The 60,948-nt window shown below is 44.2% G+C and overlaps 1 protein-coding gene across 4 annotated transcripts; it reads left to right on the top strand.

The window, feature by feature from the left end:
* The first annotated feature begins 15,165 nt into the window (after positions 1–15,165).
* On the top strand, positions 15,166–52,944 carry LOC121546287 (D(4) dopamine receptor). 4 transcript variants are annotated; one of them, XM_041857466.2, is made up of 8 exons: positions 15,166–15,665; positions 17,529–17,685; positions 25,528–25,606; positions 26,875–27,060; positions 30,042–30,373; positions 34,648–34,760; positions 36,193–36,899; positions 51,806–52,944. In XM_041857466.2, the coding sequence occupies exons 5-8, from the start codon at positions 30,089–30,091 to the stop codon at positions 52,006–52,008; spliced, it is 1,308 nt and encodes a 435-aa protein (XP_041713400.1). In that variant the 5' UTR covers positions 15,166–15,665; positions 17,529–17,685; positions 25,528–25,606; positions 26,875–27,060; positions 30,042–30,088; the 3' UTR covers positions 52,009–52,944. The 4 variants fall into 4 exon arrangements, with proteins under 4 accessions (XP_041713400.1, XP_041713399.1, XP_041713402.1 ...); XM_041857465.2 differs by lacking the exon at positions 17,529–17,685; XM_041857468.2 differs by lacking the exons at positions 17,529–17,685; positions 51,806–52,944 and adding an exon at positions 37,422–37,498.
* The last annotated feature ends 8,004 nt before the right edge of the window (positions 52,945–60,948 follow it).

The raw sequence follows: 60,948 nt of genomic DNA, 5'->3' as shown, positions 1-60,948 counted from the left end.
ATAAAGAGAAGAGACATAGCACAAACAGGAAATGGTATTTCATCCAGGTTGCTGCCCTTGTATATGTGAGTCACTCTGTGGGCTAATGGATCAGTTGAGCAGCAGCATCTCAGACAGAGCACCCTATTCCCTATGTAGTGCACTACTTTTGACTAGGGCCCATAGGGCTATGGTCAAAAGTAGCACGGTATATAGGCAATAGGGTGGTCTTCTCAACACTGCATCACTTTTTAAAAAAGTATTATTTTTACCCCCTTTTTCACGGTATCCAATTGGTAGTTACAGTCTTGTCCCATTGCTGCAACTCCCATACGGACACGGGAGAGGCGAAGGTCGAGAGTCATGCGTCCTCCGAAACACAACCCAACCGAGCCGCACTGCTTCTTGACACAGTGCCCGCTTAACCCGGAAGCCAGCCGCACCAATGCGCCAGAGGAAACACTGTACACCTGGCGACCGAGTCCGCGTGCACTGTGCCCGGCCCACCACAGGAGTCACTAGTCACAAGAACATCCCTGCCGGCCAAATCCTCCCCTACCCTGGACGACACTGGGCCAATTGTGCGCCGCCCCATGGGTCTCCCGGTCGCGACAGAGCCTGGACTCGAACCAGGTTCTCTAGTGGCACAGCTAGCACTGCGATGTAGTGCCTTAGACCACTGCGCCACTCGGGAGGCCTGCCACGGTATCACTAACAGCTCACTCTCCTTCTCCTGCTGTGCTAGCAGGGTTATTGTGACTGTGCAATCAACCAAGTCAAATACTGTACAGGAAAGATGTATAGAAAAACATCATATTGCACATACTTTCTGACGGAGATAAAAAAAACAGTCTGCTTCCCAAATGGCATCCTATTCCCTATAAAGTGCACAACTGTTGTGCACTATATAGGGAATAGGGTGACATTTGGGACACAGCCCCCATCTACGCTCAGCACAGACAAACCCAATGTTGTGGATTCCCATCAGTGTGGCCTTTGGCAAACTGCCAGTCCCAATGAGAGGGCTCTGACCCATTGAGTGATCCATCGTTCATGGCGTCTATTAGGTCAATCTCGGGACATCAAAATGGCAATGAAGCTTTAACCTTTAGCCCTGTTCCTGTCTTTGCTGAATTGAATTATAGCGTTGAATTGAAGTTGGGAAACGTTATTTGCGAGGTCGACAGGGCTGGAACATCTGAGACCCACAATGGATTGTCAGGGTTCTAAGGTGCAGAAACACTTTTTCTCCTCTTTTCTTTCTGGTCTGTCGCACTCTATCAGGGCGTGTCTCTTTATATTATTGTCTGCTTGTCTTTGTCTGTCTGTGTTTTTTTTGTCTTTATTTTGTACACCCTTCTCTCTCTGTCTCTCCCCCTCCCTCTCCTTCTCGCTCTCTGTCTCTCTCTCTCCCTCGCACTCAGATGATGTGTGTGTGTATGATGGTCCCATCTCTTGCTTATCTCAGACAGCCTTGAGGTCCAGATTAATCTTCTGCCCAGGGTGAGAGAACAGAGAGGAAAGGGGGAGGAGAGGAGGGAGGATGTAAGGGGACAATTGGGGGTCAATGAGGGAGGGAGAGGGGAGAAGGAGAGAGGGGACAGGATGGGCAGGAGAATGATGGTGTATGCGAGTCAGTGAAGACTGTTAGGGGTGAGGAGGGTTGAGTGAGTGAGCACTTAAAATCTGCACTAAATCAAGAGAGTGAAGCAGAATCTACTGCGGTTGCCAAAGGGTCAAGTTGGTTTTATTCAGATTTTATTCAGATTGTCTGTCAAGTTTGAGAACCTTCTTGCGCATCAAGAAGGACACACAGAGGTCAGAGCCACGGACGACTGGCACATGAGACGAATGCTGAGACGTGATTACATTGTGAGAGCGATTTCACAGAGAGGTGAGACAGAGGAGAGAGAGAAACGGAGGACAGAGAAGGAGAAAAGGAGAGTGAGAGGGAGAAAGAGAGATAAAGAGAGAGAGGAGGAGGAGAGACAGACCCCTGAGATGCAACTGAAAGGATAGAGCAAGAGAGGATGGAGGAAGCTTGCCTTGAAGCGCTGGGCATCTTGTTAAGACATGCATTATCTGAATTAGGCCCACAGAATTATACCTACGGAGGAGCGGCTTCTATTTTTTAAATTTTATTTCACCTTTATTTAACCAGGTAAACCAGTTGAGAACAAGTTCTCATTTACAACTGCGACCTGGCCAAGATAAAGCAAAGCAGTGCGATAAAAACAACAACACAGAGTTACATATGGGGTAAAACAAAACAAAGTCAAAAATACAACAGAAATACATATATATACAGTGTGTGCAAATGTAGCAAGTTATGGAGGTAAGGCAATAAATAGGCTATAGTGCAAAATAATTACAATTAGTATTAACACTGGAATGATAGATGTGCAAGAGATGATGTGCAAATAGAGATACTGGGGTACAAATGAGCAAAATAAATAACAATATAGGGATGAGGTAGTTGGGCGGGCTAATTTCAGATGGGCTGTGTACAGGTGCAGTGATCGGTAAGGTGCTCTGACAACTGATGCTTAAAGTTAGTGAGGGAGATAAGTGTCTCCAGCTTCAGAGATTTTTGCAATTTGTTCCAGTCATTGGCAGCAGAGAACTGGAAGGAATTGCGGCCAAAGGAGGTGTTGGCTTTGGGGATGACCAGTGAGATATACCTGCTGGAGCGCAGACTACGGGTGGGTGTTGCTATGGTGACCAATGAGCTAAGATAAGGCGGGATTTGCCTAGCAGTGATTTATAGATGGCCTGGAGCCAGTGGGTTTGGCGACGAATATGTAGTGAGGACCAGCCAACAAGAGCGTACAGGTCACAGTGGTGGGTATTATATGGGGCTTTGGAGACAAAACGGATGGCACTGTGATAGACTATATCCAATTTGCTGAGTAGAGTGTTGGAGGCTATTTTGTAAATGACATCGCCGAAGTCAAGGATCGGTAGGATAGTCAGTTTTACGAGGGCATGTTTGGCAGCATGAGTGAAGGAGGCTTTGTTGTGAAATAGGAAACCGATTCTAGATTTAACTTTGGATTGGAGATTCTTAATGTGAGTCTGGAAGGAGAGTTTACAGTCTAACCAGACACCTAGATATTTGTAGTTGTCCACATACTCTAGGTCAGACCCGTCGAGAGTAGTGATTCTAGTCGGGTGGGGCGGGTGCAAGCAGCGTTCGGTTGAAGAGCATGCATTTAGTTTTACTAGTGTTTAAGAGCAGTTGGAGGCTACTGAATGAGTGTTGTATGGCATTGAAGCTCGTTTGGAGGTTTGTTAACATAGTGTCCAATGAAGGGCCAGATGTATACAAAATGGTGTCGTCTGCGTAGAGGTGGATCTGAGAGTCACCAGCAGCAAGAGCGACGTCATTGATATACACAGAGAAAAGAGTCGGCCCAAGAATTGAACCCTGTGGCACCCCCATAGAGACTGCCATAGGTCCAGACAACAGGCCCTCCGATTTGACACATTGAACTATATCTGAGAAGTAGTTGGTGAACCAGGCGAGGCAGTCATTTGAGAAACCAAGGCTATTTAGTCTGCCAATAAGAATGCGGTGGTTGACAGAGTCGAAAGCCTTGGCCAGGTCAATGAAAACGGCTGCACAGTACTGTCTATTATCGATCGCGGTTATAAAATCGTTTAGGACCTTGAGCGTGGCTGAAGTGCACCCATGACCAGCTCGGAAACCGGATTGCATAGCGGAGAAGGTACGGTGGGATTCGAAATGGTCGGTGATCTGTTTGTTGACTTGGCTTTCAAAAACTTTTGAAAGGCAGGGCAGGATGGATATGGGTCTGTAACAGTTTGGATCTAGAGTGTCACCCCCTTTGAAGAGGGGGATGACCGCGGCAGCTTTCCAATCTCTGGGGATCTCAGACGTTACGAAGAGAGGTTGAACAGGCTAGTAATAGGGGTTGCGACAATTTCGTGGCTAGTTTTAGAAAGAAAGGGTCCAGATTGTCTAGCCCAGAAGATTTGTAGGGGTCCAGATTTTGCAGCTCTTTCAGAACATCAGCTGTCTGGATTTGTGTGAAGGAGAAGCGGGGGGCATGGGCAAGTTGCAGCGGAGGGTGCAGAGCTGGTGGCCAGGGTAGTGGTAGCCAGGTGGAAAGCATGGCCAGCCGTAGCAAAATGCTTGTTGAAATTCTCGATTGTTGTAGATTTATCGGTGGTGATAGTGTTTCCTAGCCTCAGTGCAGTGGGCAGCTGGGAGGAAGTGCTCTTATTTTCCATGGACTTTACAGTGTCCCAAAACATTTTGGAGTTAGTGCTACAGGAAGCAAATTTCTGTTTGAAAAAGTTAGCCTTTGCTTTCCTAACTGCTTGTGTATATTGGTTCCTAACTTCCCTGAAAAGTTGCATATCGCGGGGGCTATTTGATGCTAATGCAGTACGCCACAGGATGTTTTTGTGCTGGTCAAGGGCAGTCAAGTCTGAGGAGAACCAGGGGCTATATCTGTTCTTAGTTCTGTATTTTTTGAATGGGGCATGTTTATTTAAGATTGAGAGGAAATTACTTTTAAAGAACAACCAGGCATCCTCTACTGACGGAATGAGATCTATATCCATCCAGGATACCTGGGCCAGGTCAATTAGGAAGGCCTGCTCGCTGAAGTGTTTTTGGGAGCGTTTGACAGTGATGAGGGGTGGTCGTTTGACCGCGGACCCGTTACGGACGCAGGCAATAAGGCAGTGATCGCTGAGATCCTGGTTGAAGACAGCGGAGGTGTATTTAGAGGGTAAGTTAGTCAGGATGATATCTATGAGGGTACCCATGTTTACGGATTTAGGGTTGTACCTGGTAGGTTAGTTGATAATTTGTGTGAGATTGAGGGCATCTAGTTTAGATTGTAGGATGGCCGGGGTGTTAAGCATATCCCAGTTTAGGTCACCAAGCAGTACGAACTCTGAGGATAGATGGGGGGCAATTAATTCACATATGGTGTCCAGGGCACAGCTGGGGGCTGAGGGGGAACTTTGAATGTCTTTTAACGTTGTACCAGAGCAAACGTTAGCTAGCTAACAAGCATGTGTGAGCAGAGCAGCACTTTAATTAAAAACACATCTTATCTTTTTGTAGTTAATTAATCCAATGAGAAACGTGATAACTATAGTATCCTTAACTAGAATTGAAAAAGTTTATCCATTCTTTTAAACATCTCTCCCTAATTTCTGAATCATGCTTGTAAAGTTGTCAGTAGACGACAGTAACCTATGCTTCAAATGGGAAGGGCAGGTACCCTACATACACCCACTGGGAAAGATTTCCAGCTGGCAGGCAGATGCTGGAATAAGTTTCTGAGTGACAGAGTGAGGGCTGTGCGTAGGCGTTTTGTTAGCGATTTTTTGGGGACTGGAAAAAAAAGCCTGGGACGTAAAAAAAAACGTTATTTACCCGGTTCCCATGCATTTAAAATAACAGTTCGGTTCCGGAAGAGTATAGATCACTTTCGTTTCCAGGTTCGTGTTCTGTTCCTCAAATACTTTCATTATTTTCCTGTTTTCAGTGCTGTTCCCTGAACCGGTTCCAACTCTTGCAATGGACCAAGGAGAAATAAAAGACTAAACCTCTCAGCTGTCAGCCCCGACACCTGAGGGTAACCATGATGCCATAGAATAGGCTCGACAGCTTCGCCACTGTAAGGACATAAGAACAGATGTAGGCCCAGTGGCAGTGATCAATGTGAAGAGTGCCAAAGAGATGTGTGGTACTGTGTGTGTGTGTGTGAATGCGTGTTAGTAGTAGCGTAGTGAAGAGAGGGGATGTTTATCCACTTTTTCATTCAGCCGCAGCACACGAGACAACAGTTGAATGCACATTTCTATTTAAGAACCACTGTTTCTATAAATGTATGCTTCTAAGAATAAGAACACATTTTTAGCTACAGTAGTTATCTGTGTTTTACCTTAGAAACACAAACATGCAGTGCCATTTGTATACAAATTAACTAGTACTCTATCTGTAACCCAGAATGAATGTCCCCTGTAGCTCAGTTGGTAGCGCATGGCGCTTGCAACGCCAGGGTTGTGGGTTCGTTTCCCACGGGGGGGCCAGTATGAAAAATGTATGCACTCACTAACTGTAAGTTGCTCTAGATAAGAGCGTCTGCTAACTGACCCCAAAAAAGACTACGTTGCATCTGCTGTATTCCAGATTTCACAGAGGTTTAATACCGCTGTCATCTCTTCATTCTACCTTATGAATGGGCATAAAAGCCCCATTCGCTTTCATCTCTCTCAAAATGCAAATGACAGGTAGAACGGTGGCAGTCAGTGTAGTGTGTTCAGGGGCCTTCAGAGCTGACCATTTGCATAGCGACTGTCACCGCGGCAGTGCACTCTAATGGAAACCCTCTAACAGTGATAAAGAAGACAGTGGAGAGACAGATCAGCAGGAGACCCACTGTAATAAGACAGGTTAGGATAGAATGCAACCTGACTTCACAAAGCCTTTATATAAAGTCACAGCAGGTATGATTAGAGTGCGCCGACGTGGCACATGTTTCTTGGAGAATCAGTGTGGAAAAAAGTCCACACAAATAAGGATTTGAATTCAAAAGCCACCGACTAAAAGGGAGGGACTAAACAGAAAGCAAATTATTCTTCTTTACACATCATTTTCTGTTTATAAAGAAGAATTGATTTAAAATGCAGCCGGTGTGAGTCACTGAAAACACACATGACAACAGCAAGTCGCAGCGTGTGTTAATCTCTCAAAGAAGGACCCTGATCTCTCCCCATCTCCCTCTCTATGGCTACAGATCTCATCTCCTCCTTTCTCTTTAAATCTGCCTGAACAACAAACAAACAAAGGGAAGCGGAGGGGAGGCTGCCAGCCTAGATCAGAGGACTTCAACCACACAACCAGCAAGGACATCTGAGAGAGATACAGTGCCTTCAGAAAGTATTCATAACCCTTGACTTATTCCACATTTTGCTGTGTTACAACCTGAATTTAAAATTGATTACATTTTTTTTCTTCACCCTTCTACACACAATACCGCATAATGACAAAGTGAAAACATGTTTAAAAAAATGTTTTCTTTATTTTTACTATTTTCTACATTGTAGAATAATAGTGAAGGCATCAAAACTATGAAATAACACATATGGAATCATGTAGTAACCAAAAAAGTGTTAAATAAATCAAAATATATTTTAGATTTGAGATTCTTCAAAGTAGCCACCCTTTGCCTTGATGACAGCTTTGCACACTCTTGCACATTCTCTCAACCAGCTTCACCTGGAATGCTTTTCCGACAATCTTGAGTTCCCACATATGCTGAGCACTTGTTGGCTACTTTTCCTTCACTCTGCGGTCCAACTCATTCCAAACCATCTCAATTGGGTATGAGGTCAGATGATTGTGGAGGCCAGGTCATCTGATACAGCCACTCCATCACTCTCCTTCTTAGTCAATTTGCCCTTACACAGCCATTATTCTTTTCAAAATTCTTCAAGCTCTGTCAAATTGGTTGTTGATCATTTTTAGACAACCATTTTCAGGTCTTGCCATAGATTTTTAAGTAGATTTAAATCAACACTATAACTCGGCCACTCAGGAACATTCACTGTGTTCTTGGTAAGCAACTCCAGCGTAGATTTGGCCATGTGTTTTAGGTTATTGTCCTGCTGAAAGGTGAATAAATCTCCCAGTGTCTGGTGGAAAGCAGACTGAACCAGGTTTTCCTCTAGGATTTCGCCTGTGCTTAGCTCCATTCCCTTTCTTTTTTTATGCTGAAAAACTCCCCAGTCCTTAACGATTGCAAGCATCCCCATAACATGATGCAGCCACCACTATGCCACTATGGAGAGTGGTACTCAGTGTTGTATTGGATTTGCCCCAAACATAACACTTTGTATTCAGGACAAAAAGTGAATTGCTATGCCACATTTTTTGCAGTATTACTTGAATGCCTTGTTGCAAACAGGATGCATGTTTTGGAACATTTCTATTCTGTACTGGCTTCCTTCTTTTCACTCTGTCAATTAGGTTAGTATTGTGGCATAACTACAATGTTGTTGATTCATCCATCCTCTCTTATCCCAGCCAATAAACTCTGTTTTAAAATCACCATTGGCCTCATGGTGAAATCCCTGAGCGGTTTCCTTCCTCTACGACAACTGAGTTAGGAAGGACGCCTGTATCTCTTTAGTTACTGGGTGTATTGATACCTCATCCAAAGTGTATTTAATAACTTCACCATGCTTAAATGGATTTTCAATGTCTGTTTTTACATTTTTACCTATCTACCAATAGGTGCCCTTCTTTGCGAGGCATTGGAAAACCTCCCTGGTCTTTGTGGTTGAATCTGTGTTTGAAATTCAATTCTCGACTGAGGGACCTTAAAGATAATTGTATGTGTGGGGTACAGAGATGAGGTAGTCATTAAAAAATCATGTTAAACACTATTATTGCACACAGATTGAGTCCATGCAATTTATGTGACTTGTTAAGCACATTTTTACTCCTGAACTTATTTAGGCTTGCCATAACAACGGGGTTGCATACTTATTGACTCAAGACATAATAATAATAGTAATAATTCCACTTTGACATTATGGGGTATTGTGTGTAGGCCAGTGACACAAAATCTAAATGTAATCAATTTTTAATTCAGGCTGTAACACAACAAAATGTGGAAAAAGTCAAGCGGTGTGAAAACTTTCTGAAGGCACTGTAGGGGGTGGGTAGGACTCTGTGATATCACAAGTATGCATGAATCTATCTAACTACAGCTAGGGTTTAAAAACTACTGGTAATTTACCAAAGTTACTGGAACTTTCAGTAATTTGGGTAATTAACAGGTAATCTATGGCAATATATGGTAACTTTTGTAATGTATACGTAAATAACTTCTTATTTTTTAAATATGAATGTATAGTATTCATTTTGTATATGTATAGAAAATTGCCTAATTAATGAAGCATCTAATCAACAAGTTTACATTTACAAGTAGCCGTATAGAACCCTGTTCATCGCTCTATCTGTCAATTAAAAAGCAGAGCTATTTAGAAGGACATGAAGTGAGATGAGCATTTCGCAGCTGTGGAACAGTCGTCGCTCTCACCTCCTTCACACATACAGTTTACATTTACAAGTAGCCGTATAGAACCCTGTTCATCGCTCTATCTGTCAATTAAAAAGCAGAGCTATTTAGAAGGACATGAAGTGATTTAATAGATCAAACACACTCGTCTGACACTTTTATTTCTTCTCCCTCTCCTTCCTTCTTGCTCTCGCTAATTAAACCTTAATCATGTAAACGTCAACGACGCACGCCGGTTACATAACCTCCTTGCAGCCTTGAGCTGTGATAAAGACACTCTGGCACACATTCATTTTCACAAGTTATCCTTAAAACCGGAGATCAAAGAAGGAACAGGAGCTGCTGTTTGAAGTGTAATTAAACTATCGGTCACCCCCTTGGCTTGCGAGCGACCAGTAACACCGTATACCAGCGAAAATCAACTGGCAGACTGCGGTCCAGACAACATCGCATTTTGTTATATAAAAGTCAATACATTATTTTTGGACAGCTTTAAAAAATCTACCGGGCGCAGTGGCCTCTTTAACTCAGCAACCTCTCTTTCTCTTTCTCTCTCGAAGCAACGCTCACCTCTACTAGTGCCCCGTCTAATCCAATCGCGTGGTTATCTGCAAATACAAGAGTACACGTTTTACCCAATCACATTCATCCAAATATCCTCCGCGGAACCTTGGGACAAGCAGGCAGGAAGAAAAAGAAAGATTTGACTGCGGCTCAACTGTAAATATCACAGATAGAAGGAGCTTAATTACCAGTATCTTAGTTAATATGGCTTGTTAAAAATAACAAATAAAGTTCACTCTGAAAACGGTATATTCAAAGACGAGTAGACGGAACAGTATTTATTCATTCTCCCTGCAACTACCACAAAACCAATATGCCTGATATGCAGTGAGTCCGTAGTTCTCGTGAAGTGCCAATGTTAAGCGCCCTTATGACACCAGGCATAGTAAATTCGATCAGACATATCCTCTGAACACAGATGTGAGAACAAACAAGATTAACCAACTCAAATCCCAATATGAGAGGTCCACCAAAGTCAGTGTCAATTCCCTGACAGCCCAACAACGTGCAATACAGTGTTTACTGAGGATAGCTTGGGTTTTGGGAAAACACAAAACAACATTTTCAGACACTGAGATGGTAAAATAATGCATATGTGAAGTTGCTGAAACCTTGCTTGAAGGTAAACAAAAAGATGAGCTCAGGGTAAAGATCAAACATATCCCACTGTCAGATTCCACAGCAATGAGGATAACTGAAATATTAGCTGAAGATTTAACTTCACAACTTGATGAGGCCATTCAGAATCCAGCATGCATTTCATTAGTTATGGATGAATCAACAGATAACACTGATAATGCCCAGCTTCTGGTGTTTGTCAGAATTTAAAACGAAACAAAGAAGGAATTCTGTGAGAAACTGTTGGGCTTAACAAATCTAGAAGCACACACACGAGGAGAGGACATCCATGAGGCCATCAAAGGGATGTTGACAAAAAGGGGGATAGATCTGAAGTCAGTGGTCTCCATCACCACAGATGGAGCTCCAGCCATGATAGGAAGAGGGAGGGGACTGGTTGCACGTTTGAAAGAGGATCACCCTGACCTTACATCATACCACTGCATCATCCATCAATCTGTCCTGTGTGCCAGTCTGGGAAAATAGTATTCTGAGGTCATGACAATGATGACACTGATCAACCTTTTGAGAGCAACATCATCCCTACAACAGCGCCTGCTACGAGGCATTCTGACAGAGGCCAATGGCAGTTTTGATGACTTACTACTGCACAACAATGTCAGATGGCTCTAGAATGCTTTTGGGCCATTCAGGAGGAAATCAAAGCTTTCATATCAGAGTAAAATAATGACAAGGCAACTCAGTTTTCTGAGGTTTTGGAAGATGAGGAGAAGATGGAAACAGTTGCATTTTTGACAGACATTACATCACACCTTAAATCAACTGAATGTTAAGCTGCAGGGATGGGACAACACAGTGTGTGATATGATAACAGCAGTCCGGGCTTTACAGAAGAAATTTGAGCTTTTCAAGAATGATCTCCAGGGAGAACTTGTCTACTTCCCCAATATTCTGGTGCAAACGCAGGGAGACAAAGATGTTCCCAACCATGTGGATTTCATCCAGAAGCTGATGGATAACTTCAAGACTCGCTTTGATGACTTCACTGTTGGAAGATAACTGCTGCTGCTCATCACAAATGTGACAAAGTTGTCAGAAGAAGCAAAACAGATCTTCAGATAGGTAGATGTTGCATCACTGCAAATGGAGTTGATTGAGGTGCTAGAAAATATGGCTTTTAAGAAGCAGGCTGGTGTGATTGTGACCCTGTCACTTTCTGGGGAAAGGTGGTGCCTGCAGCTGATGTCCTGTTCTCAAGAAACTGGCACTAGACATCCTGACTATGTTTGGCTCCACATACAGCTGTGAATCAGCCTTCTCCACAATGAACTTTATTAAAAACAAATACTGCACCAGGCTCACCAATGAACACCTGCACCAGTGTCTCAGAGTTGCTCTCACACCATGTGTACCAAAGTTCAAAGCATTGGTAGGAGACAGAAAGTGTAATTTCTCTCAGTAATGCAGGGCCCAGAGTGACTTATACATTAATATTGCATGGCCCACAGTGACGTACGTCCTGTGCTAGCACCACGCACGTGTCGTGCTAAGGTGGGCATGCAGCCAGGATGGAGTGTGCCGGCTCAACGCTCGTGGCCTCCAGTACCCCTCCTCGGTCCCGTATATCCTGCGCCAGTGCCACGTGCTGTAGCGCCAGTACGAGTGCACAGCCCTGTACGTCCTTGGCTGATGCCTCACACATTTTGTGTGGAAGTAGGCATTCAGCCAGGACGGGTTGTGTCAGCTCTCCGCTCCAGACCTCCAGTCCGCCTCCACAGTCCGGCCCGGCCCGTTCCGGCTCCCCGCACCAAGCCTATGGTGCGTGTTCCCAGTCCAGCCCGGCCCGTTCCGGCTCCCCGCACCAAGCCTATGGTGCGTGTTCCCAATCCAGCCCGGCCTGTTCCTGCTCCCCGCACCAAGCCAGTGGTGCACGTCGCCAGCCCGGTCCGGCCTGTTCCTGCTCCCAGCACCAAACCAGTGGTGCGCGTCGCCAGCCCGGTCCGGCCTGTTCCTGCTCCCCGCACCAAGCCAGTGGTGCGCGTCAACAGCCCGGTCCGGCCCGTTCCTGCTCCCCGCACCAAGCCTGTGGTGCGCGTCGCCAGCCCGGTCCGGCCCGTTCCTGCTCCCCGCACCAAGCCTGTGGTGCGCGTCGCCAGCCCGGTCCGGCCCGTTCCTGCTCCCCGCACCGAGCCAGTGGTGCGCGTCGCCTGCCAGGTCTGGCCTGTTCCTGCTCCCCGCACCAAGCCAGTGGTGCGCGTCGCCAGCACGGTCCGGCCTGTTCCTGCTCCCCTCATCAAGCCAGTGGTGCGCGTCGTCAGCCCGGTCCGGCCCGTTCCTGCTCCCCGCACCAAGCCAGTGGTGCGCGTCGTCAGCCCGGTCCGGCCCGTTCCTGCTCCCCGCACCTTAGCCAGTGGTGCGCGTCGTCAGCCTGGTCCGGCCCGTGCCTGCTCCCCGCACCAAGCCAGTGGTGCGCGTCGTCAGTCCGGCACGGTCCGTGCCTGTTCCACCGGTGCCTTGTCCGGCACCGGTCAGCTGCTCCACTCCGGAGCCAGAGCAATCCGCTCCACCGGTGTTCAGTCCAGCTCCGGCCAGCGGGGCCAGACCAGACCAGGGGCGCAACGGGGGGGGGTAGAGCGAGAGTGGTGGTCACGCCCGGAGCCGGATCCGCCTCCGAGGCGGAATGCCCACCCGGCCCCTACCCTCTTGTGTTTGTGTGGCGCGGTCGCAGTCCGCGCCTTGTGGGGGTACTGTCACGCCCTGGCTCTGGGGACTCTTAAATGTTGAGCCAGGGTGTGGATTGTTCTATGTTTAAGTTTTCTATGTTTTGTTCTAGATCGTTTAGTTCTATGTTGGCCAGGGTGGTTCCCAATCAGAGACAGCTGTAGCTCGTTGTCTCTGATTGGGAACCATACTTAGGCAGCCCGTTTGGCACTAGTTATTTGTGGGATCTTGTTCCAGAAGGTTTGTGTTCAACCCAGGACTTCACGTTTCGTTTGTTTTGTTGTTTTGGTTCGTGTTGTGTACAGCAATAAAAGAATGTACGCATATCACGCTGCGCCTTGGTCCGCTTCATCTAACGACGTTCGTGACAGCATGTGTGGGTATGGATGTGGGTATGGATGTGGGTATGCAGACCCGCATGCCACACGTGGGCAAGGGGTCAGAAGAGACAATGTGTCACAGTTGTAATTTCCCTCGGTCACGGTGCTCTACTATGACATGCAGTGTCGTTACTCCCTCAAAGCTTAAATGCAGGAAGTGGCAGCTGAGCCTGCCTGACATGTCCAGGGAAGGTCTGACTCCGGAATTAGCTATGTGTGATTCCATTCCAAGGCCAGGTTGAAGCTTTTTATAAGAAACATTAATGTGTTGAAAATTCCAAATTGTTTGCGTAGTCAACTTACACACAGCACTGACACACCCACTTATCCTACCAGACATGCCACCATGGGTCTTTTCGCAGTCCCCAAATCCAGAAGGAATTCAAGGAAATATACAGTATTATATAGAGCCATGATTGCATGGAACTCCCATTTCATATTGCTCAAGTGAACAGCAAACCTGGCTTTAAAAAACAGATAAAGCAACACCTCACAGCACAATGCCTCTCCCCTATTTGACCTACATATTTTGTGTGTATGTACTGATAGATCCTACTGAATGTAAATGTAATATATGAAAATCTAAATAATAAATGTAGACCTAGAATAGTAGGTCTCTCTGTGTTTATTTCTCAGTATTGAGTCAGTATAGAACCTTTTAGTTATATTCTTCTTGTTGTAAATGTATGTAGTTCTGTTCTTCTCTATTAATGTTCTGCATTATGTCATGTTTCATGTTTTGTGTGGACCCCAGGAAGAGTAGCTGCTGCTTTTGCAACAGCTAATGGGGACCCTAATCAAATACCAAATGCCAATTCCACAATTAATCAGGTCTGACCAAGGCAGCCAGGGAAAGGTTAAGTTATCAACCTGTAATGGATTTTGCTGGTGTTTCTCAGGGTGCTGTTTTTCCTCTCTCCCGGTCTTCCTATTAGCCTCAGTGCAGACTCCCTGCTTTATTTCTGTCTGCCTGGAGTATAGGACATCCGTGGGCAGCATTCTGCAGCTAAAACTCGCCTGATAGGATCAGACATACTCACAGGGAGCGTGGAGGGGCCCAAATGTTTAACACCCTTTCCCAGGTCCGTTTCACACATGCCTGGCTGTGTCACGATATAAGATTGCAACCCCGTCTAACACACACACGTCAATACATACTAGTCAATAATACACACACACACATACACAACGCACACATGCACACACCACACACACACACACACACACACATACACCCCGACACACTCCGACACACACACTCACACTTTATGTACAGTTTGCTATCAACTACACTCATGAAAATGAATGAACATACAGCTATATGCATGTTTTCAAGAACTCTCTGGTTTACCCTCCACCATACCATTGAGTAATCCTGATTTCAATTGTGATAACATTCCTGCCTTGAGGAGTACAAGACTCACTACTCTCCTCAGGGTAGATCAGAGTGAGCGACAGGCAAGTGGTACTCACACTTAAAGCCACTTCTATTAAGCTGTCATATTGGTGAGACTCGTTGAGATATACTGTACGTGTAGTTCATTTTCTATGGTGGGTTCCATGGAAAATCATATAGAATATAGAACCATGTATATTCTACGAGCTCTATTTCTGTAGCTGGCAAGAAGCCCTGAAACACTGATTCAGGTGCAGCGGCTGTAAGAGAGGGGTGGAGTCAGAACGTAGCGAGACCCAGTGATAGGGCAGCAGCTGTTCTGTGTAAGTGAAGGGAGCAGGGAGGGGTGCACAGCAGCCTCTAACTGTCAACCAATCACAGAGGCTTCAGGCAAATCATGAGTAATTAAGCAAGTGATGGTCCCTCAGCATCCAGAAAGAAAGGGAGAGAGAGGGAGAGAGATGTACAGAGACGGACAAAAGTGAGGAAGATAAAAAGAAAGAGAGAGAGAGAAAATAGAGAGAGAGGGGGATAGAGAGAGAGAGAAAGCGAGAAAGCGAGACAGAGATAAATATAGAGAGTGAGAGGAGAGAGTTTGTGAGTGCCAGCACACTCTCTGTGGCTGAGTCTTTCAAACGGGAGACGATGTGGGCTCAGTCACGTTGTGTCTTATCATAAATGTGAAGGCAGAGGACAAGTTTCTGACACTTCAGTCATGGACGTTCACTTCAGACAGATGGCTCAGCAAGAGTAAAACTCGCTCATTTATTTGAGCGGGAGGAGATGGAGTAGTGAGTGTGAGTGTGTGGCGGAGCGGAGCGAGGGGGAAAACAGCTGTTGACGGACAGTTTTGTGGAGCTGAGAGAAGGAAAACAGCGGAGCAGACATCAGGGTTGACTGAGACAGGTTGGTCTGGGAACCTCGGAGTGACAGGGATAACAGGATTGATAGACTTCATGGGGTCAAAGGCTTGATGTGAGTACCTTTTTGCCTTTTGTGCTATATTTCTAGTTCTGTGTTTTACTTTTGTTGAAACTCAAGTCCTCTAATACCAAAAACAAATAATTAATAATTAATAAATAATAATGTAATTGATATAAACGTGATGACAAAAAAGTCTAAATACAAATATCTGTATATAATGGTGAAAATGTTATTGGAAAATTGTGATATGATTCTGCATATTAATACATAAAATGGTTGTTATATCCAAATGTTCAAAAGTAATAAATAATTCATTTGAGTTTAAAAAATGTAAAAGCACACTATTGGTATACCAGAAGAAATACACATTTCAAAGATTGTCATATTAAAGAGGATTTATAATGATTATAATTATTTTCTTATTCAAAACAGATCAGGCACGATTAGTATCAAGACAGAGAGTACTGGTGCATTACTTTGTTGTCCTCTATCTGATCATCTTAATGGTAACATCTCTATTCATCACTGAGTTGGACATCAAAATATATCGGCTTCATATAAAATAGTTTTCAAAAGCTAGGGTGTCAAATTTCCATTCGCTTTACCATTCATGTTTTGTGTTACCTTTAAGAGGTAGTGCTTTCTGATCTGATTGATCAGAAAGCACTACCTTAACAGGGTCATTTGGGGGGAGGCTCTTGACGTTTTATTCCTGTTGTTTATTTGCACCCTTACACATCTCTGTGAAGAGTGCATAAATGTAGCCTTCGACCAATAAGACAGCACACTGCTGGCCTCCTCTGACCAGTGTGAGCCTTGAGGGGATGGGGGGTAGTGTCAGATTCTGTCTGTGTTGAGGTGGTGTTGAAGGAGTCAGGCGCAGGAGGGTAAATCACAGAATAGCAGGCTTTAATCCGCAAAATACAGGTTTACGCAGAAATGCGTCAAACATACTCCAGGGCACAATCCGCACAAAACAGGTCCACTGGAAAATACAAGGCACACAGGAAAATACTCCTGTTAATACAACCTATCACCCACACAGACAAGGAAGCACTTATACAATGACATTTTAGTCATTTAGCAGATGCTCTTATCCAGAGCAACGTACAGTTAATGAGTGCATACATTCTTTTTTATACTGGACCCCCGAGGGAATCGAACCCACAACCCTGGCATTGCAAACGCCATGCTCTACCAACTGAGCTACATCCCTGCTGGCCAATCCCTCCCCTACCCTGGGTCAATTGGGCGCCGCCTCATGGGTCTCCTGGTCGCGGCCACAACAGAGCCTGGATTCGAACCAGGATCTCTAGTGGCACAGCTAGCACTGCGATGCAGTGCCTTAGACCACTGCACCACTCGGGAGGTGACTAATGAGGGAAAAAGGTCCAGATGTGTGTGATTGAAGACAAGACAAATGGAGTGATGATAAATGGATCGGCAGTAGCTAGTACGCCGGTGACGCCGAACGCCGAAACCTGCCTGAACAAGGAGGGGAGGCAGCCTCGGCGGAAGTCGTAACAGTCTGTGAGATAAGATCCCCCCCAGGGTGTCATGGTGCACAAAAGGAAATAACCACAGAGCCCTAATGCCATGGAAAACCAGCAGTTACTCATTTAGTATTGCCAAGACAATTACAGAATTATTCCACGTAGAAATGTAATTCATAGAACAGTTGTGCTCCTATTAGTGTGAGTAGTGAAAAAGACCAGCATCCCAACTATATCTCAGTATTTCAATTTCTAAGAAACCGAGAGACTCTACCCTACTGAAACACGCTCTCATGGCGTGCTCCTACTGCCTCCTGCTACACACTACAGCACAGCCACATGTAGGGCATACGCAGCATCATAACCCCCTGTTAATACAGTCCTGGCTCCATTTCTATCTCCTCTAAACCCAACTTCCTAGTAAGCAGCTGTTGGTACGGCTGGTCGCAGCGGCTCCGGGGGCTTAATTTGGACCCACTACCACCACCCAGGCCACCACCCAACACCACCCAGCCCAGTCTGATGAGCTCTGGAAGGCCTCCAACACAATGATAAAGACCTTGTGTCAGCCACAACTGGTGAGCACATGTGCAATGCATATAGAGAGATAACATGGGACAGGACAGGTGGTTTGCAAAAACACAGTTAGAGGGCAATGAAAACATAAAAGGGGCTAGTTCAGCTATTTTTTTTTGTTGATATTGATAAACACAAAGTAAGATTTAATTTCTCAGTACACTATACAGAGCTGTAAATGAAACTGACGGATAGCACACCCTGGAAAACAGCAATGCTTTTAATGGAAAAGACTACCCAGATGACATAAACTACACCTAACTCGACATCAGCATATTTAATGAGCAGAAAACAAAAGCTAAACAACTTTCTTCTTTAGACAAGCTTTAGATGTCTCAGGCGTGAAATGACTTCCCTGACCCTCCCTTTGACAACCATGTGTTTATATTTTTAATCATCCATTACCTACCACAACCCTTTCCAATATAAACCTTCATGGAAGGAAGAATAGAGAAAGTATGGTTGCATCTCAAATGGCACCCTATTCCTATAGTGTACTACTTTTGACATTTACATTTACATTTACATTTACGTCATTTAGCAGACGCTCTTATCCAGAGCGACCAGTCCTGCATTTTATAGGGAATAGGGTGCCATTTGGGACACACTTTAAGAAATGTTCAGATTAAGCCCTCTATAAAACCACATGGCAGGCGAGCTACAGGTTAGTTCCAATGGTTCCAGAGCACCGAGCATTCTAATATGTCCGCCCGCCGTCTCATTTGCTATTGTTTATTTGAGCTGTTCTTGCCATAATATGGACTTGGTATTTTACCTAATAGGGCTATCCTCTGTATACTCCGTACGTCACAACACAACTGATTGGCTCAAACGCATTCAGAAGGAAAGAAATTCCACAAATTAACTTTGAAGACGGCACACCTGTTAATTGAAATGCATTCCAGGTGACTACCTCATGAAGCTGGTTGAGAGAATGTGCAAAGCTGTCATCAAGGCAAAGGGTGGCTATTTGAAGAATCTTAAATATAAAATATATTTAGATTTGTTTAACACGTTTTTGGTTACTACATGATTCCATATGTGTTATTTCATAGTTTTGATGTCTTCAATATTTTTCTACAATGTAGAAAATAGTATAGATAAAGAAAACCCCTTGAATGAGTAGGTGTGTCTAAACTTTTGACTGGTACTGTATATATATATATACACACGCACACACACATACATACACACATATTTATAAATACAGTGGCTTGCGGAAGTATTCACCCCCCCTTGGCATTTTTCCTATTTTGTTGCCTTATAACCTGGAATTAAAATGGATTTTTTGGGGGTTTGTATCATTTGATTTACACAATATGCCTACCACTTTGAAGTTGCAAAATATTTTTTTTTGTGAAACAAACAATAAATATGGCAAAACAACGGAAAACTTGAGCGTGCATAACTATTCATCCCCTCCAAAGTCAATACTTTATAGAGCCACCTTTTGCAGCAATTACAGCTGCAAGTCTCTTGGGGTATGTCTCTATAAGCTTGGCACATCTAGCCACTGGGATTTTTGCCCATTCTTCAAGGCAAAACTGCTCCAGCTCCTTCAAGTTGAATGGGTTCCGCTGGTGTACAGGAATCTTTAAGTCATACCACAGATTCTCAATTGGATTGAGGTCTGTGCTTTGACTAGGCCATTCCAAGACATTTAAATGTTTCCCCTTAAACCACTCGAGTGTTGCTTCAGCAGTATGCTTAGGGTCATTGTCCTTCTGGATGGTGAACCTCCGTCCCAGTCTCAAATCTCTGGAACACTGAAACAGGTTTCCCTCAAGAATGTCCCTGTATTTAGCGCCATCCATCATTCGTTCAATTCTGACCAGTTTCCCAGTCCCTGCCGATGAAAAACATCCCCACAGCATGATGCTGCCACCACCATGCTTCACTGTGGGGATGGTGTTCTCGGGGTGATGAGAGGTGTTGGGTTTGCGCCAGACATAGTGTTTTCCTTGATGGCCAGAAATCTCAATTTTAGTCTCATCTGACCAGAGTACCTTCTTCCATATGTTTGGGAAGTCTCCCACATGCCTTTTGGCGAACACCAAACGTGTTTGCTTATTTTTTTCTTTAAGCAATGGCTTTTTTCTGGCCACTCTTCTGTAAAGCCCAGCTCTGTTGAGTGTACGGCTTAAAGTGGTCCTATGGACAGATACTCCAATCTCCGCTGTGGAGCTTTGCAGCTCCTTCAGGGTTATCTTTGGTCTCTTTGTTGCCCATCTGATTAATGCCCTCCTTGCCTGGTCCGTGAGTTTTGGTGGGCGGCCCTCTCTTGGCAGGTTTGTTGTGGTGCCATATTCTTTCCATTTTTTAATAATGGATTTAATGGTGCTCCGTGGGATGTTCATAATTTCTGATATTTTTTTATAACCCAACCCTGATCTGTACTTCTCCACAACTTTGTCCCTGACTTGTTTGGAGAGCTCCTTGGTCTTCATGGTGCCACTTGCTTGGTGGTGCCCTTTGCTTAGTGGTGTTGCAGACTCTGGGGCCTTTCAGAACAGGTGTATATATACTGAGATCATGTGACTTCTGAAGGTAATTGGTTGCACCAGATCTTATTTAGGGGCTTCATAGTAAAGGGGGTGAATACATATGCACGCACCACTTTTCCGTTATTAATTTTTTAAAATTTTTTGAAACAAGTTATTTTTTTCATTTCACTTCACGAATTTGGACTATTTTGTGTATGTCCATTACATGAAATCGAAATAAAAATCAATTTAAATTACAGGTTGTAATGCAACAAAATAGGAAAAACGCCAAGGGGGATGAATACTTTTGCAAGCACTGTATATATATATATATATATATATATATATATATATATATAGAGAGAGAGAGCGAGAGAGAGAGAGAGAGAGAGAGAGAGAGAGAGAGAGAGAGAGATAGAGAGAGAGAGAGAGAGAGAGAGAGAGAGAGATATATATACAGTAGATATATACATACACACACACACATATATAGGACTTATACCTTTCTCTAAGAAGACCTGTCAGATCAGTAGGCTAGCAGTGAAGGATGGAAGATGAGGTAAAGAGGCTACTGGGACACAGACCAGTGGTGGCTGGTTTGGTGACTCATTGGAATTGTTGGAATGGAATAAATGGAACGGTATTAAACACATATCAAACACATTGTGTCTATGTAATGTGCTCAATACCATCCCATTAATTCCATTCCGGCCATAACTATGAGCTGTCCTCCCCTCACCAGCCTCCATTGAAACAGACCATGCCCTGTATTCAGACTGACTGGCTGATACATGCTGCACATTATGCTATTAGGTTTTATTTGAGCGTTTGCCACCTGTTGCAGACACTTTTACAACATCTGTGGTCTTGCATCATTTGGCATGGACAGAGAAATGTAATTTATATATATATATATATATATATATATGGAGAAATCATCTCTGAATAAATCTCTCACAGACCCATGATAATGCAAATGGTTCCTCTCCTCATGCAAAACGACAGGCAGCTCATTAGCCAAGTAAATTAAATCTGAGGCCCCGGATCAGCATCATCTTTATGACAAAGGACGTTTCTAGGATACCGACCGGCACGTCGTCTGTGAGTGGAGACTGGAGAGACACAAGCGTCCAGTTGATGCTGCTACAGTAGTGCTAAAAGAGAACCTAATACTGACCGGCAGACATCACACCGCAGTAGGCTGATGAAGTACATGTTTTGATTTTAGCGGGTTGTTTGGCAAGGCTAGGGTGATGTGTCTGATAAAAGGCAGCAGCAGCACTAGTGGTGGTGTGGATTGTGGAGAGTGGTGTTGGACAAATGGCCACTCAGGCAGCCACGGCCGACAGAACACAACAGGAGCAGCAGCTATGGATGAAAGCAGAGAAATCCCCCGCGGAGCACTGCTCACAAGAAATACAGCAAGAAAGAGAGAGAGAGAGTGGGAGAGAAGAGAAAGGGAAAAAAAGGATGAGAGGCCACAGAGAGAGGGGGTGAGAAAATAGAGAGATAGGATGGATGAAAGGAAAATATTGATATAGGAGGGAAAGGGTCGGGAGAGGGAGAGAGGGGAGGAAAACTATAACTAGTGATTAGGATAGAGAGCAAGAGAGACAGACAGACAGACAGACAAGAAGAAAGAGAGATAGAGGGAAAATACAGGTCAATGCTCCTGGGGGTATGGTATTGGTATGCGGATGCAGATGCACACACACATAGGCAAACACACGTCATACTCACTCCATTCCAAGTCCATTCCAACTGCATATGAGCTAATCGATGTGACAGGAAGCTAACACATTCCGCATACACACACCTGCAACATAAAACGATTGTGCCACAGACAGATGCTTTTATATGGTTTTGTGTTCTTCTTCTTTATGCGAGACTAAACTTGTCGTGTGGAACAGCATCTCGTCCCAGGAGCCAATACAAACACCCAAGCTGACAATAACGCTATCCTCCTCTCCCAATACTCATTATGTAGTCTCCATGTTAGCTGTTGCCTGTGGTCCCGCCTGGCTAATTGACAGTTAAAGTGTTGAGGATGATGGACTGAGACGAGAGGAGAGGCAGCCAGTCTGTGATGTGATAGGCGCTGTAAGCTCACACACCCATGCAGGCAGGGCTCCCAGGACCAGTCATTTCAGTCATTACCACTGTGTAAATGGGTTGAAGAAATGACCACTTAGACATCAACACCTCTTAAAATGCCATTACACTCTTCCCTCTCCCTCTCGCTCTCTGGAGGATGCATATACCCAGTAGTTATTTCTTTGGGAATGTAGAGCGAGAGCTGATGTGGTGTTGGTAGATGTTACACCTCTCTTCCACACTTACTCTTTCCAGAGACTCTATGTAACACGTGTGATTGAAGAAGTGAAGTAGTCATACATTTTTATAACACACTGTACAAGAGCATGCAAACAGTGGATAACCATTATTTTGACTGACTGGTGGGAACGGTGAAAACCAGGAGAAGGGTAGTTATCTTGGCTTGCAGTTGTTATCTTTCTGCACATAGTGTTAACCCACACACGGATGTACACACACACACACACACACACACTACACACAAACACAAACACCACACACACACACTACTCAGACAAGCAAACACACACACCGACTACTCACGCACACACATCTGACCCTAGCATGTCTGTTTCTGTTTTCTAATTCCGACAGCTCCTTGCCCCATCTGCTATTGTTATCTCTAACGCGTCCCAGCATGCTCTCTGGCCCAGCGCTGATGGCTTCTGTGAACAGAAATGCTGTAAAAAAATCTTTGTAAAGGCATTTGAGCAACACAAAAGGAAATATCACAGGCTGTCTCCTGTTCAAGTATATCTCAGCCACAGCTAATAACACCTTCTTATTAAGCAGCATTTGCTGTCAGACTTTGGCATTCAGAAAACAAATTGGCTTCGGTAGGAAAACAAATTGACATTCAGCAACATAAGGTGTATATCTATATTCTGCTGTCTAGGCTGCTTGATTTCTCGCTTATATCTCTCTTCATCGCTTTCACTCTCTTTTCCTCCTCTTCCGACCCTATCTCCTCCCTCTTTCTCTCTCTGTCCATCCCTCTCTCTCTCTTTCCCTTCTCTTCCTCTCTCTGCTCCCTCTCCGTGCTATGGGCAAAGCTGGAGGGTGATTTAATGGTGCTCTGCTGAATGTTTGACACCCCCCACACACATACACACATCCGCCAACTCCCACACACGATTCCCTTCCACTCTCCAACCCACGGCATGTTTCGCTGACCCGCCCAGGGTGACAGTTTGTCTCTGCACTGGCCAGCTCTAACATTATTTATTTTATTTTTATTTATTTAACCTTTATTTAAGCAGGTAAGCCAGTTGAGAACAAGTTCTCATTTCCAACTGCGACCTGGCCAAGATAAAGCAAAGCAGTGCGGAAAAAACAACAACAACACAGAGTTACATATGGAATAAACAAAACGTACAGTCAATAACATTTTTTACATTTAAGTCATTTAGCAGACGCTCTTATCCAGAGCGACTTACAGTTAGTGAATACATATTTTTTTATACTGGCCCCCCGTGGGAATCGAACCCACAACCCTGGCGTTGCAAACACCATGCTCTATCAACTGAGCTACATCCCTGCCGGCCATTCCCTCCCCTACCCTGGACCAATTGTGCGCCGCCCATGAGTCTCCCGGTCGCGGCCGGCTGCGACAGAGCCTGGATTCGAACCAGGATCTCTAGTGGCACAGTTAGCACTGCAATGCAGTGCCTTAGACCACTGCGCCACTCAGGAGTACACAATAGAACATGTATATACAGTGTGTGCAAATGTAGTAAGTTATGGAGGTAAGGCAATAAATAGGCCATAGTGCAAAATAATTACAATTATAATTTAGTATTAACACTGGAGTGATAGATGTGCAGAAGATGATGTGCAAATAGAGATACTAGAGATTATAATTGGCAACTTGCGGAATAAAGAGCTGGCTTGGGCAGAAACGCACCAGCATCCATTATTGATAACAAGCCACAGACAGCATCAATACATCAACCTAAGCCATATGAGCACCACTTATCAGTGGCTGTCATGTAATGTAAAGGTGCAAAGTGGAGATATATAATTACAGCATTCCATTGTTCCTTTTTAAGAAGAATATCCACCATGGATTGGACCCATTGACTATAATTACTGTAATGGTCTCGTGTTCAGGGGCTATTGTTGAGGTGTGTAGGTGCTCATGTTGACATGTCCAGAGGTGAGGGGGAGTAGCTGTGGTTGCATAATGTATTTTCTTACAGAGAGGAGAAAACATTATCATCACTGAACAGCATCTCCGAAATAGCTCAGAGAGAGTTCATACATACGTACAATACACCCAATGACAGTTGAAAGACATTCACACTTTCTCTGTACCATTGGTAGTTAACCCTTTCCGGTCACAATCCCAGTATCTGTAAGGAAACACTTTAACAATGCAACAAAACAATACTTAGCCTATATACAAAATATATAATGTGCAACTTTATTTGACAGGGTATGCATGCAGAGATTCAACTTGCCAAAATGATAGTAACACAACAAGCAGTTTTATGGTTATCTAAAATATTTGCTGTTTAAATAAGGGCAGCAGAAGTGAAAATCTACCAATAGGCTCTTTAGTAGCCGCTACTGTAATGCATTTTTATGTACTTTCATGTAAGTCTAGCTCTCCCGACAATATTCACCTGAGACTATTCACCTTGATAGTGGGATTTTGGTAGGTAATTCATCACAGTTGGGCTGTAATGGCACTTCTAGAGAAATCCCATGTCCAATTAAACAGGAATTGGAGCCGAACAATGCCCAACTCTGACAGCCTGACTTACAGATGACAGAGAGTGAGAGGGAGGAAGGTTGCTTTGACTAATGGGTCTTCCCACTGTGCACAGCCGTCAGTTCAATGTCTAGTTTTTATTTACATTTGGTTGAGCTGTCAATCTAATGTGAATTCAATGTGAAATCAATAAAAAATGTCACCATGTCATTGGATTTAGGTTAAAAGTTGGGTGAAAAAAATATGAAATGCCCTTATGTTGATGACTTTTTGCAAATCCAATTAGTTAATCCACATTGATTCAACGTCATCACATAGATTTTTGGGGTTGAAATGACATGGAAACAACGTTGATTCAACTAGTTTTTGCCCAGTGGGTTGTTTGAGCACTGCAGTGGTTTTGCCCAAGGGATGTGGTGTTGTTGTAAGAGTGGTGATGGCTATCCACGTCTTTGCTCTGCTTTATCAGTCCATTCCATCTGATCTGATAAACCTCGATAACTCCTACTTTATTTCCCTGTCTTGTTTTTTTCCTTTGCACCGCTCTCGTTAAGCTGCAAACTCCCGCTTGGTTTGACATTTAAGGCGGAACGCCGAGTCCACCGACCGCGGAGATGAATTACCTGCTACACGGTAGGCCTACCCAATGCTGTGTGTGTGTGTTTGTGTGCATTTGTTTGTTTTTGTCTGGATTGCTCTTTAGAATTTGACCAATATATTAAACACAGCAGTGAGCTTGAACACCCTCCAGATCACAATTCAAATGTTCACCATGGATCAAATTCAAAAGAGCAATCCGTCTCTGCTTGGGCCAAATGCTTCTATTTGGCAATCTGTGGCTATTATTAGGATGAGATCCCTGAAATAGGAACATCATCAATATAATCACCAATGAATACATCTGGACTGACCAGATGGGAGAAGAAAATCATTTTTGGACCAGAGCCATAGACACACAGAACACGACAAATACTGTTCGTACATAATGTGTCTACCCACTAGGCAAAAACTGATTGAATCAATGTTTTTTCCACATCATAAAAAAAAATGTGATGACGTTGAATCAACGTGGAAAACTGATTGGATTTGCAAAAAGTAATCAACGTAAGGGAACTTCTCACCTAAATCCAATGACATGGGACATTGTTTGTTGATTTCACGTTGAATTCACATTAGTTGACAACTCAACATACAAATGTAAATCAAAACTAGACCAAACCACTCCAAAATTGGAAAAACAAAAAACACTGCTTTCATATCGCATCTATACAAGTGCAATGAGCTGCAACAGTTCGAGTGGGTCTTTTTTGTAGCTTGTGCAAGCTCTCATGGGTGTCATGGCAACCCTCACCTGTTGCGGTGGAGGAAAAGACTGCTCTGATCTGGAGCACGCTCAGTGGGGAGACTGTGGGAAAACAAGATGTGTGTTTCAGAACAACATGCAAAACAACAAACAAAAACAACAATAAGACAGGGAGGGAGGCTGCATACGATGAAATCTGAATTATAGTTAGAGTTAAAAATATGACACGAAAGAGGGGCATAGGGAATAGTAATACTTTTTCCTTTAAAAGCTATCCTAAAACTGCCTGACTGGAGCAAACTGCATTATACTGGCCAGATTTCTTTATTTTGAAAGTTACATATCTTGGAAACTTGATTGCTGACTTGCAAAACAGTTTGGGAATATATTAACAATAGACTAATGAAACAAATAGCAAATGATCGTTTTTGGGTGGAGTTTTCCTTTAAACCGCACTGATGTGAAAACACAGATGCCTACTGTAGCATCACTTCAGATGAAAAATAGCAGAGGTCACTCTGGGCTACTGAGTTGCAGCAGAAGCGGGTTAAAGATGTTTTTTTTTTTTTACATTCCACCTCTTCCTCTTCCCTGGCAGGTGTGATCTGTGATGTCACTCAGGGAGACGAGCATGACTGAAGAGTCATCTCTATAAAACATGGCTGTCACGGGTCTCAGCGAGGGGAAGCAGTTGGCTGACACACACGCTAAACACACTGTGTCTAGAATCAGCGGTCAGGACACACATCACGCTCTGCCCATCTCCCGGCCTCACTTCATCAAGGTATGAACATCTGTCAGGGTTGTGAGGGAGTGATGTGATTACACACTTCCCTCTGAATTTATGGGCATGATGTGCATGCATGCACGCACACACATACACGCTCCCTTTCTCTCTCTCTCACGAGCCATCAAACAGGCAAAGCGTCAATACAGGACTAAGATCGAATCCTACTACGCCAGCTCTGACGCTCGACAGATGTGACAGGACTTGCACACTATCACAGATTACATGTGAGTAAGACCTTTAAACAGGTTAACATTAGCAAGGCCGCAGGGCCAGGCGGAATAGCAGGATGCGTACTCAGAGCATGCGCTGACCAGCTGGCAAGTCCCTTCACTGAAATGTTCAATCTATCCCTGACCCTGTCTGTAATACCAATTTGTTTCAAGCAGACCACCATAGTCCACGTGCCCAAGAATGCCAACGTAACCTGCCTAAATGACTATCGCCCCGTAGCACTCACACCTATAGCCATGAAAGGCTGGTCATGGCTCACATCATCACCATCATCCCAGACACCCTGGACCCACTCCAATTCACATACGGCCCCAACAGATCCACAGATGAAGCAATCTCTATTGCACTCCACACTGCCCTCACCCACCTGGACAAAAGGAATACTTATGTAAGAATGCTGTTAATTGACTACAGCAGAGCATTGAACACCATAGTCCCCTCCAAGCTCATCACCAAGCTCGGGACCCTGGGACTGAACACATCCCTCTGCAACTGGATCCTGGACTTCCATAGTCCCCTCCAAGCTCATCACCAAGCTCGGGACCCTGGGACTGAACACATCCCTCTGCAACTGGATCCTGGACTTCCTGACAGGCCGCCCCCAGGTGGTGAGGGTAGGCAACAACACATCCGCCACTCTGACCATCAACACGGGGCCCCCTCAGGGGTGTGTGCTTAGTCCCCTCCTGTAGTCCCTGTTCACCCACGACTGCATGACCGCGCACGACTCCAACCCTATCATCAAGTTTGCTGTTGACACGACGGTGGTAGGACTGACGACGATGAGGCAGCCTATAGGGAGGAGGTCAGAGACCTTGCAGTGTGGTGCCAGGTCAACAACCTCTCCCTTAACGTCAGCAAGACAAAGGAGCTGATCGTGGAATACAGGAAATGGAGGGGCGAGCACTAAGGAATGAACATAGTCACACACACCCACACAGTTGTGAAGAGGGCACAACAGGACCTCTTCCCCCTCAGTAGGCTGAAAAGATTTGGCAAAGACCCTCAGAATCCTCAAAATCTCCACAGCTGCACCATTGAGAGCATCTTGACTGGCTGCATCACCGTTTGGTACGGCAACTGCAAGGCACCCGACCGCAATGCTGCAGAAATGTTTTGGTACCCTTCCCAGATCTGTGCCTCGACACAATCCTGTCTCGGAGCTCTACAGACAATTCCTTTGACCTCATGGCTTGGTTTTTGCTCTGACATGCACTGTCAACTGTGGGACCTTATATAGACAGGTGTGTGCCTTTCCAACTCATGTCCAATCAATTGAATTTACCACAGGTGGACTCCAATCAAGTTGTCGAAACACATCAAGAATGATCAATGGAAACAGGATGCCCCTGAGCTCAATTTCGAGTCTCATAGCAAAAGGTCTGAATACTTATGTAAATAAGATATTTCTGTTTTTTATTTTTAATACATTTGCAAACATTTCTAAAAACCAGTTTTCACTTTGTCATTATGGGGTACTGTGTGTAGATTGATGAGGAACATTTTTAATTTAATCCATTTTAGAATAAGGCTGTAATGTAACAAAATGTGGAAAAAGTCCAGGGGTCTGAATACTTTCCGAATGCACTTTATGTTTGGGGCAAATCCAACACAACACATCACTGAGTAGAAGTCTTCATATTTTCAGGCATGGTATGGGCTGTATCATGTAATGGGTATGCTTGTCATTGGCAAGGACTAGGGAGTTTTTTGGGATAAAAATAAATGTAATACAGCAAAGAACAGGCAAAATCCTATAGGGAAACCTGGTACAGTCTGCTTTCCAACAGACACTGGAAGAGGAATTCACCTTTCAGCAAGACAATAACCTAAATCACAAGGCCAAATCTACACTGGAGTTGCTAACCAAGATGACATTGAATGTTCCTGAGTGGCCTAGTTACAGTGTTGACCTAAATCGGCTTGAAAATACTTTAAAATGGCTGTCTAACAATGATCAACAACCAACTTGACAGAGCTTGAAGATGTTTTTTATTTTATTATAGGCAAATATTGTACAATTCAGGTGTGAAAAGCTCTTACTTACCCCAAAAGACCCACAGCTGTAATCACTGCCAAAGGTGATTGTAACATGTATTGACTCAGGGGGTTGAACACTTATTTTATTGAGATATATTAGTGTTTTATTTTTCATAAAGGTTTAATAAATGTTCAAAAAGTTTTTTACAATTAAATCCATTTTAATTCTCGATTGGCGCAGCGGTCTATGGCACAGCATCACAGTGCTTGAGGCGTCACTACAGACCCGGGTTTGATTCCAGGCTGTGTTGCAGCCGGCCGCGACCTTGAGATCCATGAGGCGGCACACAATTGGCCCAGCGTCGTCCGGGTTAGGGGAGGGTTTGGCCCGGCCGGGATGTCCTTGTCCCATCGTGCTCTAGCGACTCCTGTGGCGGGCCGGGCACATGCACGCTGACTTCGGTCGCCAGTTGTGCGGTGTCTCCTACGACCATTGGTGCGGCTGGCTTCCGGGTTAAGCGAGCAGTGTGTCAAGAAGCAGTGCGGCTTGGCAGGGTCGTGTTTCAGAGGACGCATGGCTCTCGACCTTCGCGGCTCCCGAGTTGCAGCAATGGGACAAGACTAACTACCAATTGGATATCACGAAATTGGGGAGAAATCCCTCTTTGTAACACAAGAAAATTTTTAAAAAGTCAAGGGTTGTGAATGCTTACTGAAGGCACACACACACCACAGTAAACATTCTCCTCTCGCCTCCTCTCTAGATGTTAACTTCAGAGCGACAGTGCAGCCCGGGGCCTCCATCATCGACATGGTCAATGTGACGACGTCACCCAGCAGCAATGCCACCCCAGAGGGTCTGACTGAGGGGGGGCTGGTGGTCCTGGGCCAGAGGGAAGAGTATGATTACAACTACTTTGCCCTGGTGCTGGGCGTGCCCCTCATCCTGATCATCATCCTGGGCAACGTACTTGTGTGTCTGAGCGTGCTCACTGAGCGCTCCCTGAAGACTGCCACCAACTACTTCATCATCAGCCTGTCTGTGGCCGACCTACTGCTGGCTGTACTGGTGCTGCCCCTCTACGTCTACTCTGAGGTGAGGGAGGAGCGGAGAGTGTGTGTGTATGCTCATTCAAGGGTTTTTCTTTATTTTTTACTATTTTCTACATTGTAGAATAATAGTGAAGACATCAAAACTATGAAATAACACATATGGAATCATGTAGTAACCAAAAAAGTGTTAAACAAATCAAAATATATTTTATATTTGAGATTCTTCAAAGTAGCCACCCTTTGCCTTGATGACAGCTTTGCACACTCTTAGCATTCTCTCAACCAGCTTCATGAGGTAGTCATCTGGAATGCATTTCAATTAACAGGTGTGCCTTCTTAATGCGTTTGAGCCAATCAGTTGTGTTGTGACAAGGTAGGCGTGGTATACAGAAGATAGCCCTATTTGGTAAAAGACCAAGTCCATATTATGGTAAGGACAGCTCAAATAAGCAAGGAGAAATGACAGTCCATCATTACTTTAAGACATGAAGGTCAGTCAATCTGGAAAATTTCAAGAACTTTGAAAGTTTCTTCAAGTGCAGTCGCAAAAACCATCAAGCGCTATGATGAAACTGGCTCTCATGAGGACCACCACAGTGTCACATCTCCTCCCTTTGCTCCCCTTTGGCGCTCTGATTCGCCGGTCTACTGATCCACCGGTCTGAGCGCACCACTTCGGCAACACCGGAATGGAAACCCAACGCACCCTAATCACCTCCAGCGCACCTGCACCTCATCTCATCACCACCCCTATATAGCCCTGGACTGTTCAGTGTTGTGTTGTGTGTGATTATTAATGTCATGTCGTGTACTCGCTCTTTGTTGTTCTCTTGCGCAGTGTTAAGTAAACCTTTACATTGTTGATTCCTGCGTCTGCGTCCTGCCTCTTCGTATCCTCAGTACTCGTCACAGAATCACACACCTGTCACGAAGATGGATGCAGCAGGTAATCCCCCTGGAGTTTCCCAGCGCCTCGACCAGCACCAGCAGCAGATTGCCCAGCTGAACGCCGCCATTCAGGAAGTGCTCCAAACACTGCATAAAATGACCATCGCTCCGGTTCCACCTCAGGGAGCGGCGAGAGCACCCAGTCCACCTCCTCCTGTGCTATCACCAACGTCTGAGGGACCCCTCGCCCTGCCGGAGCGCTATGACGGGAAAACGACGAAATGTAGAGGCTTCCTGCTACAGGTCTCACTGTATCTGGCGCGTCAGCGTGGGGCATCGCCATAGGAATAAGCCAGGATAACGCTGGTGATTTCGCTACTGAAGGGAAAGGCGCTGGATTGGGCCACGGAAGTCTGGGAAGAAGGTCAGGCCGTGGCGCTTTCCTACTCCACCTTCCTCGCTCGGTTTAGTGCGGTGTTCGATCATCCCATGGAGGTAAAGGACGGGGGTGAGTGTCTCCTCCGGCTACAACCGGGAGAGGAGGCCGCGTTTGAGTACGCCCAGAGCTTTCGCGCGGTGGCGGCGTCTTCCGGCTGGAATGAGCCTCGACGCTCACCCCATCTGTGCTGTGGAAGCCGCCCTGCCTCCGAGTCCTCAACCATGGAGGTGGGCAGCACCCCCTACACCATCACGGACCACAGATCTCCTGGCGGGTCCCTATCTAGGCGGTATGACTCCTGTCGTCGCTCCGTGAGTGTTCCGTCATCACCTGTCACCAAACCATTGTTTTTAGTTCCCCAAACGGTGAATGGCTCTTCCTTCTCTTCGCTTTCCACGGCAATGATAGATTCCGGATCAGCAGGGAACCTTATCGATAGGGAGCTGGTCTCTGAATGGGGGTTTCCCATCGTGCCACTGCCTTCTCCGCTACACGTCACCTCGCTGGACAATAAACCACTTGGATCAGGCACCATTACGGACGTCACTCTCCCCATCACCATCACCATTCCCACACTACTGGAGCACCACGAGGAGCTGTCCTTCCACATCGTCACGTCACCCCTTCACCGGATCGTCTTGGGATTGGCCGGGCTCAGACTACACAACCCCACCATCAATTGGATCATCAAGAGGATCACAGCCTGGTCCCCCTCATGCTGGAGGACCTGCCTGCAGGTGGTTTGTTGTTCCACGTCAGTGGAGAGTCCGGAGTCCGTCCTCCAGCCCAACATTCCACGTGAGTATGCAGATCTCTCCGATGTCTTCTCTGCCTCCAAGGCTAAGTGTCTCCCTCCTCACAGGCCCTGGGACTGCGCCATTGACCTGCTGGAGGGACAACACCCCCCGAAGAGTTGCATTTACTCCCTCTCCATAGTGGAGACTGAGGCCATGGAGAGCACATACGGGCAGCAAAACGGATGAACTCTCGTCAAGCCAGGTGGGCCCAATTTCTTACTCGCTTTCAGTTTATTCTGTCCTACTGCCCAGGATCCCAGAATATGAAAGCCGATGCACTCTCCAGGTTGCACCATACCGGAGAAAGGAAGGATCTGGGGGGTCCTATCCTGCCTCCATCTTGGCACCTGTCATTTGGGATGTGGACGAAGACATCCGCCTGGTGGCTCAGGAGGACCCAGCGCCTGCCAACACCCCTCCGGGGCGCGTGTATGTACCCACCAGGGACCGTGACCGCCTGCTGATCTGGGCGCACACCACCCTTACGGCAGGGCACTCCGGTATTACACGCACCCTACATTCTCTCTCACAAAAATATACTGTCACGTCTCCTCCCATTGCTCCCCTCCGGCGCTCTGATTGAGCCACCGGTCTGAGCGCACCACCTCGGCAACACCGGAATGGAAACCCAACGCACCCTAATCACCTCCAGCGCACCTGCACCTCATCATCACATCACCACCCCTATATAGCCCTGGACTGTTTAGTGTTGTGTGTGATTGCTAGTGTCATGTCGTGTACTCGCTCTTTGTTGTTCTCTTGCTCAGTGTTAAGTAAACCTTTACATTGTTGATTGAGACTGCGTGAATCAGGCCTTCATGGTCGAATTGCTGCAAAGAAACCACTGCTAAAGGACACCAATTAGAAGAAGAGACTTGCTTGGGCCAAGAAATACGAGCAATGGACATTAGACCAGTTGAAATTTGTCCTTTGGTCTGATGAGTCCAAATTTGAGATTTTTGGTTCCAACCGCCGTGTCTTTGTGAGACGCAGAGTAGGTGAACGGATGATCTCCGCATGTGTGGTTCCCACCGTGAAGCATGGAGGAGGAGGTGTGATGGTGTGGGGGTGCTTTTCTGGTGACACTGTCTGTGATTTATTTAGAATTCAAGGCACACTTAACCAGCATTGCTACCACAGCATTCTGCAGTGATACGCCATCCCATCTGGTTTGCACTTAGTGGGACTATCATTTGTTTTTCAACAGGACAATGACCCAACACACCTCCAGGCTGTGTAAGGTCTATTTGACCAAGAAGGAGAGTGATGGAGTGCTGCATCAGATGACCTGACCTCCACAATCACCCGACCTCAACCCAATTGAGATGGTTTGGGATGAGTTGGACCGCAGAGTGAAGGAAATGCAGCCAACAAGTGCTCAGCATATATGTGGGAACTCCTTCAAGACTGTAGGAAAAGCATTCCAGTTGAAGCTGGTTGAGAGAATGCCAAGAGTGTGCAAAGCTGTCATCAAGGCAAAGGGTGGCTACTTTGAAGAATCTAAAATCTAAAATATATTTTGATTTGTTTAACACTTTTTTGGTTACTACATGGTTCCATATGTGTGATTTCATAGTTTTGATGTCTTCACTATTATTCTACAATGTAGAAAATAGTAAAAAATTAACTTTTGACTGGGACTGTATGTGTGTGTGTATTTATGTGTTTGTGTGTGTGTGTGTGTGTGACCTTCCCACCATGACCTTTTAAATTGAAGAAACACATATACATACACAATTACCTGCCCTGTCTGTCTCTTCGTGTAACACCCTGGCTCTGGGACTCTATATGTTGAGCCAGGGTGTGTTCTTTCTATGTGGTGTATTTCTATGTTGGGAGTTCTAGTTTGTTTATTTCTATGTTGGCCTGAGTGACTCCCAATCAGAGGCAACGAGTGTCAGCTTTTGGCTGGTTGTCTCTGATTGGGAGCCATATTTAAACTGTCTGTTTTTCCCTTTGTGGGTTCTTGTTCCGTGTTGGTCTATGTTACCTAGGACGTTACGAGTCGTTTGTTGTTTTTGTTTACTGTCCGTGTTTATCGCTAATGATAAATAAACATGTTCGTTCATCACGCTGCGCCTTGGTCCTCCTCTCTTGACGACGATCGTGACACTTCGTAGTTTAAAGTCCACTGCTGACAGGACTGACAACTTGTTAACCTGGTGTTGTTGTTGTTGTTTCTGTGTGTCCCAGTTCCTGGGTGGTATCTGGACCCTGAGCACATACATCTGTGATGCTCTGATGACCATGGACGTCATGCTGTGCACCGCCTCCATCCTCAACCTGTGTGCCATCAGTGTGGACAGGTGAGTCTTTCAGTTTCAACTTCACCTGGACACTATGGTAACACATGGCTGTCAGTTCACACTAGTTTTCAATACCACACCTGTTCCTCTCTGACCTGTCAAGTTACGGTACACTGGACTCTGAAACCTAGTAACACCACATGTCCACTCACAGGGCACAAACTGGTTGAATCAACTTTGTTTCAGTGTAATTTGTCAACATGACGTGACGTGAAATATACGTGGAAAATACATTGGATTTGAAAAAAGTAATTAACTGTTGTTTTGAGGGTGAAATTTCTACCACAGGATTATGTCATCATGATAACCAAATTTCAACATAGGGTACCTTTAAAACAATGTCAGATCTTCAACGTTATATCCACTATCAGAAGTTTAAAAAAAACTATAGGCTGGGCAGCACCTCCTGGCTCCTACTGGATAATTGATCTATCTACAGCTACCCTTTGGTCTCCCATCTAGGGTTTTTGTCATAGGGTGCTGAAGGTGGGTGTGGTGTATGAATCAGGTGCAGGACGCAGAGGCTCAGTCCAAAGACTTTAGTGCAATATTCACACAAAACAAAAGCACAATAAGCCTGAAGGCGAATACAAGGCGCACACAGGCGACAAAATAAACGGCGCACAAAACATGTGCAAAGTAACCACTCCAAAACACTGGAGGGAAATAGTAGCTCCAACATGTAACAGAAGCGCAATCACACACAAACACAGACACACACAACGAGAACTAAATAGAACACTAACGAGGACTAACTAGACACAGGTGTACAACATAAAGACCAAACCAAACGAACATGAAACATAGATCGGTGGCAGCTAGTACTCCGGGGACGACGACCGCCGAAGCCTGCCCGAACCAGGAGGAGGAGCAGCCTCGGCCGAAACCGTGACAGTTTTAACCAAGCCCAGCTATCATATTTGTCACTGACTATTACCAATGTGCTATCGTGAGAATGATTGCTTAGAGATGTCCACTTAAAAAAACGAAATAGATTCACTGTTGCTATCGAAGTCATTCCAAAGGGTAGGTTGAGCAGAGCAAATTAAATGTAACCATACTCTTATCATTCAAATATCATAAGTCATGCTATTTAGGCCTATAAGCTATAGGTTTTGCAAAGTCATCAACAGCTATTGTTTTATTTCAACCCAGAATTCAACAAAAAATAGACAATACAATAGGCCTAGGGTTTATCCAATCCAAAACAGCCACTGTCCTCTGCATACTTCACTGCTGTGTTGGCCTGTTTGAAGTCCATTCATGTTAAATTGATGTGTTTATGTATTTTAAATGTAGACTTTGTCATTCGCTTTGATCCGTGTCCCTGCAGGCACATCGTCATGGTGGCAGTAGTGCCCCTGAAGTACAACAGGTGTGCTCCATGTATTTCAAATGTATTTTATCCCCTATGACATGTGTGTCCCTGCAGGTACATAGCGGTGGTGGTGCCCCTGAAGTACAACAGGAACCAGTTCAGCCTGCGGCAGCTGGTCCTCATTACGGCCACCTGGGTTCTCTCCCTGGGCGTCGCCAGTCCTGTCATCTTCGGCCTCAACCAGGTGCCGGGCCGCGACCCCACCGTGTGCAAGCTGGAGAACGACAGTTTCGTGGTTTACTCCTCCGTGTGCTCCTTCTTTGTGCCTTGCCCCGTCATGCTCTTCCTGTACTACTGGATGTTCCGGGGGTTGAGACGCTGGAGCTCAGGCAGGAGCCGCTCCCAACTGACGAGGGGAGGAAAACGGAGCCTGTCCCTGCGCCTCAGCTCCGCCTTGCAGAGGGAGAACGCAGGGGACAGGGCGGGGGCCAAGGAGAAGGTGGTGTACCTCATACCTACAGGGCTCAGCCCGATGTCACCGTCGGTTGTATCGATGGCGTCGCCCACGGCGACCCTGGGGGTGGAGGACAAGCAGCAGGATGGTGTGGGGGCGGGTTTGGCGGAGAGCGACCCCATGACTACCCAGATGGACAGCGTTTCGGACGCAGACCCCACGGAGAGGCCGCCTAGGCAGGGGAAGAGCCTGAAGGAGAATGGGCTGGCCCACACTAAGGCCACCAAGAGGGGGCGCTGCAACAGCAAGAGTAGCAGAGTGAGTGGGAGGGAGCGCAAAGCCATGAAGGTCCTTCCTGTTGTAGTTGGTAGGTATGTGTACGTGTGTGTGTGTGTGTGTGTGTACATGCATGTGTCTTCCAAGTTCTAATATTTACACAAATCATATCAACAAAGCACATTTAGCATTGTTGGGGTAAGAAAAAAGGGGGTTGCGGTGAACTTAAATAGTATGAATTACATAAACATGGGGGTGCATGGAAATGAGGGGTTCCCCCACTGTGAGCAGAATACATAACCTCATAATCTGCAGATGATTGTTGACACATCAACTAGGATTAAAGCGCAGGGCAATTTGTGATTGTTGCTGTTTTGGTAATCAGTGCCTGCATTGGAGGGTGAGTGGTTTCACCTCTTCTCTGAGTATAGGGTTAGGGTTAGTATATCCAGCTTCTCAAGCTCCATTTCAGCGTGCTTCTATATATAGCTAGAGCACTCCAACTCTCTCCAAGAGTGATAAGAATTATTTTTGTCTTCATTTGTTGCTGTCTAATTTGTTTTTTGCTAGCTAGGGCAATTTACTTTACGTACTCTCCTCCCTTTCTGCATAGTATGACTCTCACTGTCCCCTTTCCTCCCGGGCCAGCTCGGCCCTATCCTTCTGCTCAGTGGCTGAGTAACTCAGGTGAGCAACAATGGAGAAAAATTTACTTCTGGAGGACCTATCATCCTTTCACTCCCTCCTCTCTACCTTCACTTCCCATGTAGCCGCTGCTAACACCACTTTCTATATCTCCAGATTTCAAGCTTCTGCCTCTAACCCTAGGAAACTCTTTGCCACCTTCTCCTCCCTCCGTAATCCTCAAACCCCATCCCCCCCTCTCTGCGGAAGACTTTGTCAACCCCTATGAAAAGAAGGTAGACGATATCCGCTCCTCATTCACTCAGCCTATTGAGTCCACTTGTCCCACTCACACTGAACTACCTTACGCCTTGACCTCTTTCTCCCCTCTCTCTCCAGATTAAATAATAGTGACGTCTGTCCACCTGACAACATACCCACTCGACCCCATCCCGTCCTCCCTTCTCCAGACCATCTCATTCCTAACTTCCCTCATCAACTCATTCCTGAACACTGGCTGCGTCCCCTCTGACTTCAAAAATGGCCAGAGTCGCTCCCCTCCTCAAGAAACCAACACTCAACCCCTCTGACATCAAACATTACAGACCGGTATCCCTTCTTTATTTTCTTTCCAAAACACTTGAGCAAGCTGTCTCTGACCAACACACTCGTTATCTCTCTCAGAACGATCTTCTTAACCAGTCAGGCTTCAAGACGGATCACTCAACCGAGACCTCTCTCCTCTGTGTCACGGAGGCTCTCCGCACTTCCAAAGCTGACTCTCTCCTCTGGCCTCATCCTCCTAGATCTATCCGCTGCCTTGGACAGAGTGAACCACCCTCTCAGCGCTGGGCGTCTCAGGCGCTGCACACTCTTGGATTGCATCCTACCTGGCAGGCCGCTCCTACCAGGTGACGTGGAGAGGATCTGTGTCTGCACCACGTGCTCTCACTACTGGTGTCCCCCAGAACTTGATTCTAGGCCCTCTCCTCTTCTCTCTATATACCAAGTCAGTCAGCTCCGTCATATCCTCACATGGTCTCTCCTATCATTGCTATGCGTATGACACTCAAGTACTTTTCTCCTGCCCCCCTTCCTTCTGTTCACCGAAAGGCATGTGGGAGACTCCCCAAACATATGGAAGAAGGTACTCTGGTCAGATGAGACTAAAATGGAGCTTTTTGGCCATCAAGAAAAACGCTATGTCTGGCGCAAACCCAACACCTCTCATCACCCCGAGAACACCACAGTGAAGCATGGTGGTGGCAGCATCCTGCTGTGGGGATGTTTTTTATCGGCAGGGACTGGGAAACTGGTCAGAATTGAAGGAATGATGGAATGGCGCTAAATACAGGGACATTCTTGAGGGAAACCTGTTTCAGTCTTTCAGAGATTTGAGACTGGGACGGATGTTCACTTTCCAGCAGGACAATGACCCTAAGCATATTGCTAAAGCAACACTCAAGTGGTTTAAGGGGAAACATTTAAATGTCTTGGAATGGCCTAGTCAAAGCCCAGACCTCAATCCAACTGAGAATCTGTGGTATGACTTAAAGATTGTTGTACACCAGCGGAACCCATCCAACTTGAAGGAGCTGGAGCAGTTTTGCCTTGAAGAATGGGCAAAAATCCCAGTGGCTAGATGTGCCAAGCTTATAGAGACGTACCCCAATAGACTTGCAGCTGTAATTGCTGCAAAAGGTGGCTCTATAAAGTATTGACTTTGGAGGGGATGAATAGTTATGCACGCTCAAGTTTTCTGTTTTTTTGTCTTATTTATTGTTTGTTTCACAAAAACAAAAAATATTTTGCAACTTCAAAGTGGTAGGCATGTTGTGTAAATCAAATGATACAACCCCCCCAAAAATCTATTTTAATTCCAGGTTGTAAGGCAACAAAATAGGAAAAATGCCAAGGGGGGTGAATACTTTCGCAAGTGTTTTTACTGATATCAATTTTGTTTATGAATTATTAAGTGATTAAAACTTGTGTAACGGAAAATTCAGAAAAATCTGTAAGGAATTTCTGCCATTGAGTTGGCTACAATGGGAAATTATAGTAGTCACAAACCACAGTTGGGTTCACAAGTTTGGACAGCACAGGACAGTGCAGTACAGTAGAGTACAGTAAAGAAAGGTAGAGTATAGTTCAGTACTGTACAGTAGAGTAAAGTTCAGTAGACAGTAGAGCACATTAGGGTTGAGTACACTATAATGTACTGTATTGTACTGTACAGTACTGAACTGTACTTTACTGTACTCTACTGAACTATACTCTACTTTACTGTACTCTACTGTTCTATGCTGTACTGTACTCTACTGAGCTCTACTGTGCTGATGTCCAAACTTGTGAAACATAGACATCTATGATTGGTTTAGATTTGGTCCGGACCAACCAAATTTGGTCTTGTTTGGGGGCAGAGGTCATTAAAATAATAGCCAGTGTGTAGAATAATACCCAAATATGCAAAGGAGGATATTACATATTTATATTTTTGTGTACCTATTTAGGATATGTCACGATAAAGAGAATGACATTCATATCCATAATTATGCATTTCTGTGAGTACAAATCAGGGACCCATGATGAATTCCGTTACCGCAATTCCGTTACCGGGTGTAAATCACTTCACTTACTGTAGTTAAATAACCAATAAATATATTTTTTCAAAGTCAATGTGTCATGTCATAGCTGAAATTGATTAATTATTTTTTCCCCCTCATCAATCTACACACAATAACCCATATTGACAAAGCAAAAACAGGTTTTTAGAAATGTTTGCTAATTTATTTATTTAAAAAAACAGAATATCACATTTACATAAGTATTCAGACCCTTTACTCAGTACTTTGTTGAAGCACCTTTGGCAGCAATTACAGCCTTGAATCTTCTTGGTTATGACGCTACAAGCTTGGCACAACTGTATTTGGGGAGTTTCTCCCATTCTTTGCAGATCCTCTCAAGCTCTGTCAGGTTGGATGGGGAGCGTTGCTGCACAACTATTTTCAGGTCTCTCCAGAGATATTTGATCGGGTTCAAGTCCGGGCTCTGGCTGGGACATTCAAGGACATTCAGAGACTTGTCCCGAAGCCACTCCTGCGTTGTCTTGGCTGTGTGCTTAGGGTCGTTGTCCTGTTGGAAGGTAAACCTTTGCCCCAGTCTGAGGTCCTGAGCGCTCTGGAGCAGGTTTTCATCAAGGATCTCTCTGTACTTTGTTCTGTTCATCTTTGCCTCGATCCTGACTTGTCTCCCAGTCCCTGCCGCTCAAAAACATCCCCACAGCATGATGCTGCCACCACCATGCTTCACCGTAGGGATGGTGTCATGTTTCCTCCAGATGTGACGCTTGGCATTCAGACCAAATAGTTCAGTCTTGGTTTCATCAGACCACAGAATCTTGTTTCTCATGGTCTGACAGTCTTTAGGTATCTTTTGGCAATATCCAAACGGGCTGTCATGTGCCTTACTGAGGATTGGCTTCCGTCTGGCCACTCTACCATTAAGACCTGATTGGTGGAGTGCTGCAGAGATGGTTGTCCTCCTGGAAGGTTCTCCCATCTCCACAGAGGAACTCTAGAGCTCTGTCAGAGTAACCATCGGGTTCTTGGTCACCTCCCTGACCAAGGCCCTTCTCCCCCGATTGCTCAGTTTGGCCGGGCAGCCAGCTCTAGGAAGAGTCTTGGTGGTTCCAAACTTCTTCCATTTAAGAATGATGGAGGCCACTGTGTTCTTGGGGACCTTCAATGCTGCAGAATGTTTTGGTACCCTTCCCCAGGTCTGTGCCTCGACACAATTCCATCTCAGAGCTCGACAGACAATTCCTTCGACCTCATGGCTTGGTTTTTGCTCTGACATGCACTGTCAATTGTGGGACCTTATATAGACAGGTGTGTGCCTTTCCAAGTCATGTCCAATCAATTGAATTTACCACTGGTGGACTCCAATCAAGTTGTAGAAACATCTCAAGGGTGATCAATGGGAACAGGATGCACCTGAGCTCAATTTCGAGTCACATAGCAAAGGGTCTGAATACTTATGTTTTCGCTTTGTCATTATGGTGTATCGTGTGTAGATTGCTGAGGATTTGTATTTATTTAATCAATTTTAGAATAAGGCTGTAACGTATCAAAATGTGGAAAAAGTCAAGGGGTCTGAATACTTTCCGAAGGCACTGTATTCCTGTATAGAATTTTCAATAAATTTACTAAAATGTCTAAAAACATGCTCTCACTTTGTCATTATGGGGTATTGTGTGTAGATGATGTCATAGTATGCACGACAGTGTTAGGTGATTTCATAAAGCAGTACGTTCGTCAGTTATCTCTAGGCATTCTGGTCAGAAGGGCATTAAAACAACTTACTTAGAAAAGTACTCATCTGACTGGACATTCACATTATATTACATGGTGTCAGAAGTGGGATGACAAGCTCACATCCTACTAAGAAAGTGGACTATGGCAAAGTTTGACCCACTGCAAAACTTTAGCTTTGATAAACCGACAGAATGATGGATTGGAAACAGTTTTACGAGATTCAGAACTGCGACCAAGTTTGATCAGGAAGACGGCGATGTGCAGGTCAGTTCCCTCATATATGCCATGGGCAGCGAGGCAGAGAACATTTTCAAATCGTTCACCTCTGCATCAGAGGATGAGAAAGCAGACTTTGAAATTGTCATGAGGAAATACAATTAATTCTGTTTTCCCAAACGGAATGTTATTCACAAACGTGCCTGTTTTTATCAACGAGTACAGCAACCTGGGAAAAAGACAGAGACATTTATCAGAGCCCTTTATGAGCTTTCAGAGCATTATGACTTTGGTGCGAAAAGAGATCAGCATATTCGGGACCGAATTGTCGTGGGCATACTGGATAAAGGACTGTCTCGCAAACTGCAGTTGATGGCAGATCTCACGTTAGCAACTACTATACAAACAGTCCATCAGTCAGAGGAAGTTAGCATGCAAGTAAGCCAGCAGGGAGAAGCTGCGTGCGCTGTGCAGGAGATTGCAAGGGGGCACAAGAAGAATGCAAAATGGTGCAATGAGAACAGAGATTCAAAGGACATGGAGCGTGCAGAAGGAAAATGCAGCCAGTGTGGGAAAATGCAACATAAAAAGCCACAAAATGTCCAGCTTTCAAGTTGACATGCAACACATGTCAGAAAACAGGACATTGGGAAAGAATGTGTCACACAAAACCAGTTAGTGAAGTTACAGAACATAATGACCAGGCATCATATTTTTTCGGATCCATTACCGATAGGAGTGATGACCTATGGACAGTGCAATTTGTCATTGGTGCAACACCTGTACACTTTTAAATTGACACTGGAGCAGATGCTAGTATAATGTGTGAAGAGACATTTGATATGCTCATTCCAGAGAAAACATTGCAGTCATCTATCATTACTCTGTGCAGTCCTGGGGGCCAGTTGAATTGTTTCGGGCAATTTCAAACGAGCGCCACATACAAAGAAAAGCACTACTCCTTCCCAGTATATGTCGTTCAGGGACATAGTGTGAACAACTTACTCAGCCGGACAACAGCAGCCGAGATTGGCCTGGTGAAACGCATCGAAGAGGTTCATGACGCATTTGGAGAACATGGCTTGCTCAACACAGAGCCAGTGAAAATACAACTGAAAGAGAACACACAGCCATATGCAGTGCACACAGCGCACACAATCCCAATATGCAGAAGGTGAAAGAGGAGCTGTGGAGGATGGAGGAAAATGACATTGTGGAGAAGGTTTTGCAGCAAACAGATTGGTGTGCACCCATTGTGCCTGTCTGGAAGAAAAAAGGAAAAGTACGGATATGTGTGGGTTTGAAAAAGCTTACTGAAGCGGTGAAAAGAGAACGGTTCATCCTAACACCTCAGAAGAGATACTCGCAAAGCTGAGCGGAGCCAAAGTATTCTCAACAAAGGGATGCGGCAAGTGGGTTTTGGCAAATACCCCTACACTGTGACAGCAGAAAGTTGGCAACCTTTATTACACCTTTTGGCAGGTATTGTTTCTGCCGTCTGCCATTTGGGATCTCGAGCCCTCCAGAAATCTTCCTAAGGAAAATTATGGAGACATTGCAAGGCCTTGAGGGAGTCGCCATTTTTATGGATGACATTTTGGTATAAGCAAATACTATAGAGGAGCACGACGAGTGACTAAAAAGAGTCCTGCAGAAGATCGAGTCAACCGGACTAAAGTTGAACAGAGAAAAGTGTGTCCTCAGGCAAACACAGCTACGCTTCCTGGGATATCTCATTGACCCATCAGGAGTCAGGTCTGATTCAGAGAAAGTGTAGGCCATCAGGCAGCTTTCCCCACCAGAGAACTTGCCGGAGCTGAAGAGAGTTCTTGGGATGGTTAAATACCTAGGGAATTATATCCCCAACATTTCCACAGTGGGTCAACCACTGCATGAGCTCCTGAGGTCAAAGACGGTGAGGACATGGGATCACGCACAGCAGGCGACGTTCCAGCACCTCAAAGAACTTCTGACGACTTCCCCAGTCCTGACGTTCTATGACAGCAACAGAGCCATCGCAGTCTCAGCAGACGCAAGCAGCTTTGGGCTTGGCGGTGTACTAGTACAGCTCCATGGAGAGGAGTGGAAGCCAGTGGCGTAATGCTCAAAGTGGCTCACGGAGGCAGAAACCAGATACGTGCAGATCAAAAAGGAGTGTCTGGCGAGTGTTTGGGCCTGTGAGAAGTTCGGGAAATATCTGTACGGCCTGGAGGACTTCAAGCTAGTGACATACCACAAGCCCTTGGTACCACTAATGAACAGCAAAGACTTGGATAATGTGCCTTTACGGTGCCAGAAACTACTCATGCAGCTTATGAGGTTCAAACCCACAGCGGAGTACGCGCCAGGCAAAACCTTGGTCGTAGAGTACACTCTGTCAAGGAGCCTGTTGACACTCACAGAAAAGGAAACAGGCACACACACGGACGTGGAGTGTTACATAGCAGCCGTAATCAACAACATACCTTTTACGCAGACAAAAATGGAGAGCATCAGAGTTGCCACTGCAGCAGATGATAAACTACAGACAGTAATCAAGTACATCAGGTCAGGCTGGCCTGAACATGCGAGTAAAACCCCAGTCACAGTCAGAGATTTTTTTTCAGTGAAAAGTGAACTGTCAGAGTAGTACCACAGACATTATTGACAGAATACACGATGGACATCAAGGTCTGACTAAATGCAGAGAGAGGGCCAACGCCTCAGTATGGTGGCCGGGGATCACATCAGAGGGAAGGAGGTTCTCACCCAAGATTTGACAGTACATGGCCCCGTCCATCATCCCTTTGATGCGGTGAAGTTGTCCTGTCCCCTTAACAGAAAAACACCCCCAAAGCATAATGTTTCCACCTCCATGTTTGACGGTGGGGATGGTGTTCTTGGGGTCATAGGCAGCATTCCTCCTCCTCCAAACACGGCGAGTTGAGTTGATGCCAAAGAGCTCGATTTTGGTCTCATCTGACCACAACACTTTCACCCAGTTCTCCTCTGAATCATTCAGATGTTCATTGGCAAACTTCAGATGGGCCTGTATATGTGCTTTCTTGAGCAGGGGGGACCTTGCGGGCGCTGCAGGATTTCAGTCCTTCACTGCGTAGTGTGTTACCAATTGTTTTCTTGGTGACTATGGTCCCAGCTGCCTTGAGATCATTGACAAGATCCTCCCGTGTAGTTCTGGGCTGATTCCTCACCGTTCTCATGATCATTGCAACTCCACGAGGTGAGATCTTGCATGGAGCCCCAGGCCGAGGGAGATTGACAGTTATTTTGTGTTTCTTCCATTTGCGAATAATCGCACCAACTGTTGTCACCTTCTCACCAAGCTGCTTGGCGATGGTCTTGTAGCCCATTCCAGCCTTCCATCTGATTGATTGATTGCTTCTGTGGACAGGTGTCTTTTATACAGGTAACAAGCTGAGACTAGGAGCACTCCCTTTAAGAGTGTGCTCCTAATCTCAGCTCGTTACCTGTATACAAGACAACTGGGAGCCAGAAATCTTTCTGATTGAGAGGGGGTCAAATACTTATTTCCCTCATTCAATTTATAACATTTTTGACATGCGTTTTTCTGGATTTTTTTGTTGTTATTCTGTCTCTCACTGTTCAAATAAACCTACCATTAAAATTATAGACTGATCATTTCTTTGTCAGTGGGCAAACATACAAAATCAGCAGGGGATCAAATACTTTTTTCCCTCACTGAATCTGATTATATCTGACTACGACTCAAGATTCATTGAGATACTACACATGCCTACAACCACAAGCACACAGGTTGCCCTGAAGCTGAAAGGAACCTTTGCACGGTATGGCAGATGAGGTCATTAGTGACAATGGGCCCCAATTCTCTAGTCCCGAGTTCCAAGAAATGGCAAAGCAGCTTGATGTTAAGCACATTACTTCCAGCGCGCACAACCCTCAAGGTAACGGTCACGCAGAAAGGGCAGTGCAGACTGCGAAGAGGATTCTGAAGCAGAAAATCCCACTGGTTGGTCTCATGTGCTACAGATCAACCCCATGCACAACAATGGGAGCAAGCCCAGCAGAGCTCCTCATGGGTAGAATAATCTGAACGACACTCCCAACCTTGGAGAGAAACCTCCAACCTAAGTGGCCCAACAAAAAACACATCAGGCTAAAGGATACAGCAGAAAAGAGGAAACAAGCCTTCTACTACAACCAACGTCACGGGGCGAGACCATTACAGTTGCTACTGCCGGGAGAAACAGTGCTCACCAAGCTCGATCAAGGAGTGGATGACACCTGCAGTGGTAACAGGTGAAAGCACCACACCCAGGTTTTACGTCTTTGAGATGCAGAAAGGAGGAACACTATGACGTAACTGTCGCCACCTCCAAGCAGTGCCTACCCCAACAAAAGGCCTTACGCCTGTCTCTCCTAAAAGAAGAGAAAATAGTGCCAGACAATGGTCAACAAGAGACTGTTTCACCTACCTCGAGTGACAGCACACAGACTGCTGGTCAAGGACTTTTACTTACCAGGTCTGGTAGGGTTAGCAAACCAGTTGTCAGACTGGACCTGTAAAGAACAACTATAGAAACCAAGAGACATTGAAAAGAGACACTACAGGTCAATATACTTTTATTTCGGGAGTAAAAAGAAAATGTACATGTGAAATGTTGCATTGCTTTATTGTTCTTTCAAAACCTTTAGCGTAACATTGTTTCTGTTTATTGCTATTCTGAAGTACGGTTGTTTTCATTATGCTTACACTAATTTGTAGAAGACGTTAAAAGGAAAATGTGTTAAAGTTAATGGGGGAGATGTCATAGTATGCGCAACAGTGTTACGGGATGTTGTAAGGCAGTACGTAAGGCAGTGCTTTCTGGTGAGACGCGCATTAAAACAACTTACCTAGAAAGGTCCTCCATTTTGAATTCAGGCTGTAACACAACAAAATGTGGAATAAGTCAAGGGGTATGAATACTTTCTGAAGGCACTGTATTTAACAGAGTTTTTGGAATAAACGGACACATAAAAAACTGAGGGAGATTTGACCAAACTTCTGTTACCGAACTTTAAATCTGCACAGTTCTTCCAGTACATTTTCAATGTAAATTGTTAAAAGTAGTCCTTGTGCATTGTAGAGTTGTATCATTGGTTAAACTTTGATATCAATGGTTTTTGTTCGGCATTACATAATAACATGGCATTACAGCAATACAAAACAAGGATCAGACTTTTGCAATCTGAGAACACAGGGGATGGCATCAATATAACAAACCCTGAATGCTTGAAAAGGAAATCATCTCCCAAGTATCACTATTTCTAAAACAAGCCATAGAAAGTTGGTTGCAATTTCATTTGAATCCTCCAGAAATGACAGAACAAATAATGCAACAAATATTGTGGTTAAACTCAAATATACGAATTGATTAAAAAAAACATTATTTTTTGAATAAAAAAAAAAAAAAGGTATAATCTTCGTAAATGATATCATAGGTAGGACTAGTGGAGTTATGTCGCACATGCAGCTAACCAAAATATATGGAAAGGTCTGCTCTACCCAAAATTACAACCAAATAATTGCAACATTACCGCAAAAATGGAAGAAGAAAGTGGAAGGGGGGAAAAGTAAGGAACTTGTCTGTCGGCCCTGCATTAAAGACCATAATTGGTTAAAGAAAATTGTGATAAATAAAAAAGTATACCAGTTTAATTTAAGGACCAAAGGATTGACAGCCGTCCCATATAGATTGCAAAATAGTTGGGAAGAGATTTTTGACGTACCGATTCCATGGCACATGGCAAAACGACGGCACATTCAAAACTTAGAATTCTTCAATTTAAATTATACAAAATTCTTGCAACCAATAGAATGTTATTTATATGGGGGATACAATCTTCCCAGCTCTGCAGATTTTGCTGTGAAGAGACAGAATCATTAGATCATTTGTTTCGGTACTGTCCATTTGTAGCTTGTTTTTGGTCACAGGTCCAGGAATGGCTGAAGAATTGCAATATTTACCTGGAGCTAACCCTGCAGATAGCACTACTGGGTGATCTGAAAAGTCATAGTCAATCGATCAATAATATAATAATACTTTTAGCAAAAATGTTTATGTTCAATTTACAATCTGTAGAAACAATGAGAATAGAAAGGTTCAGAACTTTTGTGAAACATCACAGTACAGTTGAAAAATATATGGCAAATAGAAATCCAATATGGATGGTGTTAAGAGATAGATGGAGGTGTTGAATGGAGCTGAAGGTTGGGACTAATAACAACTAATAACAACAAGATAACTAATGTAAAACATACTGTGTCCATAATACGTATTTAGGTTATAGGTTAAGAACTTTTTTGAAAGAGCACAGTTTGAAAGATATGGCATATAGAAGCAAACCGGATGGACATCATGAAAATGATCGGAGAGGTTGAGGGTAGAGGAAGGACAGGAGTAAAAACAAACAAAATAGAACTATTGTAAAATTGACTGTGTCAATAAAATGTATATAGTATGTATGAGCTGGAAGTAGAGGCCTAAGCGTTGTTGTCCACTAGTTTACTCCAATTAGGGGAGGGGTGGTGGGGTTGGAAAGTAATAAAGGAAATATATATTTTTAAAAAGGATATGTACACTACCAGTCAAAAGTTTGGACACACCTACTCATTCAAGGGTTTTTCTTTATTTTTACTATTTTCTACATTGTTGAATAATAGTGATGACATCAAAACTATGAAATAACACATATGGAATCATGTGGTAACCAAAAAAGTGCTAAACAAATCAAAATATATTTTATATTTGAGATTCTTCAAATAGCCACCCTTTGCCTTTATGACAGCTTTGCACACTCTTGGCATTCTCTCAACCAGCTTCACCTGGAATGTTTTTCCAACAGTCTTGAAGGAGTTCCCACATATGCTGAGCACTTGTTGGCTGCTTTTCCTTCACTCTGCGGTCCGACTCATCCCAAACCATCTCAATTGGGTTGAGGTCGGGGGATTGTAGAGGCCAGGTCATCTGATGCAGCACTCCATCACTCTCCTTCTTGGTCAAATAGCCCTTACACAGCCTGGAGGTGTGTTGGGTCATTGTCCTGTTGAAAAACAAATGATAGTCCCACTGTAACAATGACGCTGTGAGTTGAGAAGCAGGTGCAGGTGAAACGTTTAATAAAACAACAAACATGAAACGAGACAGCGTAACAGTGGCAATATAGCATGAACACAGGAACCGACTGAGGAATAAATGTAAAGGAGGGACAGATAAAGGGGAGGTAATGAGGAAGGTAATGGAGTCCAGGTGTGAATCACAGTGATCTGCAGGTGCGCGTGATGATGGATGCCAGGTGTGCGTAATGATGAATCCCAGGACCGGTGGTTAGTATTCAGGCGACGTCGCATGCCGGAGGGGAGGAGCAGGAGTAGACGTGACACCCACTAAGCCCAAACCAGATGGGATGGCGTATCGCTGCAGAATACTGTGGTAGCCATGCTGGTTAAGTGTGCCTTGAATTCTAAATAAATCACAGACAGTGTCACCAGCAAAGCACCCCCACACCAAAACACTTCCTCCTCCATGCTTTACGGTGGGAAATACACATGCAGAGATCATCCGTTCACCCACACCGCGTCTCACAAAGACACCGCGGTTGGAACCAAAAATCTCCAATTTGGAATCCAGACCAAAGGAAAATTTCCACCGGCCTAATGTCCATTGCTCGTGTTTCTTGGCCCAAGCAAGTCTCTTCTTCTTATTGGTGTCCTTTAGTAGTGGTTTCTTTGCAGCAATTCGACCATGAAGGCCTGATTCACACAACTCCTGAACAGTTGAGGTTGAGATGTGTCTGTTACTTGAACTCTGGGGCTGCAATTTCTGAGGCTGGTAACTCTAATGAACTTATCCTCTGCAGCAGAGGTAACTCCGGGTGTTCCATTCCTGTGGCGGTCCTCATGAGAGCCAGTTTCATCATAGCGCTTGATGGTTTTTGTGACTGCACTTGAAGAAACTTTCAAAGTTCTTGAAATGTTCCGTATTGACTGACCTTCATGTCTTAGAGTAATGATGGACTGTCGTTTCTCTTTGCTTATTTGAGCTGTTCTTAAAATAATATGGACTTGGTCTTTTACCAAATAGGGCTATCTTCTGTATACCCCCCCTACCTTGTCACAACACAACTGATTTGCTCAACCGCATTAAGAAGGAAATTAATTCCACAAATTAACTTTCAAGAAGGCACACCTGTTAATTGAAATGCATTCCAGGTAACTACCTCATGAAGCTGGTTGAGAGAATGCCAAGAGTGTGCAAAGCTGTCATCAAGGCAAAGGGTGGCTATTTGAATAATCTCAAATATAACATATATTTGTATTTGTTTAACACTGTTTTGGTTACTACATGATTCCATATGTGTTATTTCATAGTTTTGATGTCTTCACTATTATTCTACAATGTAGAAAATAGTACAAAATAAGGAAGAACCCTGGAATGAGTAGGTGTGTCCAAACTTTTGACTGGTAGTGTTATATATATATATATATATATATATATATATATATATATATATATATATATATATATATATATTTTGCAAAAACATGTATGGGGGATTGGAAGTGATGCAGACAATTACATTGATGGAAGTTACAATCTATCTGCAATATTAAAGCTGATATACCCCCTAAAAAAATATTGTAAAAATATATATTAAACTGAATGCTTGAAAGAGGCTGCATGCTGAGAAGGGGCTAACATTTTGATTACATGAGAAAAAGGCTCACACTCCGCGGCTATAAATTCAACATTTGAAAACACAAAGAGTTAAAATGCAATGAGGGGAGACTGTGATGTTAGACGGTGTTGATGCTCCACAGGTTTAGCATGATGTGTTTAGCATTATGCTACTGTTGTTGTGAAAATAGAGGAATGAATAATAGCACCCACCACACCATCTCTTCCCACAATGCTGGGTCTGTTTGCTTACTGATGCAGGACCGCATCTATCCACTGACAAACCAACTCCCGCTGTGTCTGAACGGACAAAGCAGAGAGAAATAGAGTCCGTAGTCTACGTGTTGTGGATCTAAGCTGTATCATACCATATGTGTGTGTGCGTGCACAGGTATCAGTGTTGGTGTGTATGCTGAATGAATGATAGGAAAATATGACATACGCACACCCATTGTCTACGTACATCTACACACATCTACTCTGAGCGAGTGGTTCACACCATAACTGGCACAGGCCATGTGTACAGACATAGCTGACTAACTTCACTCAGTGTGACAGCGTTATCATGGCACGTTTGCTGGAAAGGTGATAAAGTGTTACCAGCTAATTAGCTAGCGACCAAATATAGAGTTAACACATGATGTAAGTGTCTGTAAGGCATCATACATTCTGGTAATGCAGCCTGCAGTACAAGCAGAGGATGCTATCTCCTTGGAAACAGCCACTTGATTGCCATCTTCTACCATGGTTCACATGATCTATGCAAACACTTTTTCGTGCCACATGCATCTATTCTACACATCCACACACAGATAATACAAATCCAGTAACTCTATATGGAGTGAGTTACAATCTGCCTGTCATAGACAGCTTTTCCTCAATGGGACATCATATGATATTTACCATCTCACATTATACCAATATACTCGTATAGAAAACAAACAGTAACTCTATATGCAGTGTCTGTCATAAACACCTTTTCCTCAATGTCATATCACATTGATGTTTACTCTCACATTATATTAATATACTGTAGCTATGTATCCCATGCCATGTATTGATTTATTGAAAATACATACTGCTTCACCTTTTCCTCCCTCTTCTTCTCCTCCTCTCCTCTTCCACCCTCCTCTCACCTATACCAGGTGTGTTCCTAGCCTGTTGGACTCCTTTCTTTGTGGTACATGTGACCAACGTGCTGTGCGTGTCCTGCAAAATCAGCCCCACTCTGATCTCCGTGGTAACGTGGCTGGGCTACGTCAACAGTGCTGTCAACCCCATCATCTACACTGCCTTCAACGCAGAGTTCCGAAAAGTCTTTCACAAACTTCTCTGCTGTCGAGCATGAGACCTGAGTTCCGAGATCTGGAACCTCTTTGACAAACTACTCATTGAGATAGAACAACAATTATCTTTAAGGTTCAACCTGAGACCTGAATTCTAGAATGTTGCTCTCGGGCATGAGACCTGAATTGAATGATATTTTACAAAACTCCTCGGTTGCTGGATGTGAGAGCGACTTCCTTACCCAAAGAGGTTTTCCTGGATTTAAGTGCTGGCAGAACGTGAGGTTGTCAAAATGGATCAACAATACAGGGGACAACATGACAGGATTCGACTGATGCCTTCGTTGACATATTGTGAACTGAAAGACAGTGGCTCACTGTATCTGATGTTTCAACAATGAAGTTGATACTGTGTGACGGATTTTCCTCCTGTAAAATATTGCCTGGATACAGAAGATGGTAAATACTGTTAATATCATAGCCCAAAGGCATAAAATATGTGAACAATGTGCACATTTAAGAACATGTAACTATTTGATATGTGAGCTTTGATTTCTCTCAGAATTAAATGTTGATGTTATGTATGGTTCTCTGTTTTTATTTAATAATGTGCAGGTTTTCTGTGAAAGTTCATTTTATTTTCTTTAGAATTTACTTTGTCTCCTTTTATCCTGAGGATTTGGGAGACTTTAGGGACATAGGGTCAAGAGGCACTTAAATTATACAACAAACATAAGACATTTTCTATCTTGTGGATTACGGACATTGCCTGTAGTTAATATCATGAACATTTACGCCACAAAAAGTGACAAATGACAGACTTCAGGGCCAACATTGTGGATAGAACTATTTAAGATGATATCATTTGTAAAGTTATACTATGACCTATTTTGATCAAGTGCTATGAAAGTGCTGTGAATTAACTAAGGTGAATGTGACAAATGTAAACAACTCTCTTTGTCATTGATGGAAAAATAATAAAACATGTTCCATTGTGATGAGGTGTGTAAGAAGGAGTCAGGCGCAGGAGGTAAAATACCGAAGTCCAGAGTTTATCCCGTTTGCATAAATCAAACGCCCCAAGCGTCAAACGAAACTATACAAGGGAAACATCAACCTTGGCAATAACACAGTGAAATGTAGCTCAACCGAGCTATACGCTCTCACAACAAACAATCACTCACAAAGACAAGGGGAACAGAGGGAACACTTATACACAAACTAATTAGGGGAATGAGCACCAGGTGTGTGTGATTGACAAGACATGACAAGTGGAGTGATGAGAATGGGATTGGCAGTAGCTAGTACTCCGGTGACGACGAACGCCGAAACCTGCCCGAACCAGGAGGGGGGGGGACGGACATCCGTATGCCATATTTCCCCTATGTAAGAATCTGAGAACACCAGTCGCAATCAGAATTAAATCATTTGAGCCCAAATTACATAGATACAACTGAGAGTGATAAGGAATGTTGGTCGATTCCCTCATGTCAACAAAAGCCACCGAAGACACTGCTATATTACACCCACAGGAAATTACCATTACACATTAAATTATCCTTGTCTGCAAGACATATGTTGCCAGGGAGGCTTATCATGTTACCTACAAGGGGGGAAACTCAATCATGCAATTTCACCTCAAGCGCTAAGGCTCAAGCGTTGGGCTTCATTAGGTGTCTTTGCTGTGGTTGGCGGACGCAGCTCTCACCCAGCTAGAGGAACACAATAAATACTTTATTTACGTAAGTATTCAGACCCTTTGCTATGTGACTCGAAATTGAGCTCAGGTGCATCCTGTTTTCATTGATCATCCTTGAGATGTTTCTAGAACTTGATTGGAGTCCAGCTGTGGTAACTGTAATTGATTGGACATGATTTGGAAAGGCACACACCTGTCTATATAAGGTCCCACAGTTGACAGTGCATGTCAGATCAAAAACCAAGTCATGAGGTCGAAGGAATTGTCCGTAGAGCTCTGAGAGAGGATTGTGTCGAGGCACAGGTCTGGGGAAGGCTACCAAAAAATCTCTGCAGCATTGAAGGTCCCCAAGAACAAAATGGAAGAAGTTTGGAACCACCAAGACTCTACCTAGAGCTGGCCGCTCGGCCAAACTGAGCAATCGGGGGAGAAGGGCCTTGGTCAGAGAGGTGACCAAGAACATGATGGTTACTCTGACAGAGCACCAGAGTTCCTCTGTGGAGATGGGAGAACCTTCCAGAAGGACAACCATCTCTGCAGCACTCCACCAATCAGGCCTTTATGGTAGAGTGGCCAGACGGAAGCCACTCCTCAGTAAAAAGCACACGACAGCCCGCTTGGAGTTTGCCAAAAGGTACCTAAAGGACTCTCAGACCATGAGAAACAAGATTCTCTGGTCTGATGAAACCAAGATTGAACACTTTGGCCTGAATGCCAAGCGTCACATCTGGAGGAAATCTGGCACCATCCCTACGGTGAAGCATGGTGGTGGCAGCATCATGCTGTGGGGATGTTTTTCAGCGGCAGGGACTGGGAGACTAGTCAGGATCGAGGGAAAGATGAACAGAGCAAAGTACAGAGAGATCATTGATGACAACCTGCTCCAAAGCGCTCAGGACCTCAGACTGGGGCGAAGGTTAACCTTCCAATAGGACAACACTAAGCACACAGCCAAGACAACGCAGGAGTGGCTTCGGAACTTCCGGTTGGGCGATGTAGGAAGACGTGTTTGAGAGAGGTCCCCAATTAAACTTTAATTTTAATGTTGTTGTTTTTTTTCACACGCCACTGTTAGTTCTTATGTTGATGTATCAGTTGGTTATATTCTTTTAATTACTTTTCATGGTAACATGAGCAAGACCAACCCGAAGAGAACTGCTATGACTAATACATCATCGAAGGCCGAACCAACTACTCAAACACAGAAAATGGCTGTCTCCTATAAGAAGGGGATAAAGTTTTAGTTCCCTGCCTGTCTTCGTGTCTTTTATGAGGGAGAGACCCTAATTTTTGACACACTGGCCGAGGCTAAAGCATTCTATGTCCGGCACATAGAGTAAAGGAAGCGGCCCAGCTGGCTAGCCATGGCAGGAGGAATATGTGGCTGGCTACTTTGCTAGCTGGCAACGGACGGATTTTCTTGACATCCACTTGGATATTACTTTTCACATGAAAGTAGTGTTGTTGTTTTTTCTCATTCCGGAAGCACCCGATTACATCATTATTTTATTTAGTTTTATTTGACTGAGATTAGTGGCATCGTTAGCTAATACATTGTAGTGTCGAGTCAATGTTGCTAGTTATTACCGTTAAACAAAGGAGTCCGCTCATACTGAACTTTGATCATAAGGTTTATTCATATCACAAGATTTCAGCACAAGTGTACAGGTGTCCAGATCACCCGGAGAGCAGTGGTTCCCAAATTGCAATGTCTGCTCTGCTCTTCTTCGTTTAAACCCAGTATATATAATCTTCCCCAAAATATGGGTGGCTCCCTCTACTGTCCAATCCCCTGTCTTGTATGGGGCGTCACCCTAAAAACCATTCCCTTTGACACTAAATAAACATCCTCTCAGATTCCACTTAAAACGTTAACTAAGTCATAATCTTAATACACTACAACATCACAATCAAATTGTCTGGCTAGCGGGAGCTGGCTGGACACACTTGACTGTTTACTATCTGGCTGGCTAGCTAACGCCACTTTTTTTTTAAATGTATTTTTACACGGCAACAAGATGAATGCTTAACTCCAGGAGCACCCAGGGATTTCTTTATTACGTCTATACTTGGCTGAGAAGATTTCAGAAAACAGGAATATTTGGCTGACTTGCTAGCATGGCTAGCTACGCACAACAAAAACCGGAGTGCTGAAGGACTGACTGGGCTATTTGAATGTGGCAGTGAATTTAGCTAAGCACTTCTCCACCATTTCTAGCGGCTAGCTAGCTGAGATATAGCTTGACATATGGACAACTACCTAGCTAGCTACATCTAGAATCAACTGAACGAAGACCTATATCCATGTAAGTAATATTGGCGGGCTGACTAGCTTAGCTGGTACTAGTAACACATGTTAAATATCCAACGTGAGTTTGTTTTTGTTTGAACTAACTAAGTTGCCATTAACTAGTCATTTAACGTTACCTCTCTAAAGACTATTTACTAAAAAATGCATTGTTGGTTAAGGGCTTGTAAGTAAGCATTTCACTGTAATGTCTACACCTGTTGTATTCGGTATTCAAAATAAAATTTGATTTGATTTAATGCTACAATCTTAGGGTTTGACTCGGGTTACTTTCTTGTTTGCATTTGAGTTAATGTGACTGTAATGCCTTTGTTTGACTGAGTGGGTGTTTGGATATATTTAGCTTTCGCCTCTACGGATGTTCATTGATGTTGGAATATTTTGGCATTCGTGTTTGTGGGGTGCGATCCCTGCTGTGGTCGCGCTGCGCCTGAGTATCCTATTTTACTCCTTGTGGTTGTGGACACAGTTGCGCGGTGCGGGAGCGTGTCGTGGAGCGCGCGCCTAACACAACCCATGGGCAAAGTCTTGACTAACAGAAGCATTTTATTTGGCTATTTGCGTTTGTTAAAGCCAATGGAGGATGTAACTGATCGACTATTGAGTAACTCTATTAATAACCTTAAGAATTTAAAAACTGATATAGCATTCTTACAATAAACACATCAGTGTACAGCAGATCATGGTAGACTCCGTAAAACTTGGGTAGGACAAATATTCCATTGAAAATTCAATGCTAAGGCAAGGTGAACAGCAATACGTATTCATGAGAAAGTACAATTTACCACTGCTGATATAATATCGGATCCACAGGGGCATTTTGTTATGATATCTGGTTCTCTCTTTCACACCTCTGTTTTGCTTGTAAATGTGTATGCTCCCAATTGGGATGATGTTGAGTTTATTAACGAACGTATTTCTTTGCTGCCCAATCTCAACTCACACTATTGAATTTTTGGAGGCGACTTGAATTGTGTGATCCACCCACTCTTGGACCGCTCAAACCCTAGATCGTTATTTCCCTAAAAAATCTGCATTTATGATCCAGGCGGGATGTGTCGATTTACATTTTAGTCATTTAGCAGACGCTCTGATCCAGAGCGACTTACAGTTAGTGAGTGCATACATTTTTCATACTGGCCCCCCGTGGGAAATGAACCCACAACCCTGGCGTTGCAAGCGCCATGCTCTACCAACTGAGCTACAGGGGACTACAGATCCATGAAGATTCCCTTTCCCCAGTAACAAAGAATGTTCTTTCTTTTTACATGTGCACCACTCCTATTCTAGAATAGACTACTTTTTCGTAGATAAAGCCCTTCTCCCCTCTGTTAAGAAAGTAGAATACTCTGCCATTGTTATTAGTGACCATACTCCTCTGTCGCTCGACCTCTCATTCTCATTGAACTATACAGATCGCACCCCATGGAGACTTAATTCATCTTTACTTTCAAACAATTCATTCTGCACCACTCTATCGAATGCAACTGATATCTTTATTGAGACAAATAAAACAGAATCAATCTCTCCATCTACACTTTGGGAAACACTTAAAGTTGTTCTTAGAGGCGAAATAATTTCCTATTCCTCTCTTCTCAATAAACAATGGAAAATTAAACAACCACAGCTGATCGACGCAATTCTGGAATTAGACCAACAATACTCTGCCTTTCCATCACCAGAACTTTACAAAGAAAGGCTGAGTCTTCGATCTCAGTACAATTTACTATCCACAGATAAGGCTGAGCTACTCCGCACACGCAGTTTTGTTTACGAACATGGAGAAAAGGCTGGTCGACTTCTAGCTCATCAACTCAAGTGCAAATCTGCCTCGCAGCTGATCCCTCAAATTCACAACACCTCAGGTGTCAACAGTTAGTCCCACTGAAATCAATAATGCTTTCAAAAAAATGTATTCAGATCTTTACACATCAGAATCCCCTGAAGACAATTCAATTATGAATGATTTTCTTGACAACTTGAAAACTCCTACCATTAGTACAGAGAAAGAGAGGAAATTGATCAACCTTTGCAGTTAGTGGAGATTATTAATTCAATTACAGCAATGCAAAGTGGGAAATCCCCTGGCCCAAATGGCTACCCAATCGAATTCTACAAGAAGTTTTCTGCCAAACTGGCCCCACTCCTGCTTGAAATGTTTGAAAACGCCCTGGACCAGGGTGTTTTACCCCAATCCTTGACAGAGGCGTCGATCACACTTTTGTTAAACCCCGGCAAAGATGCATCTGAGTGTGGCTCATACAGACCAATCTCACTTTTAAATGCAGATGTTAAAATATTAGCGTAATTGTTTGCCTCTGAAATAGAGTCCACTATGACAGACAGACATATCGACTGATCAGACAGGGTTTATTAAGGGTCGCCACTCCTTTCCTAACATTCGACGTCTGCTTAATGTCATACACTCTCCTGCATCTTTGGACGTTCCTGAAGTAGTTATCTCTTTAGATGCGGAGAAGGCATTTGACAGGGTAGAATGGGAATATTTATTCTCTGTACTGGGAAAATTTGCCTTTGGTGCAAACTTCATTTCCTGGGTCCGACTGTTGTACTCATCACCCAAGGCATCAGTACTTACAAACAGACTTCGTTCACAGTATTTCCCATTATCAAGGGCCACACGCCAGGGATGTCCAATGTCCCCTCTGTTATTTACCCTGGAGATAGAATCCATTTCTATTATGTTAAAGGACACACCCTCAATACATGGTATTTACAGATGGAACACAAATGTTCCTTGTATGCAGATGATTTGCTTTTATATATCTCAGACCCTGAAGCGTGTGTCTCTGAGGTGTGGACCTACTGCGTAGGTTTGGTGTGTTTTTGGGTTATAAATTGAATTTCTCAAAAAGTTAATGTTTTCCTATTAATGAATTCCACGGGATACTTTTCCATTTTGTATGTTCAAGTCTGGCTTTAAATATTTAGGGATCAATATCACCCGTATCTTGTCTTCCCTCCATGATGAGAACTGTACTCCCCTGATTAGCAAACTTAAAGTGGACTTTCAGAGATGGACTATTCTCCATTTTACTTTAGCTGGTAAAGTGAATTGTATCAAGATGAATGTATTGCCCAGATTTCTATTTGTTCCAATGTCTCGCTCTTTTTTTTACCAAAGTCTTTTTTCACTTCAGCCGAGAAGCTTATATTTACGTAAAGTATTCCTCCAGAGAGATAGAACACACGCAGGACTAGCCCTTCCTAACTTTATGTATTATTACTGGGCAGCAAATATACAAAATATTGTTAACTGGCTTCACACCCCAGAAACGGACTGGTGTCAAACAGAAGCCAACTCCTGTTTCTCCTCCTCATTGTCAGCTTTAGTCACCTCCAATCTCCCTGTTTCAGCTTCGCGCTACACATCCAATCCAATTGTTGTCAATACTCTTACAATTTGGACTCAATTCCGTCAACATTTTAAACTCTGTGATTTCTCTATTCAAGGTCCTATATGTAATAATCACCTCTTCCTTCCAGGCAAACTGGATTCAGCTTTCAGGCTGTGGCAGAGGAATGGCCTTACTAAGTTTAATGACCTTTATATTGATGGTACCATTGCCAATTTCGAAGACCTCGCTATCATTAATCTACCCCATTCAAGTTTATTTAGGTATTTCCAAATCCGGCAGTTTATTCGCACTGAAAGCCCAACCTTTCCAATTCTATCAACCGAATCGGGTATGGATGCCCTTTTGAAAACACCTTTTCAACTAAAGGGACTCATATCCCGTATTTTTTTGATAATCATGTCCCTTGATAACCCGTCACTCAATAAAATCAGATCTGAGTGGGAAAGGGAACTTGGTGGAGAGCTCTCTGATGAAGTCTGGAATGGTACCTTACTTAGGGTAAATGGAAGCTCCTCTTGTGCCCGGCTCAGCCTTATACAGTTTAAGGTACTTCACCGTATCCATTTCAGTAAGGCCAGATTGTCCAAATTCTACCCAAATATTGATCGTACATGTGACAGGTGTAAAGGCTCCTTGGGGGACTTGACCCACATGTTCTGGTCCCTGTCTGGCAGATTATTGGTCCACTATATTTAAAACCCTTTCTGAAGCATTTGATATAAAGTTGCAGCCTAGTGCAGAAATTGCTATTTTTGGAGTACCAAACAACAATCCTTCTCTGACAAATGGACAGCTGGATGCCATTGCCTTTACCTCCCTGTTAGCCAACAGAAGGATTTTATTGGATTGGAAATCTATCAATCCTCCCTTAGCCTCTCTTTGGCTCAAAGATCTGATGCTGTTCCTAAAATTAGAAAAAATTAAGTATACCATTCGAGGGTCAACCAACTCATTCTATTCCACCTGGGACCTGATGATATCCTATTTTGAACAGCTCCAAACACTTCCTCCAGATTAGTACTCTTGGCCCCACCCCCGCCCCTTGGGATTACTACTATAGGTCTATAAGATCACCTAATCACCTGAAATTGTTAGGCTAATGTACAATGTCTTTAAATGTTATCTTTCATTAATTGTCAATAAAAATATGATATATATAATTTTAAAAAGGAGTGGCTTCGGGACAAGTCTCTGAATGTCATATTTCAGTTTTTTATTTTTAATACATTTGCAAAAATGTCTGAAAAACTGTTTTTGCGTTGTCATTATGGGGTATTATGTTTAGAGTGATGAGGGGAAAAAAACATGTAATCAATTTTAGAATAAGGCTATATCGTAACAAAATGTGGAAAAAGTCAAGGGGTCTGAATACTTTCTGAATGCACTGTAAGATTTGTCATGCCATGAAAAGAGGTACGGTTCTCAGAATCCGCGTTTGACAAAACATTTCCTTGAACTATGCATCTGTATTATTCTCACAGAGGAAAGAAATGCTGACTGAAATAGCGGCTTTTTCCTGTGTGCCCTTGGAGGGATGGATAGGACAATGATATATGAGTGTAGGGAACAAGTGTGACTGTGTGGGGAGAGTGTGTGAGCGATCTGGAGATTCTAA

The sequence above is a fragment of the Coregonus clupeaformis genome, unplaced genomic scaffold, assembly GCF_020615455.1.
Source record: "Coregonus clupeaformis isolate EN_2021a unplaced genomic scaffold, ASM2061545v1 scaf0013, whole genome shotgun sequence".
In the NCBI taxonomy this organism is placed as follows: Eukaryota; Metazoa; Chordata; class Actinopteri; order Salmoniformes; family Salmonidae; genus Coregonus; species Coregonus clupeaformis.
The sequence above is the reverse complement of the archived record's forward strand: the minus strand, read 5'-3'. Positions and strand labels throughout refer to the sequence as shown.

Excerpts from the sequence above, each read along its gene's own strand:
- LOC121546287 (XM_041857467.2), top strand. The coding sequence starts at position 30,089 with ATGGTCAATGTGACGACGTCACCCAGCAGCAATGCCACCCCAGAGGGT. Across the intron at positions 34,761-36,192 it reads TGTGCCATCAGTGTGGACAG|GTACATAGCGGTGGTGGTGC; the intron begins GTGAGTCTTTCA and ends GTGTCCCTGCAG. Across the intron at positions 36,900-51,805 it reads GGTCCTTCCTGTTGTAGTTG|GTGTGTTCCTAGCCTGTTGG; the intron begins GTAGGTATGTGT and ends CACCTATACCAG.